Source organism: Lycorma delicatula, chromosome 4 (genome assembly GCF_047948215.1).
Source record: "Lycorma delicatula isolate Av1 chromosome 4, ASM4794821v1, whole genome shotgun sequence".
NCBI lineage: Eukaryota > Metazoa > Arthropoda > Insecta > Hemiptera > Fulgoridae > Lycorma > Lycorma delicatula.
Genome location: NC_134458.1, coordinates 214,389,077 through 214,461,165, shown reverse-complemented (window position 1 = coordinate 214,461,165; position 72,089 = coordinate 214,389,077). Strand labels below are relative to the sequence as shown.

Here is a 72,089-nt window from a genome sequence, read left to right as displayed (position 1 = left end):
AATGGGTGTTTTTTTTTCGATAGGGATTGCTGTCATGACTTTGTTTTGGTGACATTTTGTTTTGTCATATCAGATCAATGAGCATTGGCAGAGATCATCATTGAAAAACTGTCACTGCAAAAATGTTTACAAATTGTGGAATATTATTTCCAAAATCAATGTTCTGTTCACCAAACATACAGAGCACTTTAAAATTGTTATGATGCACATAGTCATCCGTAACAGTAACTTATTTGTCGAACTATTGATAAATTATGAACATTTATTCTACTTGATGAAAATCCAACAAGACAAAGAACTGTACGTGCGTACAGAGTATTAAAAACTTTTGAAATTACATTTTATTATCTCTCTGTTATCTGCAACTGTCATGTTTTTCAATGCATAACTGCTATGCACTGAAGTGTCTTCTATGCAGTTCAAAATTTCTAACCAAACATTTTGGTGAAAGGATTTCTTGAATACCTAGCATATTTAATATTAATATTAACAAATTTTAACTTCTTTTTTTTCAGAGAAAACCAAAGATATTTCATACAACATATCTTTAAAGAAGAAAGTTTGTTAAATTTTATCAAAAAATTATATTCTAATGAATATGGTAAAAAAGATGCACATTGTTATCAAGATATATTAACATATACTTTACTGCTCTATGGAAAATATTATGACACTGATAATTGTACTGATGTAATCAATATTGCTGAAGCTTCTATCAAATCATTATTCAGAAAGATTAAATCAAACAGTTTTAATGAAAATGAAAAATTAACATGTATTTCACTGCTGTGTAACATAATTAATTTATTACTGAGGTATATCTCTATATTAATTACCTGTTACTATATGTTCCTCCCTCTATGAATCATGAGACTTTGCCAATGGTGAGGGGGCTTGAGTGCTCAGTGATACAGAATAGCTGGACCGAAGGTGCAACCATATCGGAGAGGTATCTGTTGAGAGCCAGAGTAAGGAATGATTCCTAAAAGAGGGCAGCAGCTCTTTCAGTAGTTGTTAAGGACATAGGTAAGGATGACTTAAACAGCCATATCAACATCACTCAATCCTCTGAGTACTGCGCAGCTGAATGGAAAACTACAGCTGCTTTTTTTCCAAGAAAATGTAGCTCTCAGCATTTTCATACAAAATGATGGAGGTGCCTTCCTTGGTAAAATATTCTGGAGGTAAACTAGTTCCCTGTTCGGATCTCCAGGTGGGGACTACTAAGGAAGGGATCACCAGAAAAATAAAAAATAACATTCTACAAGTTGGAGCGTGGAATGTTAGAAGTCTAAAAAAGGTTGGTAGGTTAGAAAATTTAAAGAGGGAAATGGATAGGATAAATGTGGGAAGAGGAAATGGTCAGGTGATTTTAGAATAATTAACTCAGCTTCAAATAATGGGCATGTAGGAGTAGGTTTTTGTAAGGAACAAGAATATAGGGAAAAGAGTAGAGTATTTCAAAATGCATAGTGATAGAACCATTGTAATAAGGATAAAATCAAAACTAAACCGACAACGATTGTTAATGTCTATATGCCTACAAGCGTCCATGATGATGGTGAGGTAGTGTGTATACAAAGCAATTAAACACATAAAAGGGGATGAAAATTAAATAATAGTTGGAGATTGGAATGCAAGCACTGGAAAAGGCAAGGAAGGAAATATAGTGGGTGAATATGGACTGGGCAAAAGGAATGAAAGAGGGAATAAGAGGGAATAAAGGAGGGAAAGAGGGAATTTATAGAATTTTGCACCAAGTATAATTTAGTAATTGCCAACACCCAGTTTAAAAATCATAATAGAAGAATATACACATGGAAAAAGCCAGGTGATACTGCAAAGTATCAGATAAAGTTAAGCAAAGATTTAAAAATCAACTCGTCGACTGCAGAACGTACCCTGGAGCAGTCATTGATAGCGACCATAATTTAGTGATAATGGAATGTAGATTGGGGTTTAAAAACATGAAGAAAAGGTGTCAGATGAATTGGTGGAATTTAGAGAAGCTTGAGGAAGAGGAGATAAAGAAGATTTTCTAGGAGGACATCGCAAGAGGTCTGAATTGGAGTATTTCGGCTTCCTTCGGGAGTGCCGCCCACTCCGATCGGAGTGGGAGTACTTAGTTCACTGACAGCTTCATTGTGAGTTTGGCATTAGTGAAAGTTGTGTTTTATTGTCTTGGCGTCCTTTAAAAACAGTATTTTTATAAGGTACGCGTACCGGTTCCGCATTTTTTTCTTACAACGTCATACAAAATAGCGGATAAACCAGGACCTTCAGGACGGTTCTTAAAAAAATCTGGTGATTTTAAAAAACGTAATCAGTTATCTAATGATCAACTAATTCATTATTTAGAAAACAGTGATATAAGTGACGATAGTTTCCCTGATACTGACATTGATCTATCAAGTTCCAGCACTGAAAACGAAGATGAGGTTACACACAATGTCTCACCCGATATGGTTTCACCAATTGATATCAATGTAAATTCAAGTAGTGTATGGAGTGATACAAAAAATTTACATGTACGAAACAACAGAATTTATTGGTTCCAATTCCAGGCGACGGCAAACCCCTAGATTTTTTCGAGTTAATCTTTCACGATAATTTTTGCAAACTGTTGTCCTATTGAGATAAATGAATACGCTGTGGAAGTTTTTTGCCGACCAGGGATAAAGGGAAGATCTCGTATAACGGATTGGAAGGAGTTAACATTAGAAGAGTTATAAGTTTTCCTAGGTTTGCTGCTTCACAGGTACTATTTCATTGTCCCGACTGAATGACTACTGGAAGTTCGATCCCCTTTTCGATATTCCCGTTTTTCGAAATTACTTGTCACGGAACAGATTTCTTTTAATATTAAGATGTCTGCATTTTACGTCTAATCATAATGATGATGATCGTTTAGGAAAAATAAGAACAGTAATTGATTTTTTATTAAAAGAATTAACAAAATTTAATACCCAGGCAAACAGTTGTCTCTATATGAAGCTATGGTTCTCTGGCATGGCAGATTACAATTTCGCCAATTTATAAAAAATAAACGCCACAAATACGGCATTAAATTGTATATGCTGACAGAACCAAACGGTTTAGTTCTTAAATTTCATGTTTATCAAGGGTCCTCTGATGTTCATAGTGGTGCTGGTCACACAGACAAAGTAGTATTGCATTTACTGGATGAGAAGTTACGAAATGGGCATGCAGTGTACACTGATAATTTTTATAATAGTGTGGGTTTGGCTATGAAATTATTAGAACACAATACATACTGTACTGGAACCCTTCGAGCAGATAGAAAGAATAACCCGAAAGAAGTCATCACTTTAAACCTGAAACGGGGGGGGGGAAATAAATCCATGTTTTTTAATGGAATTCATGTCGGTAAATGGCGGGACAAAAGAAATGTAACATACATTTCTACTGAATTTGGGAATGAAATGAAAATGATCACAAACAAAAGAGGAGTAGAAACTGAGAAGCCAATTGCAATAATAAATTATAATAAATTCATGTCTGGGATAGATAGGCAGGACCAAATGACGGCATATTATCCGTGTAGTCGTAAAACCTTACGATGGTACAAGAAACTTTTTATACATGTATTGCAATTAGGTGTTGTAAATGCATATTATTTTCACAACCAGTATGTTAAGCGTGGACGATTGTATGAGTTTCGTTTGGAAATAATCAGAGGGTTGTTGTCATCTTGTACATCGATACCAGTACAAACGTAACAGAAAACAATCTTACAGAAAAGAGTATCCACCGGATTAGCAAAATCGAAAAAAGGGCTAAAGAACAAAAAGGATTGAAAGAAACGAAGCGAGTCAGCAGGAAGAAATGCAAGTTAAGCAGAAAGAAAAACGTTAGAAAGCAAACTATTTACGAGTACAAGATGTGTTTTGGAAATCCAGGTTTATGCATAAACTGTTTTGATGAATATCACAAAATGTTAAACAAAAATTGATGTGTAATTATTTCATTTTATTGTACTCAATTTAATTCTTTTTCCTTTTTAAACTTAAAATGCCATAATCAAGACACGTTTTCATTATCAGATTAGAACAATTATTTTATTATTGTATTTTTTTTTTAATTTAACTTGATTTCTTTTTAATTTTTTAAACTTTCAATTTATTAATTCATAAATATTAATATGAAAGAAATTAACTGTTATAATTATGTAATTTTTTATTTTGGTGGTCAAGAAAGAATTAATGTGTCTTAACACATGTAAAAGCATTGAGCTTGTTCTACATTTGTAATTTGAAATGGTTTATAGAACATAGATTTATGTGATACCTAGAGCAGTGGCACTGTGGAACTTCAGCAATCCCCTATTTCCACTTGATATTATCGATAACATTTAATATAATGAATCCTTTTTTCTTTAATTTTTTCTTTATACTTGTAAAATATATATAATCCTTAAACGAAATGTCAGTAGCCATCCCCCAGTTTATGAAGATACAAAAATTTTTGTATAGAACTGTGCGCTTTACAGTCCCAGCGACGTGATGTTTGGCTGTTGTGCGCATGCACACATAGGAAGGGGCATACGTGGCTGCAAGGGAGAGAGCACTGTCGCTCTCATAGTGCCGACCCTGGCATGCTAGTGGAAGGTAGTTTTTCTTTACTCCGCATGTGTATGGAACGTTCCTTGTTCATTCCTAGTTGGTGGAAGGAATATGAAAGTGGTTTAGTTGTTTTTTCAGTAGTGATCAGAAGATGGCAGAAAGCAAAGGCTCTTTGATTGTCAAATTTGTCCAAAAACACGCTGGAAGGGAGTAAGAGTAAAACCTAATTATTAACCACAATGTGCTGTAGAATTAGATTATTATCCTGCTTCCAACTATTCTATTTGATTCATTTTTTTTCGATTATGTTATTTTACAAAAAAATTTAACCATGGCCTTGAAAAGGCCCAGAAAAAATTTTCTGGAACAGCAGCCCCACTAATTTTAGCTACGAGCCTGTCACTGACTTAGAGTCTAACTTCCAGGAACAGGCATAATTCTTAAGAATGAATTGGAAAATTTTTACCCATAATAAAAGAAGTACATTAAAATCAATAATTTCACATTTGTTTGTTTAAATAGAAACCGTAACAAAAATTGATTTCCTTCAACCATTATTAAAAAGCGCCCAAGAACAGACATAGGCTTTCTGAAGGTACACCTTGAAATTGTGATCTGTAGAACTTAAACCATTCAGTCAGAATTCTGCTAGAGGGTTAATGGTATTAAGCTTAATATGAATTGTAACATTTGACTGCTGGTATACAAGATTAATCAAATTTTCTCATTGCAAGATATGTATTAATAATTTATATCATAGATGATTATAAAAAAATGCATATTTAAGTAAATGAGCTGTTTTCATCAGCTCAACTCTGACTGATGGTCAGGTTTGTTTGTATATGGTGAATTTAATGAATGATGTTAGCAGTGGTAAAATTCTTTTAGACTTTTTTCTACCCCAAACAGATTAGTTTCACCTTAATGAGTATTGTTGTTTCTCATAAAACCATTTCAAATGGTCAAATTGCATTATTATGCTTGTGTAATATGAAGATTTAAGTTAATATTTGAATTAAATTTTTTGTCCATTAAATGTAATAGTTTAGTTTTACTTTTATTTTTAAAAGTAATTTTACTTTTTTTCAGGAAATATGTAACAAATAGTGTTACCTTTCCATTAGTCAGTGTGATTTCCTTCCAAATAAAGTTCCTCTTCCATTTCATTGTAAGTACTTTTTCTACAAATGTATTTTTATTTGTATTTGCCTAAATTTTATAAATTACACTGATAAACATAATTTTTGTTTCCTAACATGAGATACATGATTTTAATCTGTTTTATGATGCTGAAAACGAATATGAACTCAGAATCTTTTTTATCACCCACCATTTTGAAAAATTTTTAAATCTTAAAGGATTTTTTTTCATTTTTCAATGTACAGTTAGCATTTTAAGCTGCTATATTGTATTTTGTTAGCTCATCTTTTATTGTTTAACTTTAACATAATTTGTAAACTGTAAATAAACAATATTAGACAAAGAATTAAATCATATCACAGTCACACATTATGATATCATATCTAATATTGAAGAGTGAGTCTTCATGGACGAGATTAATCATGTCTGTGTAGGTCAAAACATGTAGCAGAAAACACAGCTGTGCTGTTTGTATTAACCACTGGATTTAGGAATGAATTAATTTTGTTCAGTCTAATTGCTGTCTTAAGTTTGTTAACAGTGCAATGTCATAATGCCTGAAAATTGTGTAAATATGTAAATGATGTGGATGCCTTTTGTTATGTATGTGGTGAGTTTACTGTAAAATCAAATAGAAAAAAAACACTACACCTTTAATTAAAAAAGTATATCATTTGTACTTTTAGTGTAAAATTGGTAATCAGGATAAGACGTAGGCTCCTCATATAATATGCATTAATTGTTCTGTATATTTAAGAGGATGGCTGAAAGATACACAGAAGGCTTTGCCATTTGGTGTACCTATGGTTTGGCGTGAACCAAAGGATCATATAAATGATTTTATTTTTGTTTAACAAGTGTCTGGAATTTCTAAAACATACAGTAAAATATCCTTCATTGCAATCTGCAATCAGGCCTGTACCTCACAGTGAAATTATTCCAGTTCCTGAGCCACCTGTGAATGTATGTTTCAAAAGCAGCAATGAAGAATCAGGCAGTACTGAAGAAGGCAACAATGATTTTGATTTTGGATTATCTTCCAATAAGCCACATCTTATATGACAAGGTGAATTAAGTGACTTGGTTAGGGATTTAAATTTATGAAAAAATCAAGCTGAACTGTTAGGATCAACACTGCAAGGTTGAAATTTACTTCAAAAAAATACAAAAATTCCAGACTTTTGAAGCCAACAAAAAGAACTTTCTCAGTACTTTATTGATGAAAATAATTTGGTTTATTGCACAAATATTGATGAGCTTATGTGCACTTAGGAGAAGTTCATAAACCTGAGGACTGGTGCCTTTTTATAGATTCGTCTAAGTATAGTTTAAAAGTGGTTCTAGTACACAACTGTAACAAATATCCTTCGATACCAATCACTTATGGCATTAATTTGAAAGAGACATACGATGTGATGAAAGACATTCTTGAAAAAATAAATTATAAAAAACATAGCTGGAACATATGTGGTGATTTCAAAGTTATAGCTGTTTTGTTAGGCATGCAGTTAGGCTATACTAAGTACATGTGTTTTCTTTGCAAATGGGAGAGCCAAGCTAAGGATAAACATTATGTTACCAAAGAGTGGAAGAAACCAGACAACTTAACTCCAAATGGGAAACATCTGAAGGTGGAGTGATCCTCTCCCCCTGCATTGTGACTTGACCGACGTGTGCAGTAAATGAGTGACGCCGGTAAAGCCAGAAGCCTCAGGTACTTCACCTCGTTCTGAAGGACCACAGCGTATCCATTGATCATGAAACAAATATAATCCAGCCTCTTGCCTCCTTCTACCGGCCAGCAAAACCACCCTGGTTTTCAGGGGGGCCAAAACCAGACCCTGTCCTGACAGCCACTGGTCTACTAAGGCAAAAGATTATTTCCGCATCGTCCCTAGTGACGACTACAAGCACCAGATCGTCCGTGAAAGCTATGGCAGAAACTCCGTAGGTAGATAGGTAGGTCGGTATAACTTCCTAAGGTAGGTCCAACCACCGAACCCTGTGTTACCCCGCATTGCTTATCGAACCGAATCATCTGTTCACTAGCCTTTCATATGCCTTTTCTGTCTTGTAGGTATCTCTGTAATATCCTACAGTGGTAGGGGTATATGCCTTTTTCCTTAAGCGCACCAAAGATAGCCGCCCAGGACACATAATTAAAGGCATTCTGGACATCCAGGAGGATCACTACAGGGATCCAACTGGATGTCCAGAAGGACATCCAGGCGGCCAATGGCAAGGTGCCATTGGCCGCCCACTCCGCCAGACGCATAATGTGATTAGCTACGTCTATTGTAGAACGGCCTGCTCTAAAGCCAAATTGCCTGTCATTTAGGCCACCGCTTGCTTCCAGTTCTGATTGTAGTCGTTTGAAGAGAAGTTTGTCAAACAGTCTAGGGAAGCTGTTACTTAAATACAGTGGTCTGTAAGCTGTATCTTCAACGCCGCCTGGTTTCTTAACAAAAATCAGTCTGGATCTTCCGACCCCGGAAACCGTCAACCTAGTCAAATAGCTAGTCCAAAAAAGCGAGATAAACCTTCAAATCCGTGTTGGGGGAGTGGTAGCATGAATAAATTACCACCTCCCCCAGATCAGCCCAAACGAATCCCTTACCACATTCAAAATTGACCAATGGAATCTCAGACATGAGTCACAGTTGCTATCAACAAGCCATTTGTCCCCGATAACAGTGTTCCTGTTTGGCTCTGCAATTACTAACAAGCCTGCGCGAGTTGTTAAGCCACCTGCCAACAGTTGTCGATGGCCTGTTTATATCTGTTTGCATTAAGTTGTATAATTCTCATATCCGTTTGGAGCATGCATCACTCGTTGACCTGTGGTCCTCCGAACCGCACAGAATACAGGCTACTTTCTCCGTACACTGCTGTCGCCTGTAGCCCGGCTTGCCGCATTTAAAGCACAGGCCCGTACGGTCGGTACTCTGGCATCGTGGAGACGTGGCACCTGTAACATCCGCTCTCCTCCTCGCGAATGTCCACTCGACACTGCACCCATCCGATGCGCACCCGCTTTTCTATTAACTTCCTGGCAGCTCGCAGGGACATGATCGCCGTGGCCTTTTGGGTGAAGCCGAAAGTCGGGCGCAGGAAGGTCCACCTAAATTCTTCTTCTGCACCCAAGGCAGCCATGATACCGTCTTTGACAGTTTGTTCGTCTGCATTGACATCTATATCTCTGAGGTGTACCATTGTACGCCGTCGGTTTTAGATCTCAGGCTAACAAGTTAATAAAACTTTTTTGAGGGATTCGGCAGCCTTCACGCTCTTGATACGAATCTGTACCTTCTCGTTGTTGCCTCTTCTGACCGATAGCACGTTCCCCACCTCGCTGGCTGGAATACGATCCTTCATTGACCGCACAAGATCGCCATACGACCTTCTTTCTTTTCCCTATTTAGCCTCCGGTAATTACCTTTCAGATAATACTTCAGGATGAATGATATGTATGAGTGTAGTCTTGTACAGTCTCAGTTCGACCATTCCTTAGATGTGTGGTTAATTGAAACCCAACCACCAAAGAACAGCGGTTTCCACGATCTAGTATTCAAATCCGTGTAAGAATAACTGACTTTACTAGGACTTGAACGCTGGAGCTCTCGACTTCCAAATCAGCTGATTTGGGAAGACGCGTTCGCCATTAGACCAACCCGGTGGGTTACGCCATACGACCTACCAGGGGCTTTCACCAATAATGTAAAGATCCAACCAATCGATCCCAATCGTCCGTACCAAAAAATTCACCAAAAAAACCAACCAAAAATTATAAAATCGCAGAACAAACGAAATACACGTCCCCACACTGAGTGAGTTCATCCATTCGACAAATAAACCTAACCTAACAAAGATCAATTTATTTTGTACCTTTTCTTTTTATTTTACAAATTTAGCTTATTGATAATGTTTATAATCTTTTTATTTTGGTGCAGAGAAATTACAAAGGTATAGGTATCCTAGGTCCTGTACATTTCACCTGATAGTAAACCAGGCCCTGATCATATCTGTAAAGAAAGTCTGCAATAAGGAAAATCAATAAAAAAATAGTCCATGATAATTATCATATCATACACTTAAAATAGTTTAGCCATACTTAATTAAAATATTATAATTCAAAACTTAATTTTATTTAATTAATTAAATTTCCTTATTGTTCTTTTGGGTTTAAATTAGCAAGGTTTTAATGTATTTTTCTTATGTAAGCAGAATGTCCTATTGCTGTCTAGAAAACCATTAATTCCCAAAAGGTTTGTAGGTAGTTATCACTTTTTTCTGTTTATTTTGAATAATTATAAATGTTGTTTGTTATGGAAGTGTAACAGTTATTTGATTGCATGCGTTATGATCTTAAAAAAACATTTATGTTAAATCCTTAATAAAATATAAATTGAGGATTAGATTTTAAACCTCGATTTATATAATGTGAATATTAGAGAAGTAGAAGAAATATTCAATGTTTTTAAATTATTTGTTTTAAAATAGTTTTAGCCCTTATTATGCATTACAAATAAAGGTACTGCGCCACAACTTTTAAAAGGTACTATATTTTATTTATTTTATTAAATCGTTTTGAGACTAATATGATAATAAATATTGTAAGTTTTACAAGTAAGTAAGTAATATTTTAATTTTTTATTTATACCCATAAGATTTGGTTTATTATTTTATCTATATATATATATATATATATTTATGTTTTTTTTTTACATAAACGACCATTGCGATATACAATTATATTCAGGTTTTCTTGCAAAAATTTTGTTTGAATAATTTGTGATACTTGATTTTACTTTTTTTTCACAGATTGTAAACAAAGAACACAGGTTGGTACCAATAATCAGCCAGTGTTTGTTAAAGTTTTACGATAACTTAGAGCATAAGTATAAAAATGAACTTATTGATTATTTAACCAAAAAAGGAATTTTAACATTTTTAATAAATGAACGTGAATTTTTTATGTAAGTAAAATGTTCTTCTAATATAGATCACTTTTTTCATAAATAAATATATTTTATAATACGAGTCAGTTATAGGGTTTTTGTAAAAAAAGGATGTTTTAAGAATTATTTCAAACTTCATTTAACATTGTTTGTTCCCAATAGTGTTACCTGGTTATTTGTTGAGAAGAGTTGTTTGATGGGCAGTTAATATCCCTACTTCTACATACTAATCCCAATTATTTCAACGTTCTCATGTTATGGACTGCTATCGGGTAGAATTTTCTCAAAATGCCCATACCTTAATATCTTATTCTTTAAGACTTTTTCTTCACACTACACACAGAGCTGCAGAACACTTCACTATATATATACATACACTACACAAATTACAACATATACCCTTACACAACTACACAGCAACATTCTGCACTATTTCTTCTTTCACTTACACTCGGTGGTGAAACGCAACGAAACGCAAACATAATCCAAGCTGGAAACTATTGCGCTGATGGGTAGATGGCTCTACGTAGTGAATCTCAAACAATGTCCTCTGGACATCTGGGCAAGCCTAGTTGCATTTAGCTCTAGCTCCAGTACGCGTGTGTGCTCTGTTATATCACCGTTACACGTAGGAATTATATAGAAACCCCTATGATAGTTGGTGGTCCATCTCAAAAAACCAACACCCAAATTCAAGTGAAAAGAACTCACTCAGCACTGTCTGACGAGGATAAAAATACTGTTGATGAGAACCGGCTGACTGTTGATGTATCCCGTCCACAGTATACGAATGTATAATTTGTTCTTAAACACAATGAGGAAGAAGGCTCTCTTCAAAAAGTCTCAAGAAAGTGGTTCAAACAGGCTCAAGTGGTTCACCTAAAGATGTCAGGAAATTGAGAGATGGCATGATACTTCTTGAGACAATTAGTGACGATCTCTGTTGCGTCTCACTAACATGGGTGGTATTAACATAAAAGCGGATGCCACAAATCCTTGAATACCACCTGAGAAGTAATATTTTGTCGGGATCTTTTGGAACTTGATGTCGTGAGATTACCGATGAACTTCATCCCAAAGGTGTTGTTGAGGTGAGACGAATTAATAGACATCAGTGCGGAATAAAGGAACCTACTGCCTTTTTTATATTGACGTTTAACCTTCCCGTATCATCGAAGAAAATCAGAGTATGTAACATGTCCATTCGAGTGCGACAACTCATTCCCAATCCTAGGCGATGTTTCCAGTGTCAAAGATATGGCCGCACTACATCTTGCCAGAACACTGCAAAAACGAAGGCCACAGTGACTCTGAATGCCAGGAGGATTAAAAATCTGTTAACTGTGGGGTATCACATTCAGCTTGCTCACGAGATTGCCCCACCTTTAAAGAGAAGATATCTCAAAATTTGTACCGAGCAGAAGCTATCATTTCCGACCGCACGAAAAGAGTAAAAAGACGCTACACTCCCCTTACCTAGTAAAACCTGATGTCTCTTTTGCAGCAGCTCGGATTGCCTCGCTCATAGCTATTATTTCAGAGCTAACAAAAAATACAAACAGGAAGAAAAGTATTGGTAGAAAGACCGAAATCCACTTTAGTTGGTACAACAACAAATAAAGTTTCAGCTGTACCAACAACGCAGCAAATTGCTAAGATTCCTGTGAAGGGATCAATTAAAAAATTGTTGCCTGGGATGGTATCTCCGGCCTCCCAGACTTCCAAGTCCCTACCGTTTTCTCACGATCTCTTCGAGAATATAGAGGCCGATGAAGTGCCTGAAGAAGCAAAGCACTTCCTAAAAGTTATAAGCAAAAAGAAATACCAGATTGTATTTGACAAATAATATGCACGTACTTCTGTAACAACAAGAAAAGACTATTTACTGGTACAAAAATTATTCAATGGGATGTTTGTGGTCTCCGTTCCGCCGTGAGGATATTGAAATCCTACCAAAGGAATAAAATTCTTTAATACTGTGTCTTGCAGGAGACACGCCTACGTCCCCAGGATGATGTGTCCATTCGCGGATACGTCTGCGAAAATCATCAGTCAAACTGAGGGTAGAGGACACGAGGGTGTAGCTGTTTTTTTTAAGGAAACTGTAATAGCCACTCGTGTTCCACTAGCGACAAACATCCCTGCACTCGCATGAAGATATTAGCGCCAGTCAATACAAATGTCTACAACTTACATCTTCCCTGACATTCCGATATCAGTGAGGATGATCTGTCAAATCTGTTTTCCCAGATTCCTATACCAACCCTAATAACTGGCGAATTCAACGCCCATCATCATTCTTGAGGTCATTGTCATGTTCTCCCAGAGGCGATATAGCTGATGGCTGAAACAGAATTTAGATCTCTGCTTGTTGAACGATGGATTGTGTACGTTTGTCATGTTCATCGGGTACATCTTGCATCGATGTGTCGTTGTGTTCATTCGGGGCCTTCAGTAACTTTGCGGTGGCCCTCTGCCTTGTTTCAGTTGCAGCAGCTTGGTTGCACGCAAAATGAGATTGAGACTCTCTCGAGCTATTTGAGCAACAGAACCGTCGTCCTTCATAACGGCGGTTCGGAAGTAGGAAAGATCCTGTGAAAAGGTTGTCCACAGGGCAGTATTTTAGGTCCCCTCGTCTGGGTCGTTGAGTTCAACTCTTTAATGCGGTTGCGGATGCCCAGTGGCTGCCGTATCATGGCTTATGTCGATAATGGGGTGCTGCTGGTCGACGGTAACTCGCGTGCTAAGATAGAACTCAGAGTGACTCAGGCATCTAAGGTACTAAGGTTGTGGAGTCTTCAGCATAAGATAGTTTTCAGTGCGGAGAAAACCACTATGATGTTTCTTAAAGGTCGTTTAGCTTCGACCCGTCGCAGCTAAACGACCACGCGGGTCGTGATGGACGGCCTTCTGATTAGGTATGTTACCGTTCAGATATATCTGGGTGTAATCCTTGATGAGAGGCTTCAATTCAGGTAGCACTTTCATTTTGTCGCAAGGAAGACTACAGATGCCTTCTTTGATGTTCGTAGTCATCCATCCCGATTGCCTATTGAATTGTCGTACCATGTATATTCTTTATAAAGGTGTCCGCGAGGTCATAATGTTGTACACTGCGCCCATCTGGGCTCATCGTTTATAATTTCAATGTTATAGGGACATTTTACTGCGAGCCCGGCGTCTTCTATTATTAGCTGTTGTCGAAGGCTACAGAACTGTCTCGAGAGAGGCAGTCTCTATAATCGCCGGCATAAAACCCATTGACATTCTAGCTACGGAACGTAGCAAGCGGTATATTTTTAAGAAGGAAGGCTTTCTTACTTCTGGGCATATGCAAGAGATTGAAGACCAAAGTTTTGACTCTTGGGAAGTTCGGTGGAACGATTCTTCTACTGATCGATACACGCATGGTATATTTCCAAATGTTAGGAAGCTGCGAGCAGGTAAGTGGGTTTCCCCCAATCGGTACATAACTCAATTCCTCTCCGGACATGGTGCATTTAGGAATAGTTTGGGTTGGTTTTGACTGATTCGGGCTTGTGCCCGGACTGTAGGGTTGATGACACTGTGGACCATGTCCTTTATGTTTGTCCCCGGTACGAGGCTGAACGTACCAGAGTTTTTAGGGAGCTCGAGAGAGTAAATTCCTATCTTGATCTGCGAGTCAACTGGAAGTGGCTGGCTTCTTCCGATTCCTCTCACTGAGCAGAGAACGACTGAAGCGGTATAAGTAGAGTAGCACCCTAGGGATGGCCTGGACAGTTGATTGGCCGGTAATGTTGGTGTAGCCGAATGGTATAATGCTCGGCCCCGAGCAGTTGACTGGCCGGAGGTAGGCGTGTTGGGATCGAGCCACGGTTAGTTAGAACAAGTAAGGTGATTATTATTATAATGTTTGCTGTCGGCGGAACGACAACTGCACTGCCGAGGGGTATGACGCTACACCTCACGTCTGCATGAATGCAGCCGTGGGGTGTAGCGGTCGTTTTGACGAGGGCAGTTAATTTGAATGAGCAAGCATCGCTGTTGGCGGGATGGTGACTGCACTGCCGAGAGCATGGATTCCATGCAGTCGTGAGGTGTAGCACCATCTCGACGATGGTAGTTTAAGTAATTAAGTAAATGTCACGCGGGACTCTGCGATGGAGCTGAGTGGGAGTAGGAGGTCTGTCCGCCTCTCCCTGGAAGAACAGACCAGAGTCCATAACTGTAAAGTTAGGGGTATGAACTGTAAAGCTGAGTTAACTAAGGGAACTAGGAATAAATTTCGTTGTTGCGAACAATTTCTAGTGGTACGTTTTTATTAAATTCCCTCGAATTTATGACATTTACACACAACTGGCTCTATTAAAGTGTAGAACTAGGTGCGGGGTTCGTGCTTCCGCGAACTCTGTTAACTAGTTCAGAGGGTAACGAAGTAGGAGATTGTCTGAAAGAAGCCTACAGCGAAGGCGAAGATTGAGTCGTTAACTCACTGATGCAAATCTCTACTGAGGTATTTATATGCTGGCATCCCAATGAGGCCTGGTCTATTACTGTGAGATGTAAAAAGTTAGAGGGCAATAGACGACTCCCATTAAAGCCCATCAGGCCTAGGAACGGATGGTGGTGTGTCGACCAGAATCGTCACAAGGTGGGTGTCTTCCTCTACAGGGGTTGGGATGTCGTTGTGTTCAGCAAACTTGCTCCCACGTCTTACCTGGTGCGTTTCCAAAAACTCTTTGGAAGCGATCCACCAACTTTCCATGTTTACACATCGGATTCTCGATAACGCGAGTGAATTCAACCCCTTAACATTTGGAACGCCAAGGCGGCCTGCTATTCCTTTGTGGGATGAAGACTGCATCGTCGAGTTTTCCAATGTGCTACGGGAAAATCTTGTTTGAATTACATCGAATCCATTTCTTGTACACCATCTTTTGTATGGAGCAAGGTTCGAACCATGTGTGGATCGGTACATTCATTCATCCCTGCTGATTAGACTGCGGAGACCTTGTTACCTGACAGTTGAATTCGCAACCACATTTGGAAGGTCGTTCAGGGCAGTTTCACTTACATCATCGTACTGCCCTGAGTTTGTGAGATATAAGCTGCATGTAGAAAATATCCCTTTGGTGATTGGAGACTCGCTAAATGAACCAAACATTCCATTTCCTTATTTTATGAGCTAATATATGCCTTGAATAATTCTCATGACACTTTCCCTTAAAATATCAGTCTCAGTATGTAATCACAACTCCCAGATAGTGCACATCATCTTCTATATATCTTTAATAGGGTATTCTCTTACCAGGTGTTTTCAGGTTCTTGTTCAAAGGCACTATTAATCCCCGTACTGAAACCTGATAAGGATAAATCATGCCTAAAATCTCCTTGGCCAGTAAGTACCCTGTGCAAAATGATGGAATAAATGGTAAACCATCATCTAGTGTGGCACCTTGAGAGAAATTCCAGATTGCCCCAGAATGCGGTTTCTGCCAGGGCAGATCATATATTGATCACATAGTTGCCATGAAAATGTCTATTCAAAACGCCTTCACATTTTGCCAACGCTTGATTGCTGTATTTTTGGATTTACAAAAAACATCCAAGATGGGAGGGAGGAGAGGAGTCCTAAATACACCTCATGATTGGGGTGTGCAAGGTACTCCTCGCATTTATCAGGGGTCCTCCTGAGTTGGGATGACTATATCTGGAAGTTTCACGCTGGAAAACTGAGTACCCTAGGGAAGTGTTCTCTGTGTTACTTTGTTTACCATAGCCATAAGTAGTATAACAGACTGCATGCAAAAACCTGTAGGGTTCTTTGTTTTATGTGTTCTTTGTAGATGATTTTTCAATTTATGTAGCATGTAGAGTGTTAGTTACAGGTAAGAGGCTGCTTCAAAACACAATAACCCACTTAGAATCATGGTATAAATCTACTGGAATCATGTTTTCCCCAGAAAAACCAAGTGCAATTGCTATTCCCGATTGAGGGAACATGTTGACCCCAATTGTATTTACATGGTGAACCGTTGAAGCATGCATGCGGGTTAGATTTCTAGGTATGTCATTTGTCCAATGACTATCATGGGTAACATATTTGAAGAAGCTGAAGGTAAAATGTCTAAAAATGTGTTAGATATGCTATCTAATACCCATTGGGGAGCCGATCGTGTATGCATGTTGCGCTTCTACAGAGCTCTGGTCTGTTCTCGCTTGGACTACGGCTGCGTAGCATATTCATCGGTGAAGGTCAGCACATTAAAGATGCTCAATACAGTCCATCATTTGTTCATCTTTCTTGCCACAGGTGTTTTCACTCAGGCCCCATGGTAAGTCTGCTGGTGGACGGTGGTAAGCCATCTCTTTGTAATAGACGAAAGGAAATGATATGCTCCTATGTGGCTCACATTAAGGCACAACCAACTCACCCAACCTTTGATGTATTCTCAAACCAGCAAGTTTATCAATACCAGGAACAAGAGAGATCTGCTGCTCTGCTAGGAATCAGGGCTCAATGCCTTTTCTCAGCTCTAAGTAGAAAATTGCCTCCAGGCATTACTGTTACTCCATGTTAACTTCATTGGCAGCCTTCTCACGTTAATTTCTGCTTTCATCTTCATCAGTATTGCAAGCAGATCACAAATCCAGTACTTTATAAATTAAAGTTTTATAATTTTAAAAATACCATGATGTTAGAGTTTATTTGGACGGTTCTAGAAACATTAATTCTGTTGGTTGTGGTTTTCTTGTTGGCAACAGAATTATCATGTTTGGCCTTCCCAACATCACAAGTATTTTTTGCTGCTGAACTGTATGCCTTCAAGAAGGGCCAAAATATCTACATGTTCTTGTTTGCTTAGATTTCATGAGTGCCCTATAAGCAATTAATGATGTGTACTCTAGACACCCTGTTGTCTGTGAGATTCAGCGTGTCATTTCACAAATGAATAGATGTTATACAACAGTAAGCTTCTGCTGGATCCCCAGTCATATAGGAATTTCAGGCAATGAGTGCGCAGACAGTGCGGCAAAAGAGGCTTGTTTTCAGCCTTCTTTTACCAGTTGCATTGCTTCTAACGAACTTGTCTGTTTACTAAAGAAGGTAGTTGATGATGAGTGGCTAAGTGAGTGGGATGCTACTATGAACAATAAGCTTTGCCAAATTAAAAGCACTGTTTCACCATGTAGCTCCTCGTGCAGAAATAACCGTTGAGAGGACCTGCCATTTGCAGACAAGGCACACTAGGCTCATTCATGAATACCTGATGAATCAGACGCACCAATTTGTGCTCACTGCGACTTCCAACTGACAGTGCACCACATCCTTGTGGACTGCATCTTTTATGTAGCATTGCATTGCAAGTTAGGGTTATCATGCAAACAATTCTTAGAGATAGTGAAGTGTTATCTTCTATTTTACAATTTCTTAGAGTTATCTAATTATATTTAAATGTATAAATTACTGTACTGTGTTCCAAATATTCATGCCATTTGCTGTAATACAAATTGCGATTTTTCTTGAGATATATAATTTGATGTATCTTTGTCTTATTTTGCTTTTAACATACGTAACAGGCTTTTTAGTTTGAAGATATATATTTTTGTGTCAGATTTTTTAATTAATTTAGTTTTTAGTATAATTAATTAATTTATTTATTTAGTTTTAATTTCAATTAATTAAAACTCAGTTTTTTTAGAACATAACACCAGTGTTTTTCGCCCCAGTGTTTATTTAAAAAAAAAAAATTAACATGAAAAGATTTCACACTATACCATCATAATCAACACAAAAGATTACATTTTATATCTCTACATTGTACTTATTTAAAATTCAATATATTTTTTGTTACATATTTTTATTTGTTAACCTTTTTTTTACAGGTTTAAAAACAAAATAAACACTGATAAAGTTATTAAAAAACTTTTAGTAAAACAGTTAATCATGTTATGTGATATAAAATTTAATAGTACTCATCACATTAAGTGGGGTAAAATATTTAATTATGGTTTTGATAATTTACCATCAGATGTTAAGTTTTGGTCTTCACAAATCAAAAAGTATAATCACCTTGAAAAAATTCAAGTTACAATTTTTGTTTTCACATATTTTTATTACACATCACTACCTACATGGTAAATATCTTATTTTATTTTACTATAAACTTAAAATGATATCAACTGGTGGAAATATGTTAAAATATGTTTGTTCCAATTAAAGATAGAAGCCAATGATTGGCTTATATAATGTAGCTTTGTTGAATAGAGTTCTGCAGGCAGCTGCGCACCCTTGTTTATGTAGTGAGTGTCATATGTAGCTTATTACATCTTTGGTTATAGAGAAATTATACCCAAGCTTCACCTGATCATTTTAGTGATCAACAGAAAGTAATTCAATAAACATGATTTCAGCCAACAGAATTTTATCCACGTTCTATTGCCAGATTACTCCTGAGACATTCCATATGTTGTAGAAACATATGTTCTAACGGATGCAATCATTGTAACTTTTTCGTACTACCTACAAGTTTTAACATAAAACATTATTTTATAATATTTGTTTTGTTTTATTTTTTAGATTTTATTTTATTAGAAAATATTTATATCATAATTTATAGGTAGTGTGAATTACTATTAATTAAAACTACCTGTAAATTACATTAATAAAATTTTAAAAACTTTTCTTCAGGAAATAAATTGTTCATTCTACAAAACCATTTTTTCAAATAAACACTTTCAGAAGGTATTTAGAGTTTTTAATTTTTTTGATTAGTTTAATCATTTTAAAATTAATAATTAAAATTATGTATTTCAATTTTTGTTAAAAAAAAAGGTTTTTTTGTCTCAATTAATTACATATATTTACAAAGACAAAATTACATAGTCATTATAACATTATATAGTTATTATAGTAACATTCTAGTTATTATAATATTATTATTATTTTGCGTAGTCAATTTTTACTGACTAAATTACAATTTTAGTTAATTTAACAAATAATTTAATAATAAAATTTAATAAATAATTTAATTAGTCAAAAATTCAAAATCTTGTTTCAGAAAATTTGATAAAAATACAAAAGTAAATGGTACTACCTACAATAAATACTACTTATACCTACTATAAATCAACCAGTTGCTATCTTAGTATTTCAATTACTAATGTAGATTGATTGACTATTTATTTTTATTTTTATTATTTTTTTTTTTTTTTAGGTTACTATTGCCTGTTTTTTTTTTTATTTTATTCACTTTTTCAATCTCTTTTTCTTCCACATCTCAATCATTTCTTAATGTTTTTCTTTTCTTTCTTCTCTCCAGATAATGTTTTTTTCTTGTGTTCTACGATTTCATTCTCAGTAATGACCATTCTTTGATGTCTTCTTATATTACTTTCAGTTCTCCGATCCATTTGCTGATTATTATTTTATTTTATATTGTAATTAAAATTAAAAAAATAAAATAATTATTTGTTGTAATTTCTGTGATTAAATTTTTTTTATTACTTTTCTAGCTATGATTCAAAGTCTCCTCACCTTGATCAATTAATGATCACAATACCTTCAAAAATTGTTTACTTCACTCATCGTATGGATGTTATATACATTAAAATAATTCTTTTTCTAGTTTCAGTAAGTATTTTTTCTTTTTATAAGCAGTTTGAATAATGTATTACATGAATATCACGTATATTTTTGGGGTTATAGAGGTATTTTTGGTATATTATAGTGTATAAAAAGTATTTTTTTTTGATTGGTTGAAGATTAAATGTTTATTTAAAATATGAAAGAGCTTTCAAAAGACTCTTTCAAGAAAAATCTTCTTAAGACGCACAAAATGCAAGAAACTTATATTTTAGTATAAGTGAAAAATCATGTAGAGATATGATGGAGCCTAGCAAATTCTCTACATTGAAAAAATGTATTACCTTTTAGCCATTAGAGATAATGTATCCATTTAAGATATTAAGCCAGAAGTATTTTTTTTTTATATAACAATTTGCTTACCTACATTTTATACCGCAAATCTGTTTGACAACTCTCCAGCCAATCAAGCTATACCTCATTCACTGAATAAACTTCCTCCACAGAACTCAAAAACAGTGCATTTGGTCTAAAATAAGTTTTAACATATGTACATTTAAATAAAAGGAATAATGTTAAATTGAGACTCTTTTTTGAATTCATTGATAAAAATGTTCTAATTCAATTAAAAATACCATACATACTTTTTTGTTATATTTGACTCAACACTTATGTATGACTGACAGTGGTTATTGTAAAAAATCTTTGTATACTTTCATTGATTGTTGTAAGAATTCATGAGTTTTCAAATAAAATTTAATCCTACAGTAGAATTTTTAGAAATTGAGAACACATGATATTTGGATGCTTGTAAAGTTACTTTACAAGTTTATAGTAAATATTATAAACCTATTTATTAATATTTTATGATAAAATTATAAAAACAAAAATCAGTGTAATGGTACCAAAAATTTGAACCATTTGTTTTGCTTAAGTTTTACTTACTTTTAGTTTTACTTAGTAGTTCTTTTTTGCACTCTGCTGATAGTAGTCTTTTATTTTACAAACAGTTTTATATATTATGTTTATATATATTATGTATTTCAAAAAGAATATAGAGGATTTAAAGTTATGTAATATTTATTAAGTTTTACTTACATAACTCAAATACTTTTTCCTATAATTGTTGAATATGAACAAGTCGGGTAGGTCAGCTGGTAACTGTGGCACATATACTTGATCCTTTATAAGCCCTCAAAGAAAAAATCACTTGGGATCAGATTGGCTGAATGTGGAGGCCATGGTAAACAAGCACTGTCATCTAGTCCCAGACAACCAATCCAGCAGTCAGGGAGAATTTCATTCAACCGATCAGATACAGTGTTATGGCAATGAGGAGGCACATCATCTTGTTGCCAAATAAAGTTAGATAGTTCATTCCATACACACTTCCTTTTGCAAAAGAGAACTGGCTGTAAACTTGCCATCGGGACATGGCACAAAAAACATTCAGATTTGGGAAGTCTCGTTCACATTGTAATATTTTGTGAGGATATTCTGATCCCCAGACATGCACATTGAGTGTAATTTTCCATTACCATGAAATGTTTATTTGTCACTGAATACAACACAATAAAAAAAAGTCTTCATCATCATGATGTACCATTTAATTTACAAAGCTAGCATGCAAACCATAATCTGTAGGCTTTAGAGCCTGTAAAAGCTGTAAATGGTATGGATACAGTTTTAAGCATCTCCTCAAAATCCTCCACACAGACATCACTGTAATTGTTAATTGATCGCTAGCCTTCCAAACAAATTTCCTAGGACTACGCACAAAAGACATGTACGTGAAACTTGAGAAATATTACGTAGCATTAAAACCACAATATTCATTTTGAAACATTAAAGATATAATCAACCTAAGTACAGAACAACAAATGAAGTAGGATGACACTTACCTTATTTTATCATATATAAAAAAACGTTTTCGCAAATTTCTCACATCCTCAGGAACATTTAAATTGTAATGCATTTTTTAAATTGTTCACGTCAAATTATATATCACATAAACATTAACAAGAATAATTTTTTTTAAATATAAATTATAAAACTCAATTTAAAGTTAAAAATTGAAATTAAAATTAAATATTTTTTAAACATTTAAAATCAAAAATGAAAAATTACATATAGAGAAATGTGACATTAATAAGAATATAACAATTGATAAAAATATTAAAATAAATAGGTTAAAACGGAATAAATATATCTGTGGTCTGACAATTTAAAAAAATTATTACTATTGAGGATGTGAGAAATTTGCAAAAACGTTTTTGTATATACATACATACATAGTAACAATACCGGAATAGCAGACCTGAGTAACGGATTCCTACCAATTATTATGAAAGTAGTAGAAAATATAATAATGGGAGGAATCCAGAAAGGAACGATAAAAGAAACTCTTTTATTAAAAGGTACAAATTCGTTATCAATCATCTCTCTTTACCTGCCAGACTAGACCCAACTCAAAGCGTAAGAACAGTTGACAGAGGGTTTTTGTTCCCATGAATTCTAAACCTGGTCTCTTATTACCGTACAACAGGTGTTCATTGTGTGACACGGGCAGAATAACAAAAGACGATTGTCACACAATGACACCTGTTGTACGGTAAGAAGAGAACAGGTTTAGAATTCATTGGAACAAAAGCCTCAGTCAACTGTTCTCACGCTTCGAGTTGGATCAGGTCTGGAAGGTAAAGAGGCTAGAAGTATAAATATCCCCTGGGAAACCATTTAGAAATCAGTTCTGTCCAGCGAGACATTATGACGTCAGTTCTGGAAGGAAATGCTGCAAGACTCTAGTTGTGAGACTCTAGTTCTGTGAAACAATCCAGCGAAACTTTAACGAGGATGTCAGTCCAGTGAGGAGTCACAGGTCTGAATCTGCGAGACGTGAGTTCAGCGAAAAGAGTCTACGAACTCAGTTCAGTTCAGCAAGAAGTTCGAATACGATTAAATTGACGCCACGAGTAATTCCAGTAAACAAGAAATATTATCAGTGAATTACTGTAAAACTATGTGAAAGAAATAATGTACTGAATTTCATTCATAAACTGTTAGGGTAGTTTTATTTGTGGACATATGAAGTTCAGTCAGTTACCTAACCTAACCTTAATTTTAACTGTGACCTCTTTCTTTTCTGTTAGCCTCTGGAACCACCATAAAATATTACTTCAGAGGATGATATGTATGAATGTAAATGAAGTGTAGTCTTGTACAGTCTCAGGTCGACCATTCCTAAGATATGTGGCAATTGAAACCTAACTTCGGTATAAACGTTTCATATAAAAGTAACTGCCTTTACTAGGATTTGAATCTTAGAACTCTCAACTTTCAAATCAGCTGATTTACGATGACGAGTTCACCACTAGACCAACCCGGTGGTTAACCCTGACCTTTCTTTTTCCTGTTTAGCCTCGATAATTACCGTTCAGATAATACTTCAGAGGATGATATGTACGAGTGTAAAAGTGCAGTCTTGTATAGTCTCAGTTCGACCATTCCTGAGATGTGTGGTTAATTGAAACCCAACGACTAAAGAACACCAGTATCCACAATCTAGTATTCAAATCCGTGTAAAAATAACTGACTTTACTAGGACTTGGGACGCTGGGAACTCTAAACTTCCAAATCAGCTGATTTGGGAAGATGCGTTCACCACTAGACCAACCCAGTGGGTTGGGTAACCCTGACCTAAACATTACTAAACTACCTACCTAACTATGGGAATATGTAATTTTTTATTTAAAAATTTTTACAAGTCAAGAAAAAACAAACAAATTCATTATTATTATTATTATTATTATTATTATTATTATTAGAACAAAAATATGGTAAAATTCACAAAATACAGTACAGTGACACCTTTTTCTTGTTTATTGATTATTAACATGATGACTAAAACATATACCAAGATTATTGACTTTTGAGTGTGCCTCATCTTTCTAAATAATTACCCGGTTTATTTTTAAGATCTCACGGCTGCCAGTTTTTTTATCTAGTTCCTCAGTCCTTTAATATAAATTGTGATGTATTTTTATGTACAGCAATGTGTCAATTAAATATGATGTACGTACCTATTTGTGTGGGCTAGGTACAACTTTACAGTATTAAGTGGTTCTATGTGACCTCCAGATAAGATTGATTAATTAAATATCTATGGATCATACATAATTCTAAATACTTAGTGGTTTGACGAACTCTGAATGTCTCATTGTTGGTTTTCTGATCTCTTATATGTGTATTTATTGATTGCTTTATGCGATTGTAAAGCTAACAATCTATTTCAATCGCAAGGCCAATATAAAATATTCTTAAGTCATTAAAAATGTTTTATTTATAAAATTTAGCTTGGTTTCTCTTTTCAAAACTAACCACACCTCAACTTGATCTATAACATTAATGTGAATTTTTAACATGGAAAATGTAATTATCTCTGTATTCGTAACTGTTAAAACTTGTCTTTCTCTTTTGTTAGTCAACAAGAATTTTCAATTTTGAAAAGAACTATCCTATCAATTTTGAGAACTAGACAATCCTCAACACTAATTTAACAAAATGTACAACATCCCTTGACAGATTTGAGTATTAATTATAATAAAAAATATCAACATTTCACTATACTCAGCTATGAGGTATCTTTTAAACAAACCGCTATAATACATTGTAAATTGTCTTATATTTCATAATATTAGTATGTAAAGTCACCTGGTATTGGTAGTAAATAAATGCACATAATGTTTGCAAAGAAAGCTGTTAAAAATAAGTAAGTCAAAAAAATTATAACCAATTCATCTTTACTTTTGCACATTAAAACAATGACAAACTGTTACATATTTTTCACTACCATAGAAAGTCCATCGGTTACCTCTTATGCTAAATGTGGTATAAGTTAATAAACTACATTACCATTACTTTTGTTACAGTGATTAATTAGATTATAATTGAATTATCTTATTAGTTATCAAAGTGATTTTGAATCAACTGATTGATAAGTCACAAACACAAAAATATCCAATAAACTCCAATTCCTCATCTAATGTTAAATTTTAGCTTTTAACACTTTGAATAATATTTAATTGTATAGTTCTTTATAATTTCAAATGAACAATCAATACTTTCTTCCTTTAAAAACACTAAAAAATTCCATTATCGGTTTGCATTATCGGCTTGTATCACGATTACTGATTGCATTTAATTAAATTTCACAGAATGGATTAATCCCTTTAACTAACAACAATCATCAACGCTAAATTTGAGAAACCACTTCAACTCATTAAAATTATTTACAAAATTTATGTAAATTAAAACTTACTTATGTACTTATATCTATGCAAACTATAAATAAGACGAAAACTAGCGACGAAGAATTAAGTTTTTTTTTATTTGTGGACAGCAAAGGTTATTGCAAGAGAAATTTATACGATAGTAGTACGGAAATGGGGATACGGGCGCCAAATCCAAGGTGGCAAACAGTCCGCCATCTTGAAATGACGTCACGAATTCAAGATGGTGGTGGTCGGCCATCTTGGATTTGGCGCTCGTACTCCTATTTCCGTACTACTTACGATTGTTTGTAATAAAAGTCTTACGTTTCTTTCGTTAATGGATCTGAATTCTAGTCTTCTATTCATCTACCTGGAATAAATTCTGAACGATTATTTTAAACTCTTGTGTGTAATCTCTATTTATTATTTACTATTGACATTTATGACTATCTGATATGTAATATTATGATTGTTATTCTTTGTTGACTACGTTATGTATTATGCTCTGTTTTCATATCATATTTACTGTTTTGATTGTTATCTATTATGTTATGTATTAATTGTTTGATTAGTTGTTATTGGCATGTAATATTATAGTTTACTACTATTATCCTAATTGTTATTCTTGTAATTACTATGATTAATATTTGTGTATGTACTATTGTTAGTTGTTTTATTATTGTCAATTATTACTATTATCATTATTGTATTAATCACCATTGTTACTATTATTATTATTAAATTGTGTAGTTGTAATTATGAAAATTTTAAAGCAATAAACTGTAATTATATAAACAGTCTCTCAATATCCTGATCGAGCCACAAACACGCGACAATATATATTAAATTTTATTAATATAAACCACAAAGTACAGAATATTGAGATAAGACATATCTTATCTTAATTCAATCAGCAAATTAAGGTAAAATATTTCTTATTTCATTATTCTGTGCTAGGTGGTTTATATTAATATAATTATCTTATAATCTAAATTAAGGATTAATTTAAATATAAAATATCACAAATAATTTTTTAAATAAGTTATATTTGTATTCTTTTGATTTAAGGTATCAATGCTACTGAATTATAGTGAAAATTTGAAAGTTAAAAAATATAATAGTAAATCATTAAATGCACTTAAAAAATTTGCAGATTCACCCAAGTATTGTAGAAAAATTTATACAGAACATAAAGACTTTATACAATGGATTGTATCAGAATCTGCAGATGAATTACCAATGAAGATGAAATATGATTTTGTAAGTTTGGTTATTATTAATATTATCATCATCAATATAATTATAGCTTAAATATATATAAAAAACTTGATCCCCAAAGTACAGAATAAAATTTAATTAGATAGGATGACACTTACCTTGTAAGTGTAAGTACTCATTGTATATACACAAGAGTACTTTCACGATTTTCTCGCATCTTCAGTCGGGCCAATCTTATGACTGTTCATGTAAAATTATATATTTCAAATACACAAGATTAACAAAATTCGTTAAAAACTTTGGATATAAACTTTAAAATTCAAATAAAATGGAATTAAAATTTGAAAAAATTTTTTCCTTGATTTAAAATCAATAATAAAAATAAGACAGTAATATAATATTGATACTAGCTAATAAACCACACACACATACTCATTATTTTTTAACATATTTATCATTTTAACTTTTAATTAATATTTCTGTTATTTTACGACATATTTTTATCTTTTAACAATCTTAAATTTTAAATTTAAAAGGAAATTTAATTAATATTTCTGTTATTTTACGACATATTTTTATCTTTTAACAATCTTAAATTTTAAATTTAAAAGGAAATTTTTTTAAATTTTAATTCCATTTTGATTTGAATTAATTTTAAAGTTTTATCCCAAGCATTAAAAAATTTGTTTTGGGGTGGGAACATCTTCCCATCCCAACAAAGAAAGAATACCAGATGAAATTACTGAAAAAAAATCAATCGTAATATTTATATTAGGTCTTTAAAAAACTTTACATCAAATTTTCACTTCTAATTATTACAATGACACCCGACTGTACCAAAATCGTTACTTGCAACTTTATTGTTACTAAAATATTTCTTTTTTACTTCTTTCTATGAAGTAAAGAAAGTATTGTGATACCGAAAAATTGAAATTATTAATTTATTAATAATTAAAAATTATTATTGATTAAAATATCAATTGAAAATTATAATTTAGAAACGTATTATTTTTATATTTTGTAGTTTAATTTTTGTTTAATTTTATCTACATTAAAGTTAACTACAGAGTGACTGAAAAATAGACCCTCACAAGAATAATATATACACTGGGGCATACATGCCCGATCTTTAATAAATTGCAAAAAATTCTTATCTTTTACTTCATTACTCCTCTGATATTGTCAGACAGTATTCTCCCTAAGTGTTGATCATCATTTCGCCTATTTGTTTTTTGTTTCCAGTCATTTAATAGCTCTTTGGTTTGATATAATTCTTCTGATTTTAATTTGTGTACATGTTTGCTAGTTTTCAAATTTTCTCTTTATATTCATCATCCTCTCTTAATCTTTTTGTTCTTTCCTTGGTTTTAAAATTTTCTTCCTCTTTATATTTATCATCTTCTCTTAATATTTTTTATTTTTATTTTTTCTTTGTTTGCAACAACTTCTTCCTGTTTCCTTTTTTTTTTGGCTTGCAACATTTTCATCCTTTTTATTCTGTCTTTGGTTTTAACATTTTCTGATCTAGTAGTACAAGTAATAAAGGGACTTTTACTCTATCGTGACATTTCATGTAAGATTGTTGAATTAATAATTGAATAAATATTTGAAGTTAATAAAAACTGTCCACTTTATTAAAGAATTGGAGGAATGTATTTCAATTTTCAAATAAAATAAGTCTAAATGAATTGCAGCAAAAAATGTGTACATGTAATTTAATATATTTTTTAAGGATTTTTTTTGTTATCTTCAATCATTCCTTCCTTCTCCAATCTTCTATTATTAATCTGAGCTCTAAAACTGTTTCCCTTGTCCCTATACTTTTCCTGAAACCAGACTGGTCTTCTAACACTTCTTCCACTCTCCTCTCAATTCTTCTGTACAGAATTCTAGTTAAGATTTTTATGCGTAAGTAGTTATACTAATTGTTTTGTATTCTTCACATTTATTTGCTTCTGCTTTCTTTGGTATCATGACAATAACACTCTTTTTGAAGTCTGACGAACTTCCCTTTTTTGTAAATATAACACACCAGTTTGTATAATCTATCTATCACTTCCTCACCTGCACTGCGCAGTAATTCTACAGGAATCCCGTCTATTCCCGGACCCTTTCTGTCATTCAAATCTTTTAATGCTCTATTAAAATCAGATCTCAGTATTATATCTCCCTTTCCATCCTCTTTGACTTTCTCTTCTCTCCTCTACAACACCAGTTTCTAATTTATTTCATCTATATAACTTTTTAATATATTCTACCTCTATCGACCTTTTTTGTATTATAAATTGGTGTACCATCTTTATTTAACACATTATTCAATTTTAATTTATGTACCACAAAATTCTCCTTAACTTTCCTGTATGCTCCATTTATTTTACCAATGATGATTTCTCTTTCCACTCTTCTTTCGCTAATTTGTGCTGCCTGTATATAGTATTTGTTAATTGTTAATAGTTCCTTTTACTTTCTTCATCATTAGCATTCTTATACTTTCTATGTTCATTCATTAGCTGCAATATATCCTCTGATAAGGTTTTCTGCCAGTTCTCTTTGTTCCGCCTAAGTTCGCTTCTGCTGATTTAAGAATTTCCTTTTTAACATTCTCTCATTCTTCTTCTATATTTTCTACCTTATCATTTTTATTCAGACCTCTTGTGATGTCCTCCTCAAAAATCTTCTTTACCTCCTCTTCCTCAAGCTTCTCTAAATTCCACCGATTCATCAGATCCACCTTTTCTTCAGGTTTTTAAACCCCAATCTACATTTCATTATCACAAAATTATGATCGCTATCAATGTCTGTTCCAGGGTAAGTTTTGCAGTCGACGAGTTCATTTCTAAATCTTTGCTTAACCATGATATAATCTATCTGATACTTTGCAGTATCACCTAGCTTTTTCCATGTGTATATTCTTCTATTATGATTTTTAAATTGGGTGTTGGCAACTACTAAATTATACTTCGTGCAAAACTCTATAAGTTGGTCCCCTCTTTTATTCCTTTTGCCTAGCCTGTATTCACCCACTATATTTCCTTCCTTGCCTTTACCAATGCTTGCATTCCAATCTCCAACTATTATTAAATTTTCATCTTCTTTTATGTGTTTAATTGCTTTGTCAATTTCTTCATATACACACTCTACCTCATCGTCATCATCATGGGCACTTGTAGGCATATAGATGTTAACAATCATTGTCAGTTTAGGTTTCACTTTTATCTTTATTACAATGATTCTATCATTTTTCTAGCATTTTGAGATACTCTACTCTCGTCCCTATCTTCTTGTTTATTATGAAACCTACTCCAACATGCCCATAATTTGAAGCTGAGTTAATTATTCTAAAATCACCTGACCATTTCCTCTTCCCACATTTATCCTAGCCATTTCCCTCTTTAAATTTTCTAACCTACCAACCTTTTTTAGACTTCTAACATTCCATGCTCCAACTTGTAGAATGTTATTTTCTATTTTTCTGGTGATCCCTTCCTTAGTAGTCCCCACCTGGAGATCCGAACAGGGAACTAGTTTACCTCCAGAATATTTTACCAAGGAAGGCTCCATCATTTTTGTATGAAAATGCTGAGAGCTACATTTTCTTGGAAAGAAAGCAGCTGTAGTTTTCCATTGCTTTCAGCTGTGCAGTACTCAGAGGATTGAGTAATGTTGATATGGTCATTTAAGCTGTCCTCACCTATGCCCTTAACAACTACTGAAAGAGCTGCTGCCCTCTTTCAGGAATCATTCCTTAGTCTGGCTCTCAACAGACACCTCTCCGATATGGTTGCACCTTCGGTCCAATTATTCTGTATCACTGAGAATTCAAACCCCCTCACCAACGGCAAGGTCTCATGATTCATAGAGGGTGTTTTAAAGATTAAATATTATTGTCATTTATCCGCTCTAATAAAAATTCAGGACTGCAGTTGTTGATCTAAAGATCAGAAGACATCTTTAAATTGGTGAACTGTTATTTAGTTATTCTATTTGGATGTTCATTTATTAATATTGATATTCAATATATGAGTGAATACTATGTATAAATTATTTTTTAAATTTCATAAACTACATACTCCTTTTATTTATGATATAAATGTAACAATGAAGAAAAATATTTATAACTTATACATTTTTATTATTTGTTTTATGTGTAAAAATATTACAACTGTTATCATTACTTTATCTCCTTTCAGATAGTAAGATGGATTAATAGTGAAAAAACAAATAATTTAGTTCTACAATCAGCTGCTGAGAAAAAAAGAAGAGTGGCATTACTTCTTCTGGTACTTTTATATTTTCTTTTATTAATTTATTTTCAGAGATTTTGTTAAAAGTAGTGTTTAAAACTAGAATTAGCTGTTTTCACTTGCACTTCGTCTTCACTAGCAATCATAATTACTTATGTAACATTTATGATAAATATTTAATAGTCTTAGGAACAATCAGTTTTACAAGTTATGTGATTCCAGGCTACAGAAAAAGTCTTACAAAGTTTATAATAATGTGATGTTGCTTAATATTTAAGAAAGTTGTTGCAGTTAAAAAATAAAAATTTGTTTGATATTAATGATATTCTGGCTAATAATCAGTTAAAATTTAAACGAGGTATATTTTTAGGCTTCTGTTCAAAAATTTATTTTGTTTAATTTATTTATTAAATTTAATTAGTTTTGAACTAGCAGACCCTGTTTTCAGTTTATTCATGTATCAATCCACTTAATGAACAATTCCTGTAGTAATACTTGCCATGTAATTGTGGGATACAGTAGATATCTGCTAGATAATTATATAACTTTGCTTATAGCAAGTACTTCAAAATAAATTTTATGTAAGTAGTATATCAATACATGTACAAACAGTACACAAAGTACAAACGTACATGAGACTAAGACCAGATATTTTTATATTTATCTGAAGATCTAAAATGTTATTAAATAAAACATTTGTCTAGTCTTTAAAGGAAAAAACAAATAAAGAAAAACCCTGATTATAATATGGTTGTAGAGGAGATTCAGTGACTCACATTGTAGGACTGACTGTGTTATAAAAGATGCTTGGTTATACAAGATCTTGTTACACAAGATTATGGTATAAGGAAAGTTATTGTAATCTTCAAGAATAATTGATTATTAATAAATGGTTAACATTAAGAAAATGTAAAAATATTAAAAATATAAAAAGATAACTTGCCAGCTTGAATGACAGGCTAGGGGTTCAATATCCATTTTTTTTTTTTTTTTTTTTTTTTAATAAAAAATAATTGCTTAATTTGCTAATTGCTTGTTTTGTATTTAAAATGATAATTTTATCTCTAAAACAGGAATAAATAAACACTTTTTGGGATACAAAGTTCACAGAACTTTAAAACTTTAATTATAAGTTGTATTTTTACGAATTAAAATGTTATTTCTTGTTGATAGTGTTTTTCTAAAATAATAGTTTTTTTATGTCTGCTAATTGAAGTTTTTTATGTCCATAATTTTATATTAACTTGACTTTACAGCAGGTCATTGAGATTTCAAATTGTTGATAGCTTCCTGTTTGAATCCTTTATTTCCTTTACTACCACCACTTCCATTTTATCAAAATGAATGGTATAAATGATAATAAAACCAGGGTTTACTGAAATGGTGAAAAAGAATTTTTCTCTTTGAAAATTGAAATTGTCATAGACTACTATATTAAAGCTGCTTTTTTTAAAGCGTCATTGACTGCTAGTAAATTTTTTAAAGGTTTAAAAGTCAATAATTTAAAGTTCAGAATTTAGGCATGAATCTATGCTGTTCACCGATAGTTTATTACATGTAAAAGACCATCCAATAATCATCTCATTTTTTTAAATTGGTTGAAAGTAATTTATATAATATAAGAAACTTGTTAATATAAAGTAATGCAAGTTTGATTTTATTTTTTTTATTTTTTTACTTAACTTTCTTTTTCTTTATTTAGATGTTGCTGGTCCACTGTGAAGAAAAGACTATTGTTTCTTTGTACAACATACTGCAGAATGTCTTGCGCACACAGAAACTATTACAAAAAAAGGATCGCTACTTAAGAAATATTATTTGGAGTAATTTTATTCTCATTTTCAATAAATATAAGGAAAATGAATCTATTGGTATAATATTTTTTTAAATAATTTTCAATTTCATTACATATTATATTTATTCTAATATTTAATTCCCCTGATAACTGACTTAATTGCCTAAACCAAGAGTTATTTTTTTCCTTACTAATAGCAGTTACCATAATGCTAGATTTTTTAAACTATTAAATGGCATTAGTTGTTATACATAACAAATAAAATTCTACATATAATTTTTTCCTAATAACTATAAAAGAATACATTTTACTTATCTGTTTTGCGTTCTTCAGTCACAACTCCATAATTTATCATTTTATTTCCTAATAACCTGATACTACACAATTGTTTATTCACATCATGTTTATTAAAATTGTATGGCACCTTCTGGTTGATTGGTGTATAGTTCTCATAAATCACTGAACATATCCAAATTTCTGATTTTTTTATTTTCTTTTTTATTGCAGTAACTAAAATGTCTATCATGCTAAGTCAAATTAGCCTAATCCTTCCTAAATAATAATTTATTTGGGTATATGTTTTAATTAGAATGAATTAGATTTAGACATATGTTTGATGCAATTAAAACATACCACAGAGTTGTCTAAATTCCTTTATTTATCATTTACTCAAATAATAAGTAAAATTTTAAATGAATAACTTACTGTTTTTATTAAGAATAAATTATTACAACAGATGCATTTTACATTGGCATTCTACTCAACAACAGTTGATTGTTGTCCTCTTCATAATATCAAAGCAAAACACACCTCTTCATAACGAAGGACATGTGTTTTTATTTGCACATTATTTCTGTTTATCACTGATTCCATTAATCTATTTTTTTAATTTATACTTCAGTAATAGATATGTACACATGACAGTACTAGGAAATGATAACGCGCAGGCATTTTTTGCCCTCAAAAAAAAAAAAAAAAAAAAAAAAAAAACCACTGAGTAGAGTGAATAATTTCTTGTGTTTTATAACCCTTAATCATTAGAAAATATAATACACTTTTAAAGATAATGCTTTATTCATCATTTTTTATTAATATACTTATTCTATTACTTCAAAGTTGAATAATTTACTTATTAAACATTATGATAAATGAATTAGAAGATGCAGCAAGACATGAGTTGGTGTGTGTACTTTTTCAGGTAATAATAATAATAATAAGTGTTCTGCCCAAAGGCAGGTTTTTACATGGCCATTCTCCAATCTGCTCAATTCTGTGCCATCTGTTTCATTTTATAGTAACTTCCTTTCCTTTTTATGTTGTCTACCATTTTCATTTGTCTCCGACCTCTTGTTTCCTCCCTTTTACAAATCCTTCCAATGCCGTCACCAACAGGCAGTCACGTCTCAGCCAGTGTCCCAACCAACTGAATTTTCTTCTTTTTATTATTTCAATAATTGTCCTCTCTTTTCCCACTCTACGAAGCACCTCCTCATTCCAAACTCTCTCCGTCCAGCTGATATTTTCCATCCTCCTCCAAACCCACATTTCAAAGGCCTTCAAATCTCCTCTCCTCCCCCTTCCTATTAGTCCATATCTCTGCCCCATAAAGGGCCACAATCCACACAAAACATTTCACAAGTTTTTTCCTTAGTTGCAGATCTAGTTTGCTACATAGCACTCTCCTCATTTTGCTGAATGCTTCCTTTGTCCTAGCAAGTTCTCTTCTAATAAGTTAACTAATTTTATTGTAGATGTTAATTGCTTAATTATATTGCATCTGCAGTAATTTAACTGCATAATGATTGTTGGTATTAATGTAGTGATTAGTGTAAAAGTATAGTGCAGTCAGAAAGTTGCTGTGCACTAAAATTATGGAAGTATAATGATGAAACTTTCTTAATACTTAATATTCTTTATTTCATTATTTTATAGAAATGGATATTGCAATAACTGGAATCCAGTCGGGGATCAGTTGACCTGTTAGCTGTGCACGCAGTAGCACATTCTCGTTGGAACCAACCATGATTGATTTCCCCTTCTGTTAACTGGCTAATGAAGTTTGTTAAAACAGCACAATAACAATCACTTTTAACTTACTTTCAAAAAAGATTGGACCCACGATGTGTATTCTACTCATACCGACCGATTCCAATTTTCACTTTGTGTAAAGATTGTTCATGTAATTCATGGAAGTTAGTTGTTGACCATAATCATGAATTTTTTAATTAATATAAGCTCCCAGATGAAACCACACTTCATCTGTAAAACGTGATGTTGAGGATACCTATGGACAATAAAACATTTAAACCATTGACAATAATTTAGTCTTTTGACATCATCTGTAGGATTCAGTTCTTGAACACACATTACTTGCAGGGGAAAAGTTTGTTATTTTCTTACAGCGTTATGTGTGGTAGCAAGTCCTACATCTTGCTACTGTGCTAATTTATGCATTGACTATGACGGACTTTCAGCCATAGCATCCAAAATATCAAGCAGCTTTTCTTAGTTTAGTTCAGGTGGTCTTCCACTTCAATCAATGTTTTCAACAGAGCCTGTTGCCTGAAATTTTTCGACAAGAGCTCGAACTGCACTGCAATGAGAAGCAGGAGTATTTGGAAACTTTTCAAAAAACTTGTGCTTCACTAAATCAGTATACTTACCACTTTCATGAAAGACATGTTCAACAAGAAACTATGTTTCTAGCAACTATTGATTCCGATAAATGAAACACAAAACAAAACAAAGCATGTTCAATCACAACTCAACTTTTGACATCTTGGTTATTACTGAGCAATGCCCAATGAACCCACAGGGCTGAAAGAACAGAATCCACCACATAATTAATAAAGCATTCTGCACAGTGACTGAACTTCTGTGTATTAATAATAACATCAAATCACTCATAAGTGTAATTGTATCCCACTTAGTATTAGTAAATAAATGCTTCACAGATCCATATCCAAAACAGACAGCCAAGTTGAAGTGAATCTTTCCATCCCCCACAAAATATTCAGACATTCTTGCATTATATATCCCATGGTTTGTTCCCAGATAGTCAGTGGACCATTTGTAACCTTACACTTGTTATTTAACTGGTAATATATATTTTTCAAAGCAGCAGCATTGCTGGAGGTTGTTTATTGGCGTCTTACTTATTTAGTCAATTGATATTGTTTATCCACTTGGTTCTCCAGGTATACTATGGTTGGCCAGTAGGGAAGGTGCATCTATTCTCCCCATATGAGGCCAGATAGCTTTCTAATCATATTGTTGCAATATTTTTATTTCCGACTAGTTAATTCTTGGTGAGGTTTGTATGTTGAACAACCAAGGTATTTAGTGTATTTAATATGTTTAATTCACATACCACAAAATTGCTGAGCACTCTGTAAATCAATTGTTGAAGTGAAAAACATGTATTTCTGTTTTATTAGATTAGGATGCAGCATTCAGTATTGGATCAAATTTTGAAATTAAGATTTCTTCTTCTTTTTTTTTTATATATATATTAAATAATCTTCAAAACAAATTTTGGGTACCATCAAACTATATATTTTTCAGATATTAAAATAGCTAGTTTTTCATTATGAAACATGAATGTAGATTTTGTAATTCCATATCTGGAATGGAATGGAATGGAATGCAAAGTTGGCGGGAGTTTATTTCTCCCTACTTATCGCAGAACCTGGACAGAGTCCCTTGCTGCTGGATGATTCTAATCGGGCTTGTTTTTTTTTTAAAACGGTTATTTTAAATGACGGGTCTAATTTTTCAAGTTTTGTTTATTATTTAGTGATTTTAAGACGGATTTAGTTGCATTCCAATCCGTTGTTGAACCAGCGTTATTGAACCCATTTTATGGGCCGACCGCGGAAGGCTAGGCTTATGAAGCCTGTCCTCCCGACGTAATTCCCCTTCAGACCGTCTACTGAAGTCCTTTCGGTGCTAACGCTTCATAGGCTAGCAGGAATACGCCACAACGGGGCACTAACTATAAGGAGGGAGCAATGCGACCCCTACTCCGGAGGAGTCGCAATTGCTGGTTTATTTTACTCTACTTGTAAGTTTTAAAAAGGAGAGGTTGTGTAGAAGCTCTTCATCCGCTTCTGCTATGGCTGCCCTTCAGGACGCATCTCTGCTGGGCTCTGTTCCGGACTCCAGTCCGTGATGTAATCCATATCTGAACTTAAGATAACTGGTGAATTAAAGCCACTTTTTTGTGATATAAGGATGAGTAACATTATTTTTATTACAATCATTTATATTAATGTAATTTTTTCTTAAATTTCAGTATTCAATCTTATCGCATTTATTCACCTAGCAATAGAAGATGTACCTACTTTTTCAGAATGTCAGTTTTCTACGATCATTTCATTAATATTAACTTCACTATCTGCTCATAAATTGGATGATAAAGATGAATTATGTATCGCTTTTTTACAGCTTATTATGAAAGTTATATCAGAGTTCAATAAGAAAAAAAAATCAACAGGTATTTACATTGTTTTATTTTTAATTTAATATTTCATTTCATTTATTATTCTTTGTAAAATGATTATAATTTTATTTTATAGTCTTTCATGAATTAACCTGTAAAACTTTCTTATTACTTTCCGTACAACACAACTTGGAAGAGAGGAATCCTGATATTGACTTTCCAGCCTTAAGTCCAAATGGACTTCCCAGTGGGTGAGCCACTGTTATATAGAAATTGATTATTTCATTAACCATTAATTACCAATAAAAGATAGAATTGATTCCACTCTGTGCCAACCAATTCTTTTGTAATTTTGCTTTCTAAATTGGTTTTTATTGGCATTCATAGCTTATTAATTTTGTGAAATAAGTTAATAATTCCTCTAAAATAATATTAGTCTTTATTATTTTTCAGTAAATACTTCATAATATTTTTTAAATGTTTATAGTTGTAGTGGCTTTTCAGGTAGAGAAAGTTTATCCTATAATTTTAGTTGATAAGCAGAAATATTTTTGAATTAAAGAAATTGTTAATGGTTTTGTATTTTCTACTTCAATTAGTGTTTATTAGTTTTTACAATTTTCCTGACACATTTGAAAAACAGAGTCATACAACCTGAAGAATTCACCATTTTTATAATTATAACAAATTGAGTTCATCATCCATCCTCCTTGTTTATTGTGTTCACAACAAAGTAGAACATACCTGTTTGTTTATAGCTTCTTTTTAAACCAGTGAAAAAAATTCCCTGCATAGAAATTTGAATGAGATACACTACTTATCTACATATCTCTGTATATCAAATATAATTTTTTGTGCATAAACATGTTTGTCTACAGGTGTATTAATACCTCAATGACTTCTGAAGAACAGTTCTTTAAAATCAGTTTGATTTAACATTCAAAGTGGTTTAGATTTACTTAAAATTAAAAAAAGAAATACCTAAACAAAAACTAATGGGTATAATTTAATTAGAGATTTTTTTAAGTATTGAAAATTATTTACTCCAAACTTTTTGCTAATTATTCTTCCATAACATCTTTACAGAGCTAATTACATAGCTCCTTCATCAGTGGAATTACCAGCGGCACTATTTTTTAGTTTCTGTCGTATGGATTAAGAAACCCCTTTACCACATAGTTGTGCTGGAATTTGTTATTCAAAATGCCTTCCTAATTTACCAATGCCTGGTTGTGGTTTTTTTTGACGAGCAAAAGGCATACAACACAACTTGGAACAGAGGAATCCTAAATAAACTGCATGAATGGGATAAAGGAAATCTCCTTGCATTTATCAGGGGTTTCCTCAGCAGACAATCCTTTCGAGTTTGAGTTGGAAACAACCCAACCTAGGTAATTGTGGGTTGTATGTGCCTTCAAATTGAATCGTTCTGAATTGAAACATCACATGTCCACTTCTGCCCCTTTTTGACTTTTTGATATATGAGAGATTGGAAGCATTTCTATTAAGTGAAGAAACATCACATATCCCAATGCACTCAACATAGTTATGTAGACTAAATAATTTTGTTTAGAATTGAAACAGCACATGTTCTGGACTTGTGTTGTTAAAATTCTAAACCATGTAATAATTAGCTTAGTGAAAAGTATTTAAATGATTATTTTTCTAGATTAGTTAGACTTTTTCTTCCTTGTTTACATTGCCATCTGATTTATTGGACTTATTGACAGTGAATAACATTAAATTAATTTAATGGTCTTTGTTTTTATTAAATTAATATTGAGTATGTCTGTTAAAGAGTGTAAGAAGGGTAAATCTAGGCAGGCAAAATGCGCTCCTGGTAAAGTAATAGCTGAAATGTGGCCTAATGATTCCTCCTCATCAGGAGATGAGCCAAAGGCAGGGGTATTGGGTATCTCTACTCAGGTTAAGGTTTTAGTGCAGGATTCTGTTCAAGTGACAGGGCATGTGAGGAGTTCTGCTCTGCTTGTGAGGTAATTTAATGAGCAATATGAAACTCTTGTTTCATATTGAGTGAGTCCCAGGAGCAGTTCAGCTAAAGGTATGCGAAAAGGTTATCCCCAGAATGAGAGAATTCAAAGCAATTATTTCTGCCATCGTGGAAGGATAAGATAAGTTGGTTGAGATTGTAAAGGAAAAAGTTTCTCTTCCAGTTGTAGTGCCTCAACGTACACATTATTCTCAGGTATTGAAGGAGAAACGGGAAGCCAGTCTGTCTCAAAAACAGCCTGAGGTTGTTTTCATTAATTTAAAGGAAAGGGTATCAGTGAAATCTAGCAAGGAAATGAATGAGTTTCAGGTAGTCCTTTGACAGAAGGGGTTGAGCCTGAGATTCGAAATGCACATGAGATGAAGGGGCTAGTTGTCGTTGCTAATGACAGAGATAATTAAAGCTATTTCTGACTTCCTCGAGGTTGGTAAAACCTACATGAAAATCATCCTTAAAAGGAAGAGGCGTCCTAAGGTCATCATGTATGATATTAATCGATGTCTATCTGAGGAGGAGTTAATGACTCTCATATGGGAGCAGAATACTCAGATGGCTGAGGTGGTCTTCAAGACTGATTTTCAACTGTTACTCAAAACAGGTAGGTCTGAAGCAAAGTGTTACCACAGTGTCTTCGGTGAGTCCTGAATTATTTAAAGGCTCTGTAGAGAGGGCAGGTTGTTTATTGACTTCTCTTCGTATAAGGTCAAAGAATATGTATATGTTCAACGATGTTTCAAGTGCTGCCAGTTTGGACACACAGCTAAACTGTGTAAACATCTGGTGGTAGTGTGGGGATGAAGGATACAAACAAGAGGAGTGTCCTAAGAAGTCAGAGGACCCAACTTTTATAAACTGCAGACATCTTCAGAAGGATGATAAGCACTCTGTGAATAGTAAGGATTGTGCTTATCAGAGGGCTGTCATAAGGTATTATATAATTCAATATCATTAGATAGTTAAAATTGGGCAATTAAATACACAGGGTGCTTACATTGTACAGATTGAACTTTGTGAGATCGCCATACATAGGAGGTTGGATGTTGTCTTGTTACAGAATACGTATGTTGTGTCCAGTGAACTGCCAGTTTTTTCTCAGAAAAAATTTTATTTTGGTTCTGATAGCATGTCTGCTGTACTGTGCAGAAGGGAACTTGACTGTGTCTTCATTCAACAGTTCTCTAACGATTGTCATGTTGTCCATGTGGATGTTCAGAACTTGCATCTGCGTGTTGTAAGTTCATATTTTCAATACAGAGATCCTGCTGATTGTCAACTTGAGGTTTGAGATAAAATCCTACGATTCTTGACACCAGTCCAATCCTTATTGGTGCGGACGTGAATGCTAAGCCACTTTTGTAGCATAGCAGCTTCATCGATGATGGCAGTGAATTAGAGGGCTTTTTAGCCCAGTATGGTCTGCAGGTACATAATGTACCAGGTAAGTTGCCCACCTACACAGGTAATGTAGATGGGCGTCAGCTTTTTGACAGAACAAACATCAACATTACCTTTGGTAGGTTTATTCCTGCCAATGTTTGTAACTGGAAGGTGGTTGACGATAGCTCAAGCAATCATCAATTGATTGTGTATGAAATTACTGGTACTTTTTAGGACAGACTACAAAAATTCGGCCTGGCAGACTCTGGATGTGTCCGCAATGCAGATTGTTGGACAATGCTTATGTGATATATGAATGTGCTATTGTGACTTGATGCGTACAGAGACCATTTGTTGGTGTGATATTATTGGGTTGACAGTTGATCTCTGTGTTAATTGGAAAAGCTGGGACAAATAGGTGATTGTAGAAAGTTTTATTTTGGATATTTGGTGAAAAAATGGATCACTAAAGTGGTGTGATGTTCTCTTGGGCTTTCCTTCTTTGTGTTTACTCGTATGTTTGGTTTTATTGTTATTTTGTTGCTGTTTTTATTTATGTTATTATTTATTGTTATTATTATGTTTTGTTACTGTTTTTGTGAACTCATTTTTACCTTTCGGGTAGGTAGAGTTCAGCTCCTTTGTTCTTCTTTCAGTTCGAAAGTCATTCAGTCTTGTTTGAGACTTGGCTAGATGTATTTTATTTTGGAGTTTATGTTAGTAGTACACCTACACATGAAGGGTGTCTGACCCTATGGGGTCAGGATGTTCAAGGAAAAGTTACAGCAACTGATTAAGTTGTTCATAGGTTGTTTTTTTAAGTTTATATTGATTTTAATAGTTTAAGAAAATGAGTAACAATGCTGATAATAGTGACGTAAGTCAAAATAAGGAGTATAAAAAATGTGAAGTTGTAAACAAGAGTTCATGGAAAGCAAACATAAGAAAAAAGGAAAAATGTGCAGGTCATGAGTATGTTAATCAAAAAGGAAAAACTGTTTTAGCAAAGAAACAAAATGGTTTTATGCATTAAATAGCAAAAATGAATAAGATTTATACTTCCAAGCATTAATAGAAAATCATCATATTTCAAGAAAAGAGTCTAGATTGGGTTATGATGATGAAAAGTCAAAAGCTTAGTGTTTTCAAATGTTATTTAAATATTGAGGAAAATAATTCTCAGGTTCAGGTATGTAAGTCAAGCAATTTTAAATATTTTTGACATTGGTGAAGCTAGGCTTTGAAGAATAACTAGTCTTCTCTTGCCAGGTAAGATACCTATTGATAAGAGGACTTAATCCCATGTCGCATGTTACACCAGCTAAGATGTGAACAATCCATAATCACATAGCTTCTTTTCTGGTCAAAAAATGCCATTTCAGAAATACAAATCAAAATGTATTGATTTTTGTTTAAATATAAAGATTATATATACAATTTATTTAATGGATCGTTTCCAAATAGTAAAGTTAGTTATTGGTATTATGTATTTTAAAGAAAACTTTACCTTGTTGTTTGGTAGGCCTCAAGATGTTTGCTACACTTGTGAGAAGCTAGGAATAAAAATTCAGAGTTCTGTATCAGCCGAAAATGTTAAAAGAGCAGTTGTTGGTGAAAAATCCTGCACTTAAGAGTAAATAAATTTTATGTTAGGATGAAAGAAGTAGAGGAGAAATGTAAGGAAAGTGACTACATGCGACATAGTTATAGATTTTATGCAAAATCTGTCTTTGCCACACATTCCGGTACAAGAAATATTTTATTATGGGCAGTTGTAGGTCAGCTGTTTTGGTATGCACAATTTAAAACATGGTATTTGTCACATTTACACGTACCATCAAGGTATATGTAAGAAAAGTCCAAATGAAGTTAAAGTTTTATTTGTGACTTCATTAAGAACACTCCTGATTCTGCTGAAGAATTATACATATTTGCAGATCCATGCAGAGGCCAAAACCATAATCATGCTGCATTACAATTTCTTTCAAGTTGAACATTGACGGAAGAGATTTGAAAAACCTCCACAGTTCGAGATCAGTTATTTGCCTTGCGACTGGTATTTTGGGGTCATTAAACAAGCGATAAAGAAAACAGACATTTACTTTCCAGAAGAATATGCTAAAATCATGCCTCCAGTGGAAAAGGAATAGTTACTGTAAATTTGTTAGAAAATAATGAAATTTTCTATGATATTTTAAGCGGTGGAAGAATTATTTTAAACATCGTGTGTTTTCTGTGAAATATAGGAGAAGTGTACAGAGAGATCAAAAAGTGAATATTTTCACTTATTTAAATATTAAATAATATTACTGTAAGATTTGATTGAATGCTTAGAACTGGGATTTAACATTAATCAGCATAGCAGATGCTGATTTGACTCCATCAAAAAATACTAATATATTGAGAAAATATTGGAATGTAAAAGAAAAGTAATAGAAAATTTTAAATCTAACATTTTTTTTTATTGTATTTTTTAACTGTTTTTTATATATGTTTTTATATTTGCAGAAATAAATATATTTCTTAGCGACAAAAATTTCTTGGATTTTGTGAAATGCGGATTATTTTCTGATAATCAAAAGGTTTTCAATTTATCAATTAATTTAATATCATTAATAGATGTTGTTCACACTAGATCTGCTGTTCTGGTAAGATTTTATATTCCTTTATTTTATTTTTAGAGACAGCTGCAATTTTTATAAACTATTCTTTGCTATTATGTTTGGTATTATACTTCAAATTTTACGTACTTCAAATTTTATTCTTAGATAGTTTCTTTGCTTATCATATTTAAAAATAGAAAATGAGGTGTGATGTAAAAGTATCCAACCTTGACTAATAAAAACAAGAATATTTAACCTATTTAGTAAAATGATTTGTCTCCTTAAAGTAGGCCCCTTCTGATGTTATACACTTATCCCAGTAAGGTTTCCATTGTGAAATTTTAGCTTAGGAAAGACCCAAAAATTGCAGGGAACCATGTTTGGTGAGTAAGGACCCTTCTGAAGTTGTTTGATCCCAAGTTTTGCCAAGAGTCTCTGGATTAGCTGTGATCTATAGGCTGGAATGTTGTGATGAATTTTCAAGACGGTATGAAAGTCATTTTTGAATATCAAGGCATGGTTCATCACGAGTATTCTTAGAGATAAACTGTCAATAATCTCACTACGCAATAACTTTCTTTTGATTAGATACTTCCTTAGCCAGTGCTACTCTACTGTTAGTGTCTATGTTTAGTACTGCTTACCTTTCTTAGCTTCATTTTTTATCACTTGTTGTCACATTTTGGAACCACTCCATTGTCAAAACTTTGTATTGGTACTCTTAAATTTCTGTTAATCTTTATATAGTGTTTAGACAATACCTCTCCCTATATTTGACGCCATGCCTTATTTGGCCTTCCTCTAGTTTATTTGTTGTTAATAGTTTTATCTATTTCCTGTTTTCAATAAATTGAGGTTCTTAAAAAGGACATCTGCTCGATTGTTCAATGAACAATCAAGCACATTTTCATCTGTACATTTATGATCATTTTATTGTTACTTTTCAATTTAAATATTTCTAGATTTTCTAAAATTTTCATTCTTCCTCCTTTAACACAATATTGAATTAATTTCACTGATTATTCCATTTTCATTGCGGTTATATCATTCTTTTATTAAATGCATTGCATAATTAGAATCATTTTTTTTATTTTTAAAAGAACTCGTGTTCATTATATCTTCATTTTAATTTTCTTCCCTTTTGTCCAATGTATGTTGCATTTGCATTTACATTTTATTTTGTTTATACCATTACTGTAGAATATACTTTTTTCTTCTATGTTAAAATCTTTTAGTGTATCATTTGTATTTATATCCATTTTTATATTATATTTACTAAAGAATTGTTTAATCGGGTAAATTTCTTTCCCGGTAAATGTTAATTTACTTCATTTAAAGGTTTATTGTTTGTTGTTTTAATTTCATTTAATTTGTTTTTTATTTATGTTCATTTCTTTTGTGTACCCGTTATTTTCTGCCATTTAAAAAATAGTTTCTTTTTTATATGCTAGTTTCTTTATTAGTAATTTATGTAGTCTGTCAATCGCGTATCTAAAAGCCACATTTATGCTCCATTCAGTGATTCGAATTGTAAGTTATGATGTTATCTGTAAAGGTTTCTTTTCTGTATAATTCAAAATCTAGATTATTTCTTTTTATTAGGTCTAAAAAATTAATAGTTTCATTTCTCTCTTTTTCCATCGTAAATTTGATGTCATAGTGGAATTTTTTCATTTCTTCTCCATTATATTTTTTTTTAAATCGATTATTTACTAATTGTACTTTTTATATTAGTGTCATCCATGTACCTAATATATTCTAAACACCTGTATTTTTCATTTTCTGCTACTTTGAATATTTTACTGTGTATTGGTTTTTCAATATTCCCACGTCTTTTAATACATTTGCTAAATATTTTGCTACTTAATATGCTGGCACATTCGTGTAATTTACTATAGGTTTAACAGTAAATTTTCTTTGTGGGTTTTAACCTGTGTTCTCATAATTGGTATACTCGGATTCATGTTAATGTTTGTAATCGGTTTCTTTAATTAGATATGTTAATTTTTTGTAATTTCTTTCTGATATATTTCAGTTTTAACTTTCTTTTCTATTATACATTGTTTTGTTTATAAAATTTTCTGTATTTCCTTTATTCCCTTTTGTAATAAGTGCATTATTTTCTTTTAGTTTCTGTAATTCTTTTAGTTTGTATATTTTACTGAAAACAGTAAATAGGTAAGGCCAGATAAGTCATGATGTCAAATATAGGGAGTGGCGTTGATTAAATTCTATATAAAGATTAACAGAAATTTAAAAGTACCAGTAGAATAAGTTTGACAGTGGAGTGATTCTGAAACGTGTCAACAAATTATAAAAAAATGAAGCTACGAAAGGTAAGCAGTACTAAAGATTGAAACTATAGTTATCTTAACAATAAACATTTTAACAAGGTTCACTGTTATATATAGCATACAACTTACTTAATAATATTAAGCATATAACTTAAAAATAATGATATTGCCATAATAATATGTATGCTGCAATAATAATATTTTAGCATAACTTAATTTTAATATTAATTAAATTAATTTTCATATAAATCAAAATATCCAGTATTTTAACAGAAAATCCAGTACTGTTGAGGCAAACTATCTGCACCCGTGGAAGTGTGGTTACTAACCTAACCGAAAACATTATGCTCGCTTCTATCGACTAACACCTGTAATATGACTTAATGTAAACCGCTAAACTAATATTCATCAAAATTAAACGATTTGATAATACACTTCATTAATATGTAATTTAGAAACAATTATTATGAATTCGTTCCGTATTACGTATTTATTTTGAATTTATAATATGGTACTTTATCTACAGCATAAACTACACATATTATTTTAATCCCAATTTATCCAATATAAAGTAAAAATGTTATTTATGTAAGTATGTATATGTTAAATATCTAATTGTAGTAGCGCTATAAAATAATTAGGTAGTATAATATTTAAAAGCATATTTTCTGTCAATTAATTACAACTATTATGATCTATTTTATAAATATTAATATAATAATAGTAAAAAGGGATATTTTACTGTACTTAGCCTACAATGAAATGGTTAAAAAGTGTTACTGTTTTATCTACTGCTTATCACTTAACTGTTTCCACTACATTAACAATCAAGGAGTAATAAAGAAGTATTAATCAAAGCATATTTTATACAAATCGAAAAAAGTCATCAATTACTTTTTCAAGTAACTTCACTTTTTCACTCAAGCGACTCAATCCCGCTCTTGTCATCAGAGTCTTCATCACTACTCTCAGAGTCAGGATCACTCTTCAATGAAATGACGAACGATTCAACAAGGTTGTCGAAGTCACTTTCCTTTGATAGATACTTGTCTTCAATTTTTTATGTTGTCACACTTCCTTACCCACTCTTCTTGGCCCGTACTAGCAATCTTCTCTTCAATTAGCGTTTGAATGTGAGGAGAACTACAAGATGTATTTTTATTAGCGACATAGCTTTTAACATCAGGCCATATGAATTCAATTTGTTTGAGGTATGGATGATATGAAGTCAGTCTTAAGATATCATGACCCTTCTCTTGAACAACTTCATCAAGGATATAGTGGCAAAATCTAGGTTTGAGCAATTTTACCAGATTGTACAGCTTGAGCACATACGAGGTGTGTGAGAAAAGTAATGAGATTGGTAACAATGCGAGCAATCTGATCACGCTGTGTCTACCGGTCTATGCTAGACTGGTTTGTTCGTCCCTTCCACATGCTCAATACGAGTTTCAAATCCGTTCAGCCGACACATTGTTTTTGACAGCGCCATCAGTGAAGTTGTGTTTTTGTTGTGTGTTACGAAAATGGAGCATCAGAATTTAGAGCAACATTATGCAATCAAGTTTTGAGTATACTTGGGGAATCCGCGAGTATGACCTTCGAAAAGTTGAAACAGGCCTATGGGGAACGTTACTTATCAAGAGCACAAGTTTTCCGCTGGCACAAATCATTTTTGGAAGGCCGAGAACACGTTGAAAATTAACCTCGCTCAGGGAGACCTTCAGCTTCAATATATGACGAAAACGTTGAGCGTGTGAGTGTTCTTGTGAGATCAGACTGTCGTTTAACAATAAGGATGATGAGTGAACTGTTAAATTTAAACACTTTCACCGTACATCAGATTTGGACATGCGAAATCAGTGCCGAAAAACCTCACAACGGAACAGAAGGACAATCGAAGAAGCGCGTTGATCTTCTTAAGAGGATTCACAATGACCAAGAATTCTTCAATCGTGTGATCACAGGTGATGAATCCTGGATATTTCAGTACGATCCTGAAACAAAGCAGCAAAGCAAAGAGTGGCACACTCCGTCATCTCCTCGACCGAAAAAATGTAGAATGAGCAAATCAAAAATCAAAACCATGTTGATTTGCTTTTTTGACAGTAGGGGTATCGTGCATAAAGAATTTGTTCCTCCAGGACAAACTGTCAACCAAGTGTTTTACAAAGGTGTCCTTGAAAGGCTCAGGAAAAGAGTGATTCATGTGAGACCAGACATTGCAGACAAATGGATGCTTCATCATGACAATGCCCCGTGTCATACGGCCATTTCCATCAGGGAATTTTTGACCTCAAAACGCATTCCTATGGTTCCTCAACCCCCTCTATTCACCTGATTTGAGTACTTGTGACTTTTTCCTTTTCCCGAAAGGATGTCATTTTGGAACTCTGGAGAAGATTCAAAAGACTGTGACCAACCAGTTAAAAGTCCTACCAGTTGAAGCCTTCCAGCGCTGCTTCAAGGAAAGGGAACAATGACTCTGCCGGTGTACAGCTGCCCAAGGGAACTACTTTGAACGGAATAATATTGTTGTTTGAAAAAAATAAAAACTTTCGTAAGTAAAAAGTCAGTCTTATTACTTTTCTCACACTCGTATATAGCATCAGTGAAAGGAATGTTGTCTTTCACAAGCCAATCTTTCATATCTTGTTTTCTCCTGTTTGACTGGCTTTATAGATTTGAACATTACGGTAAGGAGCATTGTATATTACTAAAACACTCCCTGGCTTCAAATTTGGCAACAATTTTTCTTTCATCCATTTCATAAACATATCACTGTTTACATGTTAGTCCCCAGTTTGATTTGTCGCTTTCCACATTGTCAAGGCATTTAGGATAAAAGCTTTTTCACTGCCAGCATTGTTGGAATTGTCTGACCACGATTGATTTTTAAGATGACTGCTTTTACGAGTCAAGATAAATTATCGGCCATCCTTGATTTCTGAAACACTTTATTGCCCTCAGATAAGAAATTCTTTGTTCTCGAACATCTGGTGTTTCAATTAATAGTTTTCTGTTATTTTGAGTCCTTCTCCATTTGAAGCCAAGATACCTTCACAACTGCTTGTTCAGTATCATATGTTATTTGCTCTATATTTCTTATAAATAAATTTAGCTACTGTCTCGTCTTCATCTTTATAGAAAGCTGTATATTCAGTTGGCTTAATTACAGTTGGTTTTTAATATTATTTTTCATTGAAATGCTCACATCTCATCTCACTGTATCATCCATCTCATCTCATACATCATAAATATAACACAACAATGTAATTCATATTAAATATAATATATTTAAATATGTAAACGTTAACAAGAAACATTAAAACATTATTGAACAAGTAACCAGTGTATTTTATTTGATATAAAATGATCCTGTGAATTACAGTATTAGAATAGTGGGAAATTAACGCGGATGCTATTTGACTTGCATTTTGGTCTTCCTTGGTGGATTTGAAGATTTATGTGACGATGTTCAAATTTAAATTATGTATTCTGCAAATTATAATTATGCTTAATCTTCAATACTGGATCCAGATTGATACATAAAACAGGGAATTAATCAAGTTGCCTTCTTACAATGGAATTGGGGTTATGAAACCTTATCTGTTCAGTATTCACAGAATATTACTTTATTTATTTTTTACTTACTTAATAGTATTAAGAATTTCAAGCTGCTATTACACAAATCAGTAATAAGAAGACAATCAGTAATCGAGTAAATATGAAGGTATAAATCTCATCTTGAAACTGAATCATGATGATGATGATGTTCTCTCATTAGACTGTATTCAAGTTGAAGATGATTTATGTTCCATTGAATGTAGATTGTAATATCTGATAAAAAATAATCAAAGGACAGTAATTCAAGAAGCCAGTGTAAACACAGCAATTAACCATTTACAATTGCAACCAATTAATACCAATATTTAAGGGTAATGTATTGATTGGCAGCATTACTACAGCGCATCTTCAATGATTGGTGCATAGTAGATATGATTTGACAAACTCACAAAAATTGCATTATCTACATTCTTCTTTGAAGGCTGATGCATTGGCTGTTAAGGATTTGCCTGTTAGAAACGGAAACTATATCATTGCACTAGAGCTATTAAAAAAGATTCAGTAATAAGTATACAATTGCCTTTCATAATGCCTAATTTTAAATTTAGACATGTTGTCCAGATTTATTAATGAAGTGGCTTCTTATGTAAAATGCAAATTCCAATTAACATGTATAAATTCAGTGTAGTTTATCTTTTAACTTCAAAATTAGATTACAAAAAAGTGGAAGGAGAAACTGTTAAATAAAGTTTCCCACCTTTCAAGATTTTGTTAGCATTCCTCGATTCAAGACGTCAATTTCTTGAATACCAATCCAAATAGATCAATTCATCAAGATAACATAGGAAATAACGCTAAAGGACAGGGTTGTAACAATGCAACCAAATTTTTTACTAAAGGATTTACTTCAAATACAATAAACAGTATAGAGGAAATAAACTTAATTGTTATTCAATTCCTAATTATAAACAATGTTTATTTTGTAATTATAATCATAATTTGTATGCTTGTAAGGATTTTTGAAATTTATCCACTGATGAATGAGGGGATATTTTGAGACATAATAATAGCTGTCTTAATTGTTGTTGAAAAGACCATTCTGTCAATGAATGTCATTCAACTAACACATGTAAAATCTGCTCTCAGAAACATTAACACTCTTGTTCATATGGATGAATTTATTGAATATAAATAAAATGACAATAAATCTGACAATAACCAGTCTTCATTTAAATTGCAATCAGACACAAATGTGATTTTGTCTACAGCAATATGTAATGCCATTGATATTCATGGTGATGTTTGAGCATGTCAGGTCTTGTTGGTCAACCCACCGGGTTGGTCTAGTGGTGAACGCGTCTTCCCAAATCAGCTGATTTGGAAGTCGAGAGTTCCAGCGTTCAAGTCCTAGTAAAGCCAGCTATTTTTACACGGACTTGAATACTAGATCGTGGATACTGGTGTACTTTGGTGGTTGGATTTCAATTAACCACACATCTCAGAAATGGTCAACCTGAGACTGTACAAGACTACACTTCACTTACATTCATACATATCATCCTCATTCATCCTCTGAAGTAACACCTAATAGTAATTCCCAAAGGCTAAACAGGAAAAAGTAAGGTCTTGTTAGATTTAGGAAGTCAAGTGAATCTTTGTACATATAATTTTGCCTAAAGGTTAGGTAAAAATTAATCTTCCTGTTACAGGAATAAATAATTCACTTTCTCAATCTCAATACAGTGTTATAATTACATTGCACTCTTTATATGTGGATTTTTCATTTGAGGTGCAATGTGCTGTTCTTTCAAACATAATCGATCGTCTTCCACCATACACCTTTGGCATTTCACATCTTAGTATCTTAGTTTACCTAATAACTTAATTTTGGCTTATTTTTATCCTAATTTTAATGTAACAAATGGTATTAATGTACTTATTGGAGCTCAATTTTCCCTCAGCCTTGTTATCCCTGGGAAATTCATGCGAAATTCTAAATATCCTATTACACAAGAAACCAATTTAGGTTATATCCTTAATGGTTGTCTTCCTATTAATGTTAAAGGCAATAATTCTATTACATCATTTTCTCATAAAGATTTTACAAATCTTTCAAATATAATTGAAAAATTTTGTAAGATTGAAGATATTAACACTGACATTTCACTTTATGAAAACTCCACATATGAAAAACATTTTCGAGGCAGATTCATAGTCTAATTGGATGATTCCTTTGTTAATGCTAGAAATAAATCTTTATATTTAGAAAAACGACTAACCAATAACTCCAAACTTAGAGGCTATTCCATTTTCATTGTATCTAAATTTGGGATAGACATCATCACTTAACTCCAATGACTTATTAATTAAACAATCAAATGTATACCATTTATCTCACCATCCAGTATTTAAATCATCCAGTTTGGCTACTAAGCTTCATGTTGTTTTCAATGGTTCGGCTAAAACCTCTAACGGTCTACCTCTTAATGATATTTTATTAGTTGGTCCTGTAGTCAGCAAGATCTATTTTCAATAATGATTAGATTCAGAACTCATAAATATGTCATTAAACATGTACTGTCAGGTTTTAGTTACACCTAGTGAATCAAATTTGCAATGTATATTATATCTTAAACAGCTAACTTTACAGAGACTGGAATTAAGTGCTTGTTTATTACTTTATTGTTTGTTGGTAAAGGTAACTAATGTGTTAACAGGTAAATGTTGACGAGATACATCTATACACAGATTTGACAATTGCACTCTATTAGATTCACGGACAGCCATCCATCTGGAAGATATTTGTAAGCAACAGAATATCTGAAATTGAACAAAATATAGCAGTTGCTAATAGGCATTATGTCAAGTCTTCAGACAATCCTGCTGCTGTATTATCTAAGAGGTTGTTCCCCAAATTAATTGACATATCACTTTGGTGGTATGGTTTGGTTTGGTTTGGCTTTTACAATCTTCTTCATCTTGGCCAAATAACCATAATTTTATTTTTAATAACTGCAATTTGAACCCAGATTGTTTACTGGAAAGACGTAAAGCTATTTAATGTCATATGTGTGTACTATTCTGCTTGATTATACTCTAAGGTTCTCATTTCTACACATCTTACTCCATACATTTAGTTTTTGTTTCATTTATTCTTAATATTAAGTCAAACCAATCAGAACAAATTTTAGCTGGCATTCAGCTAACACACCACTCTTTACATCAAAGGTACTGGATGTTAAATGCTAAAATAATTATTTTATCAAGTCATTCATAAATGTTTAACTTGCTTTAAGTTTACTGCATCAACCCAAGTCCAAGAACTTGGTCAGTTACCATCCTTTAAAGTGACTCTCTCTCACTACCTTTCTCTGCTCGTGCAGTAGATTACAATGGTCCAATTATAATACGTCATGGTGAGCAGAGATTTAATTCCTTGAATAAGGCTTATATTGCTCTTTTCGTTTACCTTGCTACTAAGGCCGTACATTTAGAATTTGTAATTGATCTCACTTCACAAGCATTTATTGCAGCCTTGAAGAGATTTATATCTCGTAGGGTTATTGCTACTCAAATTTTTTTCTGACAATGCCTCTAACTTTTGCAGTGCTAAAAATATCCTCTAAAATTTATATAAACTCTTAATTTTCAGCTAAACAAGGTATACATTGGTCATTTATACCACCCGCTTTTCCCCATTTGGTAGTTTATAGGAGAGCACAATAAAAGGCGTTAAATTTAATTTACGTCATGTAATTGGACTAATGATTCTGAATTTTAAGGAATTATATACAATTTTAACTCGGATTGAAGCTTGTCTTAATTCTCATCTCATTTTTTTCTGTTTCTACAGACCATAAGGATCCAGAACCTCTCTCTCCAGGACATTTTCTTATTGGATGTCCTCTTACGTCTTTGCCTAAACCCAGTTATCTGAAAATTTAAATTAATCATTTAGGTCACTGACAACTTATTCAAAAATTTATTCATTCTATTTGGAATAGATGGTATAGAGATTATCTGCATTAACTATTATAACAGTGCAATAAATGGCATTTTCCTTCCCGTAATCTTTCGGTAGGAGATCTACTTTTGATCACAGAGGATTCTATTCCCATGCTGTGTAAGCACAGAATTGTTACCCAGGTTTATCCAGTTCCTGATAAGTTGGTAAGGATTATGGATGTAAATACTGCTAAAGGCCAAATAAGAAGACCTATATATAAACTATGTTTACTCCCAGTTGCCAGTGATTATCTATATTGTATTTCATTTGATCTGATACTCATTGTAATGGATTGTTATTCTAACTTCAGTTGTTTGTATTCTCTTAATGTATTTTTTAACATGTTTTGATTATTGTATGTTATTTATAATCCTGATGCATATTTATGTTAATATTACTCCCACACTTCTATTTACAGATTAATTATTACACTGCATTTACATATACATACATACTACACGCAGGCACATATGCAAACAATACACACATACACATCCAACATGTACACACACATACATATTACACTGTAAGATTATTTATTAGGTGCATCTTCAATGGCATCATGATTGCTCTGACCACTGAATACACCTTTACTTCGATGGATCCCCATGAACAACATATCTAGAAGAAATTCTAGATTCATATGATCCTAGGTACAGATTGTCAATGGCATCACAATTGCTCTGGCCATCATTAAATAACACCTTCACTTCAATGGAGCCCCAGGAACAACACTCGGAGAAGTCCTAGATCCATGATGATGCTAGGCACATAATATATACCTTTAGCATAAGATCATATGATTTATTCTTGATTATACATTTACACATAATTATTATTATATGATTATACATATGCTCATTCACATATATATCTTCAATGGCATCACAATTTCTCAGCCATTGAATATACCTTCGCTCCAATGAAGCCCTATGAACAACATTTCTAGAACAAATCCTATATCCATATGATCCTAGGTGCAGATCATCAATGGCATCATGATTGCTCTGGCCATTGAATGCACCTTCGTGTTGATTCACAAACAACACATCATTGACATATCTGCCAGACAGAGGTAGATTTCATTGGTGCTAGGATAGTGGAAAATTAACACGGATCCTATTCAACTTAGACTGCTTTTCTGCCCTTGAAAGTAATGCTCTCTCTTAGCTCTTGTAAAAGAATTTTCACTGTAGGAAGGCAATGTTTTTGCAGGTGAAACTTATAACTCTTTGCCTTACCATACATTTATCGAAATCGTTCAGTCCTGTGATACGCCTTAGAAGTTGGTAGTTTGCCTAGCGTTGAAAAATGTTTTGTTTTGTTGTCATCACTATTTATTTTTTTCATTTCACTATTAATTGTCACCACACGCATTGCTTTAAATTTTTGTGAAACTTTTTAAATATTAAATTACTACCAACAAAACTACCATAAAATTGTTTGTAAGCATAAAATTACTATTATAACACTACTTCATTTATTACAGGAAGATTACTACATAAAAATATTATGATCTTACACAACTTCGCAATGCTCGGTTGAAGATTGTTAATCTATGCAGTGTGTTTGTAGTTTTATAAAGGTATATTTGGGAGGGGAGGGTTGTTTAAAAACTATAACATTAGTCACCAAACTACAATAATTGGTTATTGCTATTGCATGTTGACATTAGTCATCTCATCAGCAAATCCTTAGATAAATATTAGTCTAAATACGATGATGTAATAATAATGCGATAGACATAATATGTTAATTGTGGGGTGAGTCATTGCTTATGGAAACTCAGAAAAAAAATTGTGCTGACAGACAGTACATGATGTTTTTGGAAGAGACCCCTCTCCACCACCTGCTTATCAGTTGTCCAGCCTGGCTGTGCACGCAGATAATTTGGCAAAACAGTAATAGCTTCCAGAAATTCAAGTAGAAATTTAGTAACAGTAGTTTGCAGTACTCAAAATAAATACTTGGACTAAAAAATATCACCACTTCTCAGTTTCTTGAGATCAACCTGAAGTTTTTTCTGCATGTATGATTGTTGAAACTTTTGACCTTAGCTAGAGACATTCTTAAAATTTTGAAGTATTCCTGTGGATCTTCACATGCAACTTGTCTCAATATCTTTTAGAAACTCCAGTTCTTCTCTCAAACTGTTCCACTCGGTTATTAATTATTCTTTAAATTCTCACCAGTTATTTCATAAATTTCCAAAATGTCTATTTTTAGTTCACAACATACCCCATGTAATTTCTAAATAAGATGTGGTCGGTAATTGTAATCTGGACATGACACATGAATTCAGTAATATTTACCCACATCTAGTAGATGATTTTAACAGATGTTTTACTAGTTCATATTATTCTTTAATGAGCATCGAATAAGAATTGTAATTGTGTTATTTTTTGTTATCAAGCCAGAGGTTCATATAGAAATGAATGCTGAAGATCTTAATTTAATGATGCGTAAAGATGTACATAGAGCATTAAGTGGTATAAAATTATTTACAATAGGAATACCAAGCAAAGGCTTAAAACCATTGTTCTGTATAAGTATGTTATCAACCGAAAATGTCAGACAAATCTATTATAATTTGCTCAACGTTGCCTTAACTGTAAGTAATCTCATTTTTTTCTTGGAGTGTACAGATATTGATAGTTTTCAATGTGCATGTATTCATCTGTTTGCATGCTTATGTGTTTATGACCGACTGTATAGGCTTTTAGATATCCTCATTGTTCCTAATGAGATGATGCGTTAGAAGTATTAATCTGAAAGCTTAACATGAAAACCAAAAATACAAGACTGAAAATAAAAGTGTAAGTGAATAATTATTTTTAAGAATACTAATTGTATAATTTTTTACTTTCCTGGCTAGAATAGCTATTAAGGGGAAAGTATGATGATCATGTTAAAAATGTTGATCTTGGTCTTTGTAGATCTTTACTTTTCTTTGGACTAGTTCATCTATACCAAAAAAACATATATATGTATTTGTGTCCCAATACTTTTGGCCTTACATCTCAGAATTGACCAAACAGATTTTATTCAAAGCTGGTTAAAGTATTTCTATATGTGGGGCATTAATCGTATTAATTTCTTTTCAGAATTTGTTAAGGGGTTAGGGGATATCGCAAATAAACCAATTTTGTTTTTGTTCACAAGCATTTTAGAGAAGTTTATTAAAGCAAATTTTTAACTATAATACATACAAATAATCTAAAAACCTTTTTCAAAAAATCAGCTCCCTCTCTTAAAATTGAAATGTTTTTTTTTTCTTTTGCTCTACCTCCAACCACTTTAAATATTTTTCAAAAACTTTTTGAAAAATTATTTTTCTTATTTTACCCTTTATTGAAGGGTGTGTTAGATTTAGAGAACTTTACTTAATCAAACTTGTTAAGTTTAATCTATATATGAATATTTTTAGAAAAGATTTCCTTAAAATTTATTCCTCAGCTCTAAAGATTATATATTCTCTTTTTCTTGGCTGTAACTTTGAATTTTTATTATTAAAAAAATTATTTTTCGTTGTCATTTAATGGGTTGGGGTTGGCACCAGTATTATATTCCAGACCCAAAATGAAAAGCAATTTTTTTCATTACTTTCCTAAAAGTTTTACTTATTTTCAATATTTTTAAACATTATCTTTTAAATTGTTTTTTTTTTTGTTAGGAACCACTTCTTTATTCCTAAATTTTCCCCACAGAATAAAGAAGCCACTAAAATAAAATAAAAAATTATATAATAAATTGTAGGCCTATAGTATTATGCATAAACACATATGTATTTATTATATAATAATATTATTTATATAGTAAATATTATTTATATGTATTATGAGAGTTGTCTTTTTGTTTTCAACCTCCGATGGGCTATAAAAAAGACATATTGACATAACAAAATGATTTTATTACTAAAAGTTGAGTAACCAGCTTTCCGATGCCCTCTTCAAAGAAGTTTGCTGCCAGTGAGGTAAGGTGTGTATTGACAGCTCCTGAAGATCTTGATTGGAGGCAAAGTATTGTCTGCCCAACCATGTCTTCAATTCTCAAAAGCAGTGAAAATTGCTAGGTGCTAGATCTGGATTATATGGTGGATGGTCGAAAACTTCCAAATTGAATTGTTTAAGAAGGTCCTGCGTTACGTTGGCACAGTGCGGTCATCTGTTTTTGTGGATCAAAACCACGCCGCACGAGAGCATGCCTCTTTGTTTGTTTTGGATCGTTCTGCGGAGGCGACGTATAAATTCAAAATAAACTTCGTTTGTTATTGTTATCCTTTGCTCCACAAAGTCTACCAACAAGATGCTTTTATGGTCCCAAAAAACTGTAGCCATTGTTTTCCTGTTGCTCAATGTCTGTTTAACTCTTTCGGCTTATTTGGAGAAGAAATGTGCATCCACTGCTTAGACTGTTTGGCTTCTGGATTGTCATACTGGATCCAAGTCTTATCGCCAGTAACGACAGATTTTAGAAACTTTTTTCCACTTCATTATTGTAACGCATGAGAAACATTTAAGGCTGATGCCATTCACTCCGTTTTGTGATAGTCGCTCAACATTTTTGGGACACAATGTACATACAGTTTCTGGTATCCTATGTTTTTGGTCGCAGTTGTGTACAGAGAAGACCTTGAAAATTTCTGGGATTTCTGCAGAAAGTTCACTTATCATAAATCTCCATTTGTTGCGAACAAAATCATCTACATGCTCAACCAGGCATACAAGGTGTATGACGGTGGGCAAGGACTTGAATCCTTGCCCACCTTCGTCATGGACTTTTGTTCACCCTTCTTTAAATTCCTACACCATTCCCGTACTCTACCATCATTCATAAAGTTTCCACCAATACTAGGCTCGTTCTGCGATTAATTTCAGCAGCACTATATCCTTCTGCTTGCAGAAAAGTATCACACTTCGCAAGCACACTTGATGAGAGTATCGATCATAGCAGCCATGTTCAATTGCCTGGAGCTCGCCTCAGACTGATGCAATGAAGCTGGCAATAGCAGAGGTTGTGGTTGTGGTGAGATGATGCAATCACATGACGTGCAGACCTGCCTCCCGCTTATCTCTTGTTTACTTGAATAAACGATTGGAGATTAAAAAAAAATAGCCCTCATACATAATGAAAAATTTTATTCAAAATTTGTGAATTTTGATGCTTAAATCTTACTTAGTAATAATGACTTGACTAGTTTAGCTGGGGAAGTCATATAATACTTTGCTAGTTATGTTAGTTGACTAGTGATAAAGCTAAAAAAACTACTTTATTTATGTCATAAATAAATAATTAATGTTGCAATATAAAAACTAAACACATTGAATATAAATAATTATGTTGATAATGATCCCAGTTTTTTTATGCAGTATCTTTTTGTTCTTAAATGTAGATTACACTTAGCCCTTTTAAATTTACGAGCAACAAATATAATCATCAAACAAATACAGTGTGCCGCCCTAGAACATATGAATTGAATGGGCTCCGACATTGAATAAACGGGACAGCTGTAAAGAAAGTCCATTGAACACATAAAAGCAGTCCATAATTACTAATAGAATGAACAGCACACAACAGCGACAGCACACAACACACATTGTGTGTTGTGTGTCTACTAGCACACAACAGCGACAAATAAAAGAACAAAAACAAATATAATCGAAATATTTTACAATTCTCCTTAATGTAAGAAAACTACCAGCAATAACATCAGCTAGAGTGAAAAGCAGTAGCACCAGTTGTTGATGATGGCCACAGAAATGAATAAAAGTTATAGCATAGGTTTTAAAATATCATACTAAATAAATTTGGTTTGCTTTATCATTAAAAAAGCAGCAGTTTTTACACAAACAGTACATAATGCAGTTTAAATGTTTACTGATTATAGATAACTATTTATTTGTGGCTTGATTAAAATATTCGAATGAGGAAATATGTATTTACAAAAAAAATTGCCAATTACTACTAATTGTTAATTGTCAATAAAAATTACTCAGAAGTCAATAGAAGTATTGGGAAAAAACTTGTTTGCCAACTTCTACAGCAGAAAAATATAGTATCTCAGCATTTTGTAGTAAGCTCTACATTCAGATCCTGGACTGTGGCATTTTTTCATAGACTACAAAAATCCATTTCATATTCCCATGCACAAACATCAAGCTTAAAAATATATATGGATAGAGCATGGTGTAACATGTCCTTGTTTTTTCCTAAAATGAATAAAAATTAACACTGTGATTCTTCTGCTTTTTTAATCATGATTTTTCTGATTTTTTAATCAACTTGAAATATATACATAAAAAGAAAACAGTTAGTTACTAGTATATATTAATTAAAATTAATACTTTTTTATGCTCTTTTTCAGGTACCTGATAAAAATGAACATTGTTATAGATGTTTGCGTTATATACTAAATAAACATAAAGATAATTATAATTTAGCAGTTTTACCATGGACATCTCATTTAATTGATTATGTAGCAAAAAATACTAATTTAAGATTAAATGACATTGATTGGTTATTATTTTTGAAATCATGGTTAACAGCTTTGCAACCTGCTGCTGGTCTGTGGCCGACCAAGGGATTATTTTCTTATAATATTTTAGCTACTACAGTAGAAGCTGTGTCAGTTGAATTAATTGTTGCATCTTCTAGATTAAATATTAATGAATTTGTTACTATTGCTAAACTGGTATGTATGAAACTTTCATTTTTATTTTAGTCTTCTTTTAACCATTTCTATATTTATTATTCTATATTTACATTTTTATGTACTTTTAATATTTTAATTTAAGTGCCATAGCAAAATTTAGCCCTTGTTTTAAAACAGGAAAATAACCAACAAAAGTTTTCATCCTTATCATATACATCTGAAACTAGTTAGCAACATAGTGACCGTACGTCGGGCTGTATTTGGTCTTACTGGACCAAATACAGCCAGACTGATTATTCAAACTTGGTAGAGAGGTACTAACTTTGGAAGGGAAAATATATATTAGATTTTTACAAAAATTGGAAATAGGGATGTGGATGTTTTGGCTGAAATAAAATCTGAAATCTTTACTAAGCCACTACAGCAAAAACCTTTCTTACAATGTTGAATTCATTTTATGAAGATCACAAATTTCCAAATATTTTTATTTAATTCATCTCCTCCCCAAAAAATGATAATATAAATATAGTCATTTTTTGGGGACAAACTCCTTGCTTAGAAAAGGAGTTTATTTAAAGTTGCTTTAAAGGGAATTTATTGCATCTGTTTTTCTACATCAACAGGCCTTAAAATTACTATAAAAACGATTTCCCCATCCCACTCCTGTGGTTTCTTTTTTAGATTTATTTTAAATTTAAATTCATTCCACAAGTTACCTCTTAACATTTAAAATGTAAAAATCTTCATTTTTTGATATTCTTTAGTATTTCTTGAAAAAAAAATTAGCAAAACGTTTTCACCTTTTTCCTAGAAAATTATGTTTATGTTTATTATGTAATTATGTTTATTTAGAATTATTACTGTATATCTGAATATTGTAAAAGTTCTTTTTTTAATTTATTATTACCACTTAGTGATTATTTTCTTAAAAATGAATTTTAGCCGAAACTTCCCCTTGAGTATGGAAGCCCCCAAAATGAAAAAAAAACCTTTCCTCAGTTCCAAATTTTTAATACTCAAAACTTATCTTGTTAAACAACAAAGTCACTAAAATATAACTTGATACCCCTCCTATGATGGAGGAGCCACCAAATTTTAAAAAAATAGTTGAAATTTTTTTAATGCTGATATTAATTTATTTAACATTTTTAGGGAATATTTTAATCCTTGGTTGTTTTTTAATAAAAAGGAATTATATGATAAGGATACAAATAGAGCTTTAAATGATTGAACTTAACAAGCATAGCCGGGAATGTTATGCAATTCATTGCCAGCTTTTTTGAAAATGGTTAGTAACCAATCAAAAATAGAATTAAATTACTTACTAATAACAAAACTGGTCTGTATCAATGGAGAGAAATTATTACTCTATCAGTTAAAATATTAAATTAATTTTGTTTTTCAAAATTTTAATTGTTCACAGATACTTAATTTGAAGACACGTCTACCAAATGAATTGAAAATGGTGTTGAAAGAGATTGCTTCTGAATAAAATAATAGTACGCATCACAAAAGAAAAATGTTCCTTTGAAGAGTTTATCTCTTACAAGCCATCAGAAGAAAAAATTAAACTTTATATTGTTTTAAAACTTGTTCTTTTGAAAATTGAACTTATTCCTTCTCATTGTAGTATTGAGTTAAAATTGAAATAAAACTTATATAAATTACAGATAAAAAGTATCCTGTTTTTTACCTTTTTTGTATTGGTACAATTTTTGTATTTTGTTTTTTTGTTTGAAGGTTATACAACACGTATATTAAGAGATGATGCTTAAAAAAATACTACATATTTAAGAAATTTTTTAATTGCATTTATTGAGTTTTTAATTGCTACTTCAACTCTTAGTAAATAAAGAAAATCGTTTATTACATAATTGAAATATGCACTGAAATGTAATTAACAAAATACTTGTGATATGTACAGTTCATCATTTCAGTTAATAATGAAATAGAAAAGTGATTGTGAGGAAGAAAGAGTTTCCATTAAAATGAATAGGAATTTTGACAATATGTTAGAAAAGAGCTAACAATGGTTAAGAGCTAACTGTGGTTAGCAGTACAAAATTTGTACTGCTAACCACATTTATTTAAAGCTAGCTACTTATTCATTTTTTGGCGACAGCCAAAATTCCACACGTTTCATGAAAATTTTTTTCTTCACAGACTGTTTACCAACCTAGTTAATTAAAATAATGAAACTATATATACCATAATGATGCTTTTTAATATGTATTTCAATGGATTTAAACTTTTTTTTTTTTACCTGAAACCTGAAACAAGATTTTTTTCTAAAATGGCCACTGTATTGAAATTGGAGAAATTGTTTAAAAACGTAAACTTTGTTGTTAATTCTTATAACTAAATTTTTTTGTGTAACCTGTCAACCTGAAGTTATGCAATTAATTGCACTTCTGCAATTAATTTCATCTATAACATTTCATCTATAATTTCCTGTAATTATCAGTTTTTCTTCTCACTAATAATGCTGACAAGAATTAACCTTACAAAAGCATTAAAGTTAGTTTTCCCTGCAGTAATTCATAAGAAATAATTCATGAAAGAGTAGTTTTATCCTTACATATGACATGCTGTAGTAACAAACAGGATGAATTTTCTATGATTATACTGTGCATCTGTCATATTGTAGTGCAAAATTATTGAGTTATTGATTTCTTTAATACACAGAAAAATTGAGTTCAATTTTTCTGTGTATTAAAGAAATGATTTACTTTATTCTGTATCTTTTAACTGTAGTATAAATTAAGTAAATAAAATTTTTAAATACAAGTTTTAAAAATATTTTTAAAGACAAATAACTCTTTTCGTTACTGTTTTAACGATAATAAATACATAAAAATACTTTTGACGTAAATTTTTTTTTTTAAATTTAATTATTTCATATTTTCTATTATTATTTTATTCTGATAGTAGCATTCATTCAGATATGAATGGTAGATTTATATTTATAATTTTTTTATACCTATAGATCAGATAATAAACCTAAGATTTGAATATGTTAAGAGATAATTTCAGTTGAATCTTAAATTGATTAATGTATATAGGTCTACATAATATATATTTGTTCAAAATAGTTGTATTGTTATCTTATTGTTCAAATATAGCTTTATTCTAAAAAAAAACCAGTATTTTAATCCTAGGGATTTGAACATTTTTTTTAGATTTTAAATTTTTATTATGCAATGGAAATTTTTACTTAAAAGTTATTCAACAATGTATTGTGAATTTCATCAGTGAAATTCTCAAAAAAATATAAGTAAGAAAAAAGATTATTTTTTATTAGATCTGATTTTTTTTTTATTTGACTCGGTTTATGAAATTTATAATTTTATATTTATTGTATATTATTATGTCATTGTATATTTATTTCTAAAATTATGGAAAAAAATAGTTTAATTTTTTCTGTAATCCAATTGTTAAAGAGTAAGAAGTAAGGAACAGGTTTGTTACTTCCAGTACCTCTGAGCTTCTATATGAGGTGTGGTTCAAAATAAAGGCCAATGAGTTATAAATAGTGATTGGCAACACTGATTCATATGCACATGCGCAGTAGCTTTAATTGGTCTGTTGGGCAAGCAATTGCCACATTGCCATCACTTCATTGTTGATTGCCTTTGTGAGACAGTGCATTAAAATGATTGTGGTAATAACAAATCCTGCCAGTTGTGAAACACAATCAATGATTAGATTCTTAAATGCAAGAGGACATAATGCTGCTGAAATTCAATGTCAGTTTTGTGAAACTTATGAGCCTACTGCAGTGAGTGAAGGAAAAGTGAGGCAAAAGTGTTGTAAGTTTAAAGAAGGCCGTTCAAATGTTCTTAAACAGAGAAGTGACAGGCCTAGTGTCTAAACTGACTATCTCATCGAATGTGTGAATGCAAAAGTGAGAGAAAGTCGTAGCTTTATAATTAGCAATCTTTCTCTAGAATTTCCAGAAGTCTCGGACAACATTGTTGAGAATCGTGATTGATACTTTAGGTTATTGTAAACTGTCTGTGCGATGGATTCTGAAAATGTTGACAAGTGCTCACAAAGATCACAGAATGACATCTACACATGCTTTTCTTGACTGCTTTAATCACAAGACACAAATCTTTTTCTCCTATCATCTCTGGTAACGAAGCATTGATTTTGTACGTCAATGCTGAGATGAAACAACAATCTGTGCACTGATGTCATTCCAGTTTACCAAAGAGTTGAAAATCTCTGTGTAAAAGTGGCTACAATCCCAGGTGGGCGGAATTTTAACAGTAGGTTTGAAAAAGCTTCTCATGTCAAAAGTGTTTTGAATAAAATGGTGATGACTTAGAAAATTAAAGTAAATATGTTAGTATTTGAAACCATTAATAATTTTTTTTTTTTTTCAGCTCTTCTCATTCTGTTACCGATCAGCCCTTACTTTTGAGCCACCCTCATAATTTCTGTTAGTAAATAAAGCCCAACAAGGGCTTTTAATAAATAAACTCTTTAGCATAGTCTTTAAGTAAAAGTAACACAACTCAAAACTACTTTTACTAGTGAATATTATCACTGTTATCGCTGGCAAGTCAGTCCAATATACAGAGTGATTTTTTAATCCTGTTACCCAATTTTAAATGTAATTTAAGAAAGGGAAATTTAGGTGAAATAAAAAAATGTATTTGTTACTTACAAAAGAGATTTAATAAAAAGCTATTACTTATATAATTGTTAAAGAATATGCTCAAAATGCCCACCCCTTGCGGTTATACAGACACGGACTCTTTCAGTATATTAGCAGAAACATTTTTAAGAGTTGCATTGGAAATATTCGTGATTAAGTCTGTAATATCGACTTCATCAATAGTGTGAGGATTGTTTTTGAAGGCGTCGGACTCAATATAGCCCCACAAAAAGTAGTCAGGAAATGTGAGGTCTAGGGACCTTGGAGGCCATAAGTCCTTGCTTATTATTCGATCGTCAAAGAACTCTTGCAGAAAATCCATGGTTTCTCGAGACGTGTGACATGCAGCGCCGACTTGCTGAAACCAGCAATACCGTTCTTGAGGTTCCAGGAGGGACACAAACTGGCGCACAATATTTGTGTATACTTAACCATTTACTGTCTGTTCGAAGAATATGAGTACGATTATACGATGACGAGATATCGCACACCACACACCAATTTTTTCAGGATGCAAAAATTTGTCTTGTAAAGCGTTTGGATTTTCAACCGCCCAAATTCGACAGTTTTGACTGTTCACATAACCATCGAGATGGATCCAAGCTTCATCACTAAAGAACACTGTGTTTAAAGATTCGATTCCGTTATCATTTACGAGAGACCTAAACCAACGGCAATATTGCAATCGCTTGTTTAAATCTGGAGGCTGAAGCTCTTGGACTAATCGTACGCGATACGGATACAATTTCAATTTTTTAGTAGCTTTCTGAACACTCGAATATGACAAACCAACTTGCGTAGAAAGTTTTCGTAAACTTTTCCGTGGAGAATTGAGCAATCTTGTTTTCACATTCTCTAAAACGTCATCAGTCAAACGAGTTGGTCGACTACTACGTTTTCTGTCGCAAACAGTACCTGTCTCTCGAAATCGGTTTGCTGGCCTAGAAATTGACATTTTTTCTGGCGGAGGAACACCAACAAATTTAATTTGAAATGATACGATAAGCATACGATTTCGTAGCAAAATATTGTTCAAGAATGAAAATTCGTTGTTCTATGGTAAAAGACATTCTGTTCGTAACACGACCGGAAACGGCACAAAGGTTTACAAAGCTCAAAGAGAATCAACTCACACTGCCGTATCTATACCGGTTGACTAGCGCTACAAACTCCGTGTCACAAAACAAAATTTCCCTTTCTTAGAAAAAAGGTTTTGCCATACTGTTTTGATATGAAAATATTTTTTCATTTGTACTTTTTCTATTTATTTTTAAGTTTTCATTATCACTCAAATGGTAAAAAAAAAAGGATAATGGTAAAAGATGGATAAAAAAATAAACATTTGAAATTTTCAGTCATACTCAAGGAAACCATTCTCTAATCTACATTCAGTTAGTCGCAATTATATTAAAAGTACAGATGTGTAATTTTTTGTGCATGTAAATCGTTATTATAATTTTATCAAACATGGCCCGTTGGTATGATTATACAAAAATAATAATAATTTATAAAAACCACATATCAATAACTTTTTTACGTGTTCAAGTACTTCCAAATCCATCTTCAGGAACTCAAAAAACTTTTGTATTATTCTTAAAATAAAAAAAAAAACTTATAATAAAACAAACATATATTAATTAAATACAACATAACAGTGGAAACTTTTATTGTGACTGGACACTAAATCGACATAATTTTTTAAAACATGACCACTGTTGACTTACGTGAGATGAATGTATTTATATTTTTTATTTTACGAATTATAAAAGTTTTTTGAGTTCCTGAAGATGGATTTGGTATCCAAAAGTACTTGAACAAGTGCTTGACCAACAAAGTTGTTGGCAAGTGGTTTTTATAAATTATTATGTTAAACTACGGTAAAATGGATACTGATTTTTTTATGTGAACATAAATAATAAATTTATTGGTTCAGAAGGACCCCAGCATTTTAAATAATCGCACATTCAACTAATGTAGACAATAATGTAACAACATGTAGTACAGGGTCCGGCATATAAACCTGACGAGTTTTGAGGGATAATAAGTAAACTGTGATTCGTTCTATTAAAACATTTAATATATCAAATTAAAGATCAATTTTTCAATTTATAGTGTATTACATATATAGATTTTTTTTTTAATATTATGTCGTCCAAATGTTTTTCATTACTCCTCACACACTCACTTAATCTAAAATTTGACATTGCTCGCTCAATCACCACTTGTGGAACTGCTTCAATTTCTCGTTAAATGGCCTCCTTGAGTTCTGCAATTGACTGTGGTCGACTACTGAAGACTTTATGTTTGAGATACCCCCACAGAAAAAATCACAAACAACCAGATCAGGTGAACGCACTGGCTAAGGAATATCGCCAAATCGAGAACTCAAACGTCCAGGAAAGGTTTCTCGAAGAATATCCATTGCGATTCTCGCCGTATGGGCGGTGGCACCATCCTGTTGAAACCAATTTTCAAGTCCTTGAAATTCATTCAACAATTTTACGTATCGATGAGATGTTACTGTTACTCTGCGATTTAACTCCTCAAAAAAATATGGGCCAATTATGCCGAACTTTGAAACCGCACACCACACTGTAACATATTGACTGTGAACTGATTTTTCAAGAATTTGCCGTGGATTATGCGACGCCCAATAACGGTAATTTTGTTTATTCACAAATCCTGACAGATGAAAATGTGCCTCGTCAAATAAAAGAATAATGCCATCCTAGTGGACATTTTCGAGGATGACCTCACAAGCTGCTTTGCGAGACGCCCAATCATTTGCACGCCCAAGTTGCTGCACTAACATCATCTTATACGGATGGAATTTCAGGTCGTCATGAAGAATTCGTCGTATACTTCGATCAGAAATGGCTAGCGCAGCAGCATGTCTCGCTGCTGAACGTCGTGGAGACTGCGTAACAGTTAACCTTACAGCGTTAATGTTTTCAGGCGTTCTCACAGTCCGTTTTCGTCCTGTCTGTTTCATTTTTAAAGCAGACGATGTGTTCCTAAAATTCTTCACCCACAACAATATCGTATTCCTACTAGGAACAGACGCGTGTCGATTTAAATTGAAATGTCTGCGAAATAATCGCTGTTACAATAAGCGAGTCATTATTTTTAAAATAGGCTTCTATCACAAACTCTCGTTGTTCACCCGACCACGAAATACTGGCTACTGAAATAGCATGAATAGACCTGTCGATGTACAACACTCCCGCCTTCTCATTGACAGTGGTGCCAACATAACAATTACTACAAAATTGTCAGATTTATATGCCGGACCTTGTATAATTCTTATTACTTATAAATAAATTATTATAACATTCTGAAACTTATTTTCATTGTATTAATTAAAACATATTTATTTTCTTAACAAAACATAATTTTTAAGTTTTAACAAAACCGTTCAAAAATCATTCTCAAAAAAATTATTTAAAATCTAAAATAAGATCATTATTTTGAGGTATCTGTAAAAAAATTAACATTTAAAAAAAATAAAATAGAAATAACTATTGAAAAATAATTACAAAGCATTGTTTTGGAATGTTCCAGGCAATTGTCCATCTCAGTGGAGTTTATCTCACATTGTCTACCAATCTGAATCAGAAATTTCAGTGGTTTAGATTGTTTTCAAGGTAACTTAATGCTTTCAACTGAGAAATTCTGAAACAATTATTTTTGTTATTAACACTGAGATAATTTGTTACACTTTTTATGTTTGTAAGTATTGTTTAATAATTTTTTTTGTGTGTATATTAATTACACAATATCTACTGATGACTTAAAAAAAGAATTATGAAGTAAACATTTAGTTTTAGATTTAAAATTGTTATGTACGTGGTTTTTGTATACCTTTAAAAGTCACTAAATGTAAAATACTGCTTTAACATATTTTTAAAGGATCTACCTTCATCAGAGGCATAATTTAAACATAAAAAGTTGAAACTTTAAAATAAACTAGTTCAGGTTCAAAAAATATATGTTTAATTTAACTGCATTTGAAATAAGATTACCTTACAGTTACATAAATATTCACTTATATTTATTATATTGTACTGATTTCAAATTACTATTCCCCTCTATTTGTTTCTCTTATAAAACTCAGATACTTAGAGCTGTTCCTGGAAAATTTCAGAAAAACTAGTCAAGAGCATAGGTTCTGAAGATGTATGAAATATAGGTGATGCATTTAGATCATGAGTGTTGTGAAACATGGATTATATGAATGTAATAATAAATATAAATGTAATATAAATTCTTAATATGTTACTGAAATGACTTCAAAACCCAGCACTTGTTTAGATTAATAATTTAGTATTATATAAACAGCCTTAAAAAAATCACATCTTAGTTTTATTAATTTGGAAGTTTCAAAAATGCACTGTTTAATGTCCTAATTAGTGATGCCATTGAGATGTATTTCTTAGTGCCATAATCTAAAAATTGATAGTAGTGTACAATGTACAAGAGGATACAAAATCATGTGTTATGTATTCCATCTGATTAACCAAAAACCAATTAAGAATTTAATGATAGAAGAATATAAATACCCATGTAATTTTTTTGACTGGACTTATTCCAGCAAAGATTTTTTTTTTTTTTAAACTGGTTGATTCTTGTGGTAAGAGGTTTAATTTTAATTAGTTGTCACCTTAAATTACATTTAAATAAATTATTACTTTCATTATGGATGTTGACATTACTTGATATTATGAAAAGTGGAGCAGTTCTTCATTGTTAATGAAATTTTAATCTTTCAAAGCCTGAAATTACATATGCTTGCAAAATAAGAAGAAAGTATATGACATTCTTGCAAAATAAGAAGAAAGTATATGACATTATATATATAGAAGGCAATTTACAACATATTCTCATTGTTTGGGTTTAATAGAATCTTAGGTTGCTACATTAAAATGAGTGTAAGCAGTGTACCAGATCCAGTACAATTTTTTTATAACGACCTTCAAAATCAGTAAAATATCGTAAAACCTTTTAAGTAAGGAACAAGCACTGAATAAAAGAATTTGAATCTTTGGTAAAAGCGAGTTATATTTTTTTAATGTACCAGAGACATCTGTTGAAGAATTATTGCACTATAAATTAACAAAATTAATGTAAGATTCATTATTTGTCTTGTAATTTTTATTTTAATTCTGAAAATTGAATTAATTTTTGGTAAGTTTATTTGTTCTAAATAGTTTTGTTTAAACAGGATTATCATTAACTGTGGAACTTAAATGTACGGTATTTTGCAATATGGCGGCATGTGGCTTTGTTGACACTTGATGTAAATTAACGTTCAACTAGTAATAAGCGATTTTTATACAGTTTTATTTCTTGTGATATTACAGTTTAGGATTTGTTTCGCCTTAATTACCAATGTGATCTGTTAAAAACTTAAATTTAATTTATAAGACTTGATTTTTTAAAGTTCCGCCTTTTTACAAGGTTTGACCTAGTGTGTTGTGTGCACTGCAGTACTTTTTTATGTTATCATTGGATGACAGGTGAGTGATTTCAAGGTATTGTAACCGTTATTTTATACATTCTTAAGAATAGCCTTCAAAACAAATTAATATCACATTTTCTCGTATGTTATATTGACATGTTAAAATATTGTAGTTTTTTATTAGAATGTACCATTTCTTGAGATACTGCTAGATAAATTTATTTCTTGCAGGTAATATTAAACTTTTTAATACCTACCCAATTTAGTATATAAATTGTTTAAGCGGCATATTTTTGTTTTAAATTCCGTTTTGGTTTGTCTTGCCATAATTATTTGTTGGTTTTATTTATTTTGTTGCTGTTTAATGCTGTGACATTACTTAAAATAAATTAATTTCGTCGAAAATACTTCCCACACAGATTTTAATCAGAAACATATGATTTTTTTTTTAGTTGGAAGTTGTGTGTAGATGCGATTTTTATTTTTAAGTTTTTGGTATAAATATAACCAACATTGAAATAATCATACAGCACTGTATTTATTGATGTTCAAACCTTCACCTTTTTTGTTGTATAAGATATTAAAAGAACTAGTATCATTAACATATAAGATTTCACTCCTTTTAGTTTTATTACAGATTTGGATCACCTTGTACATTTTGTGCAAAAGATCATTTAGGTCCAGCAGTCGTACTTTGAATCGTTCCATTATTTTATTCACTGAATAGATTGTTACCATCTAACTTTAAATATTAATAAAATCATTGCCTTGTGTTTCCCAAGTAGACATAACATTTTTAATCACATTGATAAAATTACCATTAATGATAACACCAGTATTAATATTGGCCACAAAGCAAGATCTCTGAATGTTTTATTAGATGACAAATTCTCATGGGATGATAAATTGATTTCATTTGCAACAAAATTAAAACTGAAGTATAATATCACTTGGAGTTTCCTTTAAAAGTCAGAAAAGTTTTCCAAGGTACAAAAATTGATGCCCAATTTGATGCCTGTAAATATAAATGTGCCCATAAATATAAAATTACGTAGACTGATATTAGAAAACTAAAAATGTTAACTTACCCTTGTGTTTATATTTATGAATGTATAAAAGAATTAGTCTAGTTTTAATCTAGTCACTTATTCTTAAAAATATATAAACATTACAAAATCAGATAACAAAACTGTTTTCAACACAATACTTAAGCTTATAAGAAAGGGCCTTATTATGCTTCCATTACCATTTCCAATAAGTTACCAAACAATTTCCCACAATTTTATTTAAAATAGAATTGAAAAGTCTTTCTTTACAAAAAGAATATTATTCTGTCAATGAACTTTTTAATAATTCTGATTTTAAAAAAAACCTTAATTTTTTTGTCTTGTTTCAACGTGAATTTAAATATCTATGCAAATAGTTTTCATTAACCCTAACACCTAAATTTGTAAATTTATTATTATTGTATAGTGTATAGTTTGTAATTTAATGTAAATAGAAAAGTAAAGATTGAAACAGATAAATTTTAATATATTTTAATTTTGAAATTCTAGAGAAATTCGTCCTTTAAGGAAAGACACCTGAAAAACTCATTAATAAAAATGTACGGTCATTAGATACAAATTGCTCTGGAGCTAAAATGGTTTATTTAATCAATGTGATTTTTTCACTCTTAACATATCTTAATCAACATTAATACATGTGTCCCATCTCTGAATCAGCATATTTATGCCTGCTGCAAAGAAATCTTTGTCTCGTTGGAACCAGTTTAGCATATTTTCTTTGATGTTGCTTCTGCCATTAAATGCATCTTACCACGTAGCACCTCCTTGAGTGGACCAAAGAAATGGAAATCCAATGGAGCCAAATCAAGACTGTATGGGGGATAAGGTAGTATCCCTTCCCAAATCAATTGTTTGATAGTTTAAGTTACCTGAGCCATAAGAGAATGGGTGTTATCAAGAAGCAGAATCATGCCTTTGCACAGAGATCTGGGGTGTTTTTTCAACATGGCTGGCTTCACTTCATTGATAAGCATGTCAAAGTAGAATGCGCTGTTTATTATTCACTGATCTTATAGAAAATCAAAAAGAATTTGGGCTTTTTGCTTCTCAAAAGATTGTCATCATGGTTTTTTTCTGCTGCTGGTTGAGTTCAGAGTTTTTTATTGACAAATAAACTCATGTGCTTTCACTGCATGCTCTGTCTTTTTGAATCCGATTCATAATAGTTAATCTG

General features: G+C 32.2%; 2 protein-coding genes and 2 long non-coding RNA genes across 5 annotated transcripts in view; all 4 read left to right on the top strand.

Annotated features, from left to right (window-relative positions):
• The first annotated feature begins 521 nt into the window (after positions 1-521).
• LOC142323018 (uncharacterized) lies at positions 522-10,643 on the top strand. The gene is made up of 3 exons (XR_012755998.1): positions 522-815; positions 5,673-5,751; positions 10,545-10,643. It is a non-coding gene; the product is annotated as an uncharacterized LOC142323018 (long non-coding RNA).
• A 20,305-nt stretch (positions 10,644-30,948) lies between these two features.
• Positions 30,949-37,149, top strand: LOC142323017 (uncharacterized). The gene is made up of 3 exons (XR_012755997.1): positions 30,949-31,017; positions 32,684-32,852; positions 37,071-37,149. It is a non-coding gene; the product is annotated as an uncharacterized LOC142323017 (long non-coding RNA).
• Positions 37,150-39,002: 1,853 nt separating this feature from the next.
• LOC142322799 (uncharacterized) lies at positions 39,003-61,282 on the top strand. Its single transcript, XM_075361876.1, has 7 exons — positions 39,003-39,185; positions 40,211-40,507; positions 41,447-41,624; positions 43,114-43,253; positions 55,489-55,686; positions 59,440-59,766; positions 61,151-61,282. Exons 1-7 carry the CDS (start codon positions 39,003-39,005, stop codon positions 61,217-61,219), a joined length of 1,392 nt encoding a protein of 463 aa, XP_075217991.1. The 3' UTR covers positions 61,220-61,282.
• Positions 61,283-69,664: 8,382 nt separating this feature from the next.
• LOC142324276 (kelch-like protein 26) overlaps positions 69,665-72,089 on the top strand; it is a 105,184-nt gene continuing 102,759 nt past the window's right edge. Inside the window, exon 1 of one of the 2 annotated variants that reach the window (XM_075365171.1) lies at positions 69,665-69,906. The gene's annotated coding sequence lies outside the window, so the exon portion shown is untranslated. Of the gene's footprint in view, positions 69,907-69,976; positions 70,080-72,089 lie in introns of those variants that run through there. The other variant, XM_075365172.1, reaches the window with a different exon arrangement.

Excerpts from the sequence above, each read along its gene's own strand:
- LOC142322799 (XM_075361876.1), top strand. The coding sequence starts at position 39,003 with ATGTCTGTTAAAGAGTGTAAGAAGGGTAAATCTAGGCAGGCAAAATGC. Across the intron at positions 39,186-40,210 it reads CTGTTCAAGTGACAGGGCAT|GGTGCTTACATTGTACAGAT; the intron begins GTGAGGAGTTCT and ends TTAAATACACAG. Across the intron at positions 55,687-59,439 it reads TGCTCAACGTTGCCTTAACT|GTACCTGATAAAAATGAACA; the intron begins GTAAGTAATCTC and ends GCTCTTTTTCAG.